General features: G+C 31.3%; 3 protein-coding genes and 2 long non-coding RNA genes across 12 annotated transcripts; 4 read left to right on the top strand and 1 right to left on the bottom strand.

Moving 5' to 3' along the window:
• Positions 1-15,340: 15,340 nt before the first annotated feature.
• On the top strand, positions 15,341-17,246 carry LOC104646221 (uncharacterized). Its single transcript, XR_011219883.1, has 5 exons — positions 15,341-15,913; positions 16,164-16,262; positions 16,349-16,632; positions 16,719-16,817; positions 16,906-17,246. It is a non-coding gene; the product is annotated as an uncharacterized lncRNA (long non-coding RNA).
• An 18,123-nt stretch (positions 17,247-35,369) lies between these two features.
• On the top strand, positions 35,370-41,550 carry LOC101249796 (uncharacterized). 8 transcript variants are annotated; one of them, XM_026029841.2, is made up of 5 exons: positions 35,380-35,707; positions 36,100-36,174; positions 36,456-38,277; positions 39,441-40,590; positions 40,690-41,550. In XM_026029841.2, exons 1-5 carry the CDS (start codon positions 35,646-35,648, stop codon positions 41,526-41,528), a joined length of 3,948 nt encoding a protein of 1,315 aa, XP_025885626.2. In that variant the 5' UTR covers positions 35,380-35,645; the 3' UTR covers positions 41,529-41,550. The 8 variants fall into 8 exon arrangements, with proteins under 8 accessions (XP_069150954.1, XP_025885625.2, XP_069150955.1 ...); XM_069294855.1 differs by having other exon boundaries at positions 35,502-35,707; positions 36,550-38,277; XM_069294853.1 differs by lacking the exon at positions 36,100-36,174 and having other exon boundaries at positions 35,370-35,707.
• A 3,245-nt stretch (positions 41,551-44,795) lies between these two features.
• On the bottom strand, positions 44,796-45,724 carry LOC101248649 (uncharacterized). The gene is made up of 3 exons (XM_010319536.4): positions 45,364-45,724; positions 45,076-45,282; positions 44,796-44,988 (listed from the first exon to the last, which is right to left on the bottom strand). Exons 1-3 carry the CDS (start codon positions 45,559-45,561, stop codon positions 44,896-44,898), a joined length of 498 nt encoding a protein of 165 aa, XP_010317838.3. The 5' UTR covers positions 45,562-45,724; the 3' UTR covers positions 44,796-44,895.
• A 3,302-nt stretch (positions 45,725-49,026) lies between these two features.
• LOC138347187 (uncharacterized) lies at positions 49,027-50,247 on the top strand. The gene is made up of 2 exons (XR_011219884.1): positions 49,027-49,366; positions 49,547-50,247. It is a non-coding gene; the product is annotated as an uncharacterized lncRNA (long non-coding RNA).
• Positions 50,248-50,855: 608 nt separating this feature from the next.
• LOC138347395 (uncharacterized) lies at positions 50,856-53,828 on the top strand. The gene is made up of 5 exons (XM_069295692.1): positions 50,856-51,456; positions 51,556-51,596; positions 52,245-52,366; positions 52,790-52,897; positions 53,285-53,828. The coding sequence occupies exons 1-5, from the start codon at positions 50,856-50,858 to the stop codon at positions 53,826-53,828; spliced, it is 1,416 nt and encodes a 471-aa protein (XP_069151793.1).
• The last annotated feature ends 18,261 nt before the right edge of the window (positions 53,829-72,089 follow it).

The raw sequence follows: 72,089 nt of genomic DNA on the forward strand, positions 1-72,089 counted from the left end.
TTGAATTTATAAAATGTTAGATTTACAACCATTTTTTAAGATTTGTTTTATTTTAAAATTATACGATATAATTATTATGTCAATTTGATTCTATGTAGAGAAACTCAAATAATAAGATCAAGTCTTTTATTTATTTTATATGAAAAAATTTTAAAATCATGTTGATTATGCACCGTCAAGTTGAGAAGCAACCTCTATTTTACTGCCTCAGTTTTGTTAATATTTAGTATATCTTAGTTTGACTTTCAAGTTGGAGAAATTTTACATAATATATTTGTCCTTAAGGGGAACGTTGAGATATTATATCCTGAATGTCATTTTAGATGTTCTTAATAAATATATAGAATTTTTAACCAAACTAAACCATTATATAAAACAATTTACCAAAGTAATATATTTTTCTAAAATTTTACAAAACTAGTATAAACGTATTTCACGGTAACGTTTTAGGGTATATTTAATTTTTTAAAAACTAACAGCATTAGGTTGATATACGTTACTGTAAGTAACGTTTTACTCCTAAAACGTTATTTTCAGTAACATTTTACTCCTAAAACGTTACTGTGAGTAACGTTTTAGGAGTAAAACGTTACTTACAGTAACGTATATCAATCTGACGCCATCAACTTTTAAAAAATAAAATATATCCTAAAACGTTACTGTGGAATACGTTTATACTAGTTATGTAAAATTTTAGAAAAATATATTATTTTAGTGAATGACTTTATATAATGGCTTAGTTTGGTTAAAACCTCAAATATATAACAGCGTAATTCTTTTTTATTCTTATCTATATAAATGTCATTTTAGATGTTCTTAATTAATAAATGACAGTGTAATTCTTTTTATAATTATCTTGCTTCTTTTAGTATATTGTTAATTTTAATTTGTATAGTGTATGATGCTCATTATTAAAAAAAAATTACTCCATGCTATTAAGTTTAATATTGTATTGTTTAATAATTTCTTAATAAATTTTAAAATTTACAGAGACCTAACTTAATATGAATTGTAAATAGTATTGCTACCAAGTTTAAATAACATTAATGACAAAATATTTTATCTTCAAAAAATTAATTTTTATACTGATAAATATATTGTGTTTTTAAGACGATAACATTTTCGTCATTAAAGTATGACATTCTGTAACAAAAACATCTTTTGTCCCAAATTGCTTACTTATTTATAATATATTTTAACGAAAATTTTATTTTATCGGTAAAAGAATTATTTTTAGTGACGAAATGATTGTTTCAACTACAAAATTATTCAAATATAAAGTTGTCACTGATTTTTACCTTTAGGGAGAACAAAAAAATTGTATGTAAAAAATAGTTTTTAGTGACGAAATATTATTTGCTTGACTACGAAATACATAAAATATTTGAGACAGATTACATCTCACTAATTAAACTAAATAGTTAGTGGCACATCATTTTCGTCGGCTATGATAACCTATTTACTGACAAAAATATATCTTTACCTACAAATTTTAATAACTTTTATGACGAATAAATTTGTCATAAATACAAAGCATTTTAAGGACAAAAAATATTTTCGTAGTTACTACATTTCTATTTAGTGAAGAAACACTAAATTGTCTCTATATACATTTAGTAACCCATGCTTTAGGGACGAATGACTGGCGAATTATTTTTTGCGATAAAATTCTTTTGGTGACTAAATGTGAGTTTCTAGTGACAAAATTATTTGTCAGTAATAATCAAATTTGTTGTAGTGAATCCTATGAGGTATGTGAGATCACATAGCGTTGGGTTAGTTCACCCACGTGTAAATCATGATTCAATTCGGCGAAATTGTGTTGTTTCGAAAGCTAATATTACGAGTTCTTGATGATAATTCATTTGAAATCTTGTGGGTTCCTGTTGTTGAAGTTTGTTGAGTTTGATTCAGTTTTCAAGTAAAATCTTACATATATTGATGACATATTTGTATGTCATAGTTATATGATCGAGTCGATTCCATGATTATAAGTTCATTCCATACCAGACCAAGTTTGCATAATTGTGCTCTATAGCAAACATAAATATGTGTATTTCTCTAAACATATACAAAAGATAATTTCGCATTACATATACAAAGAAAAGTAGTTGTATAATCTCTTTTGATATACATATACAAAATATCTATTGTGTAATATGTGTTTGTATAACACGAGAAAGAGAAAATAATAGAAAACTGGGCAGGGAAAGATCATATTTGTATAATCACAAGTGTATAGGACGAAAATATATGCATTTGTATTTGTATATACAATTTTTCTCGCTTCATACAAACTTAAACACAATGTAGATATTTGTGTTTGTATAAAGTGAGAGAGGCGACTGAGCGAGCGAGATCTGGGAGAGGGGAGAGGGGAGAAAGGGAACCAAAATATATGTATACATATAATTTTATCTCGCTTTATACAAACACATTTTGTACATTGCATTTTTGTATAAAGTGAGAGAGGCGAGTGAGTGAACGAGATCTGGGAGAGTGGCGAGCGAGATCTGGGAGAGTGGCGAGCGAGATCTGGGAGAGGGGAGAGAGGGAAAGGAAAATATATGTATATATACATTTTTTTCTCGCTCTATACAAACACAAACGCGTTTTATACATTTGTGTTTGTATAAAAGAGAGAGAGAGATGAGGGAGAGAACGAGAGTGGTGAGTGAGATTTACCAGGAGAGAGACGAAATAGCAATAGTTTACTATGGGGTACAAATAAATCAAACTATGATTATACCATTTAATTTGAATTAATAGTTTGCTATTATATACAAATTTTCCTTTAAATATTTTATTGATCTGTATTGAATTTATTTAGTAATAAACAACAGTCTAAATAAATAGTAAGCTAATATATTTAAATAAATTTACTAGTGCAAATCCAAAACATAAAATCAAAAAAATAAACAAAAAAATAAAATACTTTGAGGGATACTTTCCCCATGAAACTAGATCCTAAATATAACTAATACCTCCAAATTTGAAGGTATTAGTAATACATTCTATAATACCATGTAGGAGATATAACTAATCCGTGAATTAGTTATACATAAGCTCAAATTTCTATCTAGCGTAGTACTAAATAAGCTGCCTACTAAATAAATAATAATACATAATATATGAATTATTTCTTTTAATACTCCCTTTTAAAGGAACCCTTAATGTGGATCTCATTCACAATGGTCTGAATTGTGACTAAGAAAGATTTGATTTGTAAAATCATAATAACCTAAATTATTATATTTGTAAATGAAATATATATATATATATATATATATATATATATATATATATATATATATATTTATTTGTGTACTATAAATTTAAGGTTCAAGTACATCGGGTATGTGAATTTTCTATTTAAGAAAGCCCTTCAGTATAAACTTGACCCTGTGTGTCTTTGATAGGTCAACTCCAAGATACACACATTTTTCTTCTATCGGCACTGGTAGGTGGGTAGTATTTTTCTTTTTCATTCGCTGTCTAAGCCCATATTAGAGTTCAAACTAAAATCAGATTGAATACTGCGTGGCCTATTTGTGTGTGTGGCGCTCTTAACGAAATTTTCATCATACATAGGCTCGAACTCAAAATCTCTTATTAATGGTAAAACACTTCCATCAATACATCGCAACTCATATAAAGTAGGTAGCACTACTTCAAGGTCAAATAAATAAGTAGTAAACTAGTAGTAGTTAAATTTAGTTTAATTTAGCCATTGATAGTCACAAAGAGGTGTTTAACTTTGTCGTCTACAAAGTACAAAAAATACAATCCATCAGAATCTCCAGTTGGAAAGGTGTGAGCGCATGCTTACATTGAAACTAAAAATAACAAGTCAGTGGGAGCGCATGTAAACGACAACATTTTAATACCATCTACGGTGGGTTCTATAAACTCCAAATATGTCCCTTCAAGTTTCCAATTCATTTTATTACATAAAATTATTATTATCTTATTTAATTGGACACGAAGTTGCAAACATAAAAGAAAAGGTTTTTAATATAATCTTATTAAGAGTAAAACGAGTTAAAGTAAATTGTTACTCTTTTTTCTTAATTTACGTGACACATTTTGATTTAATATATTTTTTAAGAAAGAAATGAGAAATTTCAAAAATAATGTATAAAATAATACTAAACAATATTTGAATGGCTACAAATCATTAAATTAACAATAAATGAGAGATTTCAAAGTTAAGTTGTTTCTGATTATAGAAAAATAACATTCTTTTCGAGATAGACAAAAAAAAAGTTGTTATGCATAATTAATTGAAACAAAGGATTTGGAATATATACGGAAAAGTGTTGGTTCTCACTGAAATCGACTAAACAAAAAGTAAATGTCACACAAATTGAGACGGAAAAGATACACTTGTCGATGTTGCAAATTTGAATTCACCTAATCATGGTTTAGGGTGTTCTTGAAAATATTGGTTTGGTAATTTTTTTTTAATTTTGTTTCGTTAAAATGCTTTATCATTACCATGTCGAGTCAGTTTGGTAAGTCTAAGATTTTTTTTAAGTTTGATTTCGTTTGTGTGATAGTAAATTGATAATCACAATTTGTTCCAACTTCTAACTTACATTCATTGTCTAGCATTGGCTAAACCGACATGCATGTTCGTGTAAAAAAACTTTCCCTTGTAAAATATAGTTGATTGATGTACACAAATTGATTTAAAAACTATATTTAAAAAAAAAAAAAAATACACCGTACATAAATATATTATTTAATTTAGTGTTAATTAGCTAGTACAAATAAACACTTAAATATATATATGAAGCTGAACAAGAAAATGTGATATAGTATATGTAGAATGTCGTGTACATAGAACATCATGTACGACGTGTGTGTCTAGTTATTATTACGTTCATACTTAATATCGGAGACATATAATCTTAGAATTGAAGGGCTGAAGAATTTAGGGCTGTTGTAAAATCTTGCATGGCATAATAAGAACAAAGAGGACAGGCTAGCATTGCAGCTTTTTGGTACCAAACATTATATTATGAAAATGTAATTACTGCTTCTCTAATATTTATTTTTTCTTTAATGCACATGAGAATCTCCAACTAATGTGGACCAATAAACCTTCATGACTTCATATCACTTACTTTGCTATAAATACTATAGGTTAAAGAGTATATTAAGCATCCCTCTTATCAAACAATTCATAATAATATTTCTTTACTTCTCTTCATGGCTCAAACAAAGGTAGTAACTATCCTTACTTACCTACTTTCCTTTTCAATATTATTCTCTCACACTATTCAATCTATCGAGGGACGATTCATGAAGTTCAAACATATCTCAGGACCTAGTAGCCACACTATGGTATCAAAAATGCAAGATTGGAGGGTAAAAGATCGCGATGAAAACCCTAATGTGGTTTATGCAACAAAGAAGGGAACATTTGACGATGAGCCTGCACCAATGGAACCACCGAGTTCAGTTCCACCACCTGGTCGTGTAGACGGATTCAGTCCTTATGGACGGGGTCATAGTCCGGGGATTGGTCATTCTATTCAAAACTAATGCAAACGCGTTGTTATAGAATACATTTGTCCCTCACATGCATGTAACGGTATCCAAAGTGATATTTTTAGTATAATTTATTTTTCTTCATGTGTAAAATGTAATTTATATTATCTCTATATAACATGAAGTCACGACAAGTTTCACCATGTGACAATAATGTTTTCTTTTTTTGGGTTTCCATGAGGCATACTTGTATAGAAACATGAATTTAATAACTTCCATGTCGACTATTTCAACGAGAATCTGTTTCTCATCAAACAGTTTTTAGTAAACTAATTCTGTTCAAAAAAACAATAATAGATGTCATGTTTTGTAACACAAAGTTTTTCATTAATTCACCATTGAAAGAAGGGAAAAGGGTCTGATATACTCCTCAACTTTGTCATTTGGAGCTGATATACCCCTTGTTATGAAAGTGGCTCACATATATCCCTACTTAGAAACAAATGGCTCACATATACCCTTTTCCTCTAACGGAAATGAAAAAAAAGATAATTTTAATCTAACTTTTTATTATTTTTTTCTACAAAAATATAATCCCATATGAGTAGATTTAATCTTCGTCAAACATATTTTTTTGACTTTTTTTTTGTTTCAATGACTAATTTAGAATTATTATTTTGATAATCAAATTTATTTATGTTTCACTAATATTCTTGTAAAACTTATAATGGATGTCCAAATTTTTTTCTTCAAATACAAAAATCAAATAATAATATAGACAAAAAAAATAGTTAAATTTTTTTTCTTTAAACAAAGGAATGAAAGAAGAATAACAAAATAAGAATAAGAAACTCAAATAATTATAATAAAAGAAGTCAAAAAATAATTTATGTATTAAAAGAATTAAAATATACCTTGAACTTTGATAGAAGAATCATATATACCCCTAAATAATTTTTAAAAAAATTAAAAGTAATAAATATAAATTTAAAACTAATTTTTTTAACTTCCGTTAAATGAAGGGTATATGTGAGTCATTTTGTAACGGCAGGGGTATATGTGAGCCGTTTGTATAACGGTAAGGACATATATGAGCCACTTTCATAACGAGGGATATATCAGTTCTAAATGACAAAGTTGAGGGGTATATCAGACTCTTTTTCCTTGAAAGAAAAAACTTTTTTTATGATAATGTATTTTAATATTTGGGCTCCAACAATCACACCAAGGGAGTTTTTCAATCTTTAGGAAGAAGATTGGGCCAAACTTGAGTGGCCCAAAGATATCAAGTCCATTAATGGGTTAATGGCTTCGCCCCAAATTATTTTGGGTCAAATAACATGCCATATCCAAATGTGTGATGGGTTATTTCGAGTTTAATCCCGGGAGATCAAAAAATTCATTTACTTTATTTTTATTTTTTAAATAAATATGATTAAAAAAATCATCTATTTATAGGTAATAAATGGTGGTAAGAATAGGTGTTATTGTGTCTTATTAGGAAAGTTACAATCTATTCAATGTGAAAAGATGTTAATTATTCAGATTGCATATTTTCTCTTGATGTTTTTCGATTAAAAATCATTTTATGTTTTCATTCTCACCTTTTAAAACTCAATATTAATTGTCCCCACGTGAATGCAGAATGAGGTAATAGAATTCATGGAAAAGTGTGAGTTACAAGCAAATATTATTTGTATCTGAATAAGTAGATTTTTCTTTGAACTTTTTGTAGTGAGCTCATATCAGATTCACTCGATTATGTTTGAATCATCGAACGTTGTTTTACACCTAGACATTACAAGTCTTACGACTAATCCTTAATCATCTGTTATTCTCATTCTATGTTTGCGTCAGTTATTATCAATGCCTGATTTTATGAATGCATAGAGAATTGATACTTACTATCATTCTATTTAAAGTGATTTACTCCTCATACTCGCATAAATGATTTATAAACGTTTAATTCAACAAATTATTTGGTCATATATTGCCAAACTTAGATTTTAATGTTTGATCCTTGTTCTTGAATATAGTCTTCATCAGGATGAAGTATGTACCAATCTTTGAAATGGGCTTCTATTAAGCCCAGCCCAACCTCCACTGCCCATTATCCAAGATCCGTATTGGGCCTGTGATTTACTGGGTTATAAAGTCGGACAATTTATCAAAATTAAACTCAATGATTATTGGTCTAGTGTTGGTCGAAAATTTGGTGAAGATTTCTGCCTGAAAGTTTAATTAGTACTATTATTATTTTGACATTTGTAGAAATAAGACAAGTAACTAAATATCATATTGTGATGGCAAATGGGTTTTGTAGAAAATTTTGTAATCTTGATCTTTTTAAAATTTTATTTGTGTTGCTATCAACTTCTTACGTTCGTTCCTGAATTGTGTTATTATTAACATACTAGATATACTAAATTAGGAAGAGAGGCAAGCGAGATAACAATGTTATCTCACATACATGTGAATCACACTAGATACAGACGTTTTATATATGTATTTGTATGTATCTGGTGTAATTCACATATATCTGGGGTATTAGATACACAAGAGAATTATGAGCGATATAGGAGGGTGGCTACGAAAATTAGTTATGTATCTCAAATACATGCGAACTCACTTGGATATAGTTTATCAAAAGCAAATTACATCATTTTGACTCTATATATATATCTGAACACACTAAAATCTGATAAGATTCATACTAGTGAATTTTATGCAAGTATCACAATGAATCCAACCCGTTCAAAAGGTGTACGGTCAATATCATGCCTTACAAGGTAAATTTATGTAAGGTTAGTTGATTAAACTCGACTGGACAATCGGTTGTATAATGGTTCCCGTTGAACAAAACATGCATATTCTTCGCTTCATACTTTAATCTAAGATCGACCAAAGGCTTATAATAATAATAAAAAAATTATTTCTTAACCTTCGTCCAAAGTTATGGAACAAATAATGCGATACTTTATGTCCTTTCCTAATAAGTTAATTAATTTGAGCTTGTTTGGCTTCCCCAGGAAAGATCCAAAATGAAGAAAGACGTCATTCATATTCATTTGTCAACTTACAAATAACAAAAATAACATAAATTATTACGAGAATTATTAATTATTAACATACACAGATATCACAATATGGTATAACTTAAAACATTGTTTATAAATTATAGTCTATATAGTGAGCTACAATTGCTATGTTGACCAAATGCAAGTATGTAACATATCTTTTTCTCCAAACAAATCCAATACATTTTTCTTTTGAAAGCGAATATGGATTAGACTATCTATACTATATATTAGTAATATTCTTTTTACATGTCTAAAAGTTTCAACTACCTGGCATTATCTTCTTTGACTATGGTTAAGGGGGAAAGCAAAGTGGAATTAATCTAGAAAGTAGGTTTGATTTGTGATTACTTTCATCATCATGTATATCATCACTGTTTATATGGCCGGCTTTTAAGACTAAATGGTTAGGAATTATTGATAAAAAGAAATTGATATTAGGTAAAACTCAATTTTAAAAGTTAGATCATGATTAAAGCATTGTCCGAGTCACGTAAGAAGATCATGTTCCTCATTCTTTAGTTGATGTAGGAGTGGAGTTAGTAGTCCATATGCAGATTTGGCTGATTCAGTAGATTTTGGTTAAATAATATAATTGTGTTTATAAGTTCATTGCATATATACTAATATTTAAATTATAATCTAATTATTATCATTATAAATTGGAAAAATTATCTACACAATTTTTCTTTTCATATTCTCTAAAGTTTCCTATCATTTTAAAATATTAGAAAAATCTCTATTTTCCTTTTCATCTCTACTTTTTCAGATACATAACTCACAAGTCTTTAACCCAAAGATTTTTATTCCTATTTTTATGCCTGAAATCACTCTCACGGATTAGCAATTGTCTTTGTTACTTTTTTTTTTTTAATTTTAAATTTATTCTCTTTCTAGTTTATCAATTTCTAGTTCCTAAAGAGATAGAACTATTTTTTCATCAAATTTTCTTCTAGTTCTAGAATTATCATTTAAATATTTATTTAGCTTTTTCATCTACAGTTTTCTGATATCGTTGTTGTGTAGTGTTTATCCTGCTCAATGTAAATGTACTTGAGACATAAACACTACCTAATATATAATTTATATGTATCGAGTTCTACAATGTATCTTCAATTCAATTCAAGTTTAAAAGGCTATATAGACAGTACCAAATCAGTTGTATGTTATATATCTACAATCTTTGATGATTCTTCAGTCTTATCCAATTTAGAAGGTTATGTATATGTATCTGTATATATTATCCGATAATAATCTTAATACATAAATCATCATGTTTTATAATTAGAGCACTACATATCAGTTTCAATAATAGGTATATGATACATAACATTGTCAATGTTTAACTACTTTAATTTATTTATCAAATTATGATATTTATTTTTTTAACCCTTGTATTTAATTTTTATGAATCATTGTGTAGCGCATTGATGCAATTTTCTACTACCTTTGGAAGAAGTAAAAGTTCCAAATTAACAACCAATACAGTTACATATTAATAGCTAATGTGTATCACACGTATTTGATTTACATTGATGACCATGATACATTAATACAAATTACTACTAAATATTAATTCTTTTGGCAACTGAAAATGGTATTTGATACTTAATAACCAGCACATAATAATGTATTAATCTAAAATCAACTATCGGATACATCACAATAACTAATGATACAACTATTCACAAAAAATTGATTACACGACATCTCGAGATCACAAATCAAAAAATTAACTACACAACATTTATCCGTAATGAAGATAAGGTTCAGAATAAGCTTTGAGTGGGTAATCAATACTCCACGAAACGACATCCATATCATGACTAAGTTCACCACTAGCAACCATTTGTCTATCATATTTCAAAATACTCCATGACAACATGTTAATTTTTGTACTCACATAATGTTTTACGTATTTGATCTATCATTATTAATTCTTTAACACATGTTAACTGCAATTTTTGGATACAGTTTCAGAAATTTCCTATATTTTTGTGTAATTTATATATCCTCTCATCATCATACATGAATATTTTTAGTAAATATACAAAGAAAAATATTTGATTATCAAGAAACAACGAACATTATGTATAATGAATTTATTTTGCAAATGAATCATTGGATTCTTGAATTTATTTTACAAAGGAGCATTCAACAAAACAATATATTATAATGAATCATACACATGCACTGTACTTTATGTATACTGAAGGGAAAATGCACAAGTACCCCCTCAATTTATACCCGAAATTGCAGAGACATACTTATACTATACTAAGGTCCTATTACCCCCTGAACTTATTTTATAAGTAATTTTCTATCCCTTTTCCGCCTACGTGACACTAGCTTGAAAGAAAAAGTCAACCAGCGTTAGGCCCAAAAGATTGTGCCACGTACGCCAAAAAGGGGTAAAAAGTTATTAACAAAATAAAGGCCAAATACATAAGCAGATCCCTAAACTTGTTGGGTTTTTTCTCTCATGTACTTCAACTACGTCATTTTCCTATTGAATCATTGAATCCCCATAATTTGTTTCCTTTAAACAAACAAGGTTGTCTGATGTGGAACCAGATTTATGAGGGGTATTGCTAGAGGATACATATATTGTTCCACAACTCATTAGTCCAATTGATTGTAAAAATGTTCGAGAATAATTGTGTTTTACTTAAGTCATTTGAACACATTAGAAAACAAATGAGACTAACACGGTTTGTATTCATTCCTTCAATCAAAATTATTATAATTCGAGCACAATTAAAGGCATTTACAATAGAAAAGCCGATCAAAATCAACCAACAGTGTTTTAAAGGAATAAATTATGGGTGGTTCAATGATTCAATAGAAAAATAACTTAGTTAAGGTACCCGAGGGAAAAAACCCAACAAGTTTAGGGATTTGTTTATGTATTTGGCCCAAAATAAATTTATGAGGGTAATAGGACCTTAGTATAGTATAAATATGTCTATGAGATTTCGGACATAGGTTGAGGGGGTACTTGTACATTATCCCTATAATGAATTTAATTTTCTATATAAATTCAATAAATATGATATATAATTTAGTGAGATATAATGATTTGATGTATTCATTATACTTTATGTATAGTAATAAAAATAACGTTAATTCAATAAATATGATACATAAATTAGTAAGATACAATTATTTTGGTGTAATCAAAATTAACCTTGTTAAATCTCAAAACACTCTTTAAATTAATAATATTAATTTATCAATAAAATAATATTTCTATGAAATAATAATATTTCATAATTTTACCTATATTAATTTAATAAGTTTTTTATTGTATATGATGATGATAAAAAATATTAAATAATTGTTCATATGCATAAATTTTAATCAAAAAGTTAAACCTTAGAAGCTAGAATAAACATTTTAATGGATTAAAAATCGAGTATCACGATGATTCTATATAGGGCAACTTTCACATATAACAAACAAAAAATTTATATTTATATGCTATAGCAAAGTTTACATAATTCCGCTCCATAGCAAACATAAAACTGTATAATTCGCTATACGTATACAATTGTATAATTCGATGGCCTAAATTGTATAATTCGCTGGCCTATTTCGCTGCAATTGTATAATTCGCTATCTTATTTCACTGCAATTGTATAATGCACAATTGTATAATTCATTGCCTATTTCGCTGCAATATTTGTATAAAATTTGCTTTGCATACAATTGAATCGAAGTAAAATGTATGTATATTGCATAATTATAAGTATATAGGAAGAAGATATATGTTTTTCTCTCGCTTTATACAAAAACAGAAACACAATATATACACTTTTGTTGTATAAAACGAGAGAAAATTATATTTCACTGCAATTGTATAATTCGTTGGCCTTTTTCGCTGCAATATTTGTATAAAATTTGCATTTATCTACAATTAAATTGAAGTAAAATGTTTGTAAATTGTATAATTAAGTGTATAACACGAATATATATTTTTGCATGTGTATTTACAATTTTCTCTTGCTTTATACAAAACAGAAACACAATTTATACACTTCTGTGTATAAAGCGAGAGAGGCGAGCAGAGGGAGAGTGGCGAGCGAGAATGGGAGAGTGGCGAGTGAAATTTTTGGGAAAGAGGCGACTGACAAACTTTGGCTAACGTTTGCTATGGAACACAATTAAATCAAACCGTAGCTACTCCATTTATTTTAGGTTATTAGTTTGCTATTATATATAATTATCTCTTCTATATATAATCGATTAATTTAAACTAACCCGAAAAGATTCACCACTAAAATCACTTATTTAAACTTACGTAAATTAAATCAATCATATAACTAACATTATTAATCACACTGTTCAATACTCTTGTTATCCATCCTGCTTAGGGATGGGGTAGCCATGATATGATATATATCAAAATATCATATTATATCGATATTTTTAATATTATAATTTTGATATTATGATATTTGGAATGATATACGATATATATCACAATTTTATTATTGTTCTTTATGATATTTGATATTTAGATATAATATATTAAAATAGCGGATATTATATTAAAGTATATAGTACATAAATAACATATATTTTATTAAAATACTAACAAATATGCAATCTAGCTAGTATAAGTATAAGTAAAATGTTGAAAAGTTAAAATTTTAACTACTCCATTACGAGTGAAATGTATTTAAATTATAATTGATTAACAAAAATAGTTGTTAATAGTTTATTTTGCATATATATTTAATTTCACCAAATATATCATACCATAAAATATCAAAATTAAACTTTATATATCAAATGATACTAAATTAATATAATATTTTAAATAATTATAAATCAAAAATATCAAATATATATAGTATAATATCATAAATTCCTATTAAATGACTTTATTATTGAAATGTGTTTTTACGAATATGTTATCTACTCTGTCAATTGAATGGTGCTCAACCAAAACAAACAACAGAATCATTTTATTTTAAATTATATTTGTTGTTATTCCAATTGTCTTTTGTAAAGTTGACAAAAGTAAATTATATTTGCAGGGGCAGAAAATCTGACTGCGCCGCCATTATTTGACGTTTCCCGTTAAGTGGCCGACATTTACCCAAAACTTTGCCACTGTCTCGTTTTCCCATCAGCTAACGGCTATCGATTTAGAGCCGTTACTGTCAATTTACTTTATTTAATGAGTAATTTATAGATATATAAATATTTATAACTTTATTTTGGAATACGTTAATTCAAATAATACTACACAATTTTAATTAATTATTTATTCTTTTATTATTTTAGTGTATACTACGTAACAAAAAAAATAAATTGTTATAATCATGGAGATATATCATTTTGTAAAAAATACTTTCTGAAAAAAAATTAATAAATTTATCCATAAATTAATTATAGATTATATATCACTTTAATTTTTAATAGGTTATTAAATTAATAAATAAACGAATTAACAATCCATTCAAACTTAAATGCATAAATTTTTAATGAACTTATTCAATTTATAAGAACTCTGAATTAGAATAAATAGAGTTAGCCAGCCAAATAAGCTGACTCAACATATAATGGTACTTCCACTTGTTGACAAAAGTATAATAATTACTGTGGTCCTTAGCTCCTCATTGTTTGTGCCCCCACCCCACCCCCACCCCACCCTTACCGAAAAATATATTAATTGCTCCCTTATTTTATATTTCGTGAACTGCTTCTTTTATTTCATATTAATTAAATTTGTGAGGCAAACAAAAATTTGTTTACATAATTTAAATTATATATTTATACTTTTCTTTTTTGTATAGAGTTATTAATATATGCTAGTTCACCCTATTCAAGCTAATTCGTATAGGCTTTGATATTTTATGCGTCAGATCGGCTATTTTTTATGTGGGCCCAGAAAATCGGTCCAACTCATAAGTACGTGGGCTACAGGCTTGCTGGATCAGTGCACTTTATTTTAAAAATTATATTATATTTAAAATTATAAAATTAAATTATAAATTATAATTTTAAAATATTCATAAATATTGACAAAATTATATTACATGACGTTAATATTATTACTTTTTAATCAAATCCACGAATAAATTATCTTTATAATATTCATTAAGTTTTTTTTAAGTAAAATTATAAATATCTAAATAGAAATATTAACCTAATTGTTTTGAGTTTCAACTCTTTTTAATTTTAAATTTTAATATTATATTATATTTTTTAATTAATCTTTATTGGCCCACGGGCCGGCCCTATCGATATTTCTCAAGTCCCTCAAATCAGCAGGCTTATTCAAACAGAGCTAAAAAGTCCTTTTCTCAAATGAGCTTCAAAAATCGTATACCGACCCTATTAAATCTCGGGTTAGGCCAGACCGATCCAAGAGTTGGGAACCAAAATAAGCCACCAAAATATAAAAATGGCCAAAATAAGCCACTATTTTAGTTAGTAACTAAAATAAGCTTAGTGGAAAAAAAAGTTCCACTTTATCTAATTTTCTAAACGTTTTCCATTAAGATCATAACGTGTATTTTTAATGTATAACGAAACTTTTTCTTCCACTTTATAGAAAATTACTTTTACCTTTTCACCTTCTTCTCCTTCTTTCTTTCATTCATGGCTTCTATGTTACACTTGAAGATGAATATTGATGGTCCTAATCCGACAAATGAAGTGGCCCCACAATAAATAAATCAAAAATTCAGAGTAGCACAACCCGACAACATAACAATTCGTCCCTACAAATTATATAAATTAGGTATTTCTTTAACATCTCATATTTTCTTTATTTAGAATGTGTTTCATTTATCTCATTATGTGTTAGTATAGTATTTTTGATTAGCATTCTTTAAAATCTTGATGTAGCATTCTCTTCATTTCTGCTTGTTAGTGGGACATTAAACATTTTTGAGAATGATTTTTTTTAAAAAAAAAAATTGTTTAGAAGAAACATATATCTTCATCTTACACTATTGTTGATAATTCTCCGCCTAGCAAGAAACCTAGTGATTGGTGGCGTAAGACCAAGGGTTATCGGAACCCTAAGAGGAAACAGAGCCTTATTAAGCAGCACAACTACAGCAAGAGCAGCGCCACTTGACGCTGCCAGCTTAGCAGTACGATTCCTCTGTTTTGGCGTCGGCGCCGCCACACCATCCTGATTAAAGGGTTCTTCGATAACAAACCCAGCAGAGGAAATCACTTGCTGGAGTGAATTAGGAAATTTCATCTACTTTTTCTTTTGATAAACCCGGCATTCCGATTTTTTCGAACAGGGCTTCAACGTCTACATTGTTCTTGACAGCAACACAAAGACTTGTAATTGAAGCTGCTGAAACAGAGAAGTGAACACCCAATGCTACCTTTCCGTATTTCTTCAATAGCTCTCTCAATATTCCAGTCATGTAGCAATGTCTATAAGCTTTATGATTTACCGATTAAGTTATTTTTTTTATTTTTTTTTGAAAACAACAATATCTTTTCAAATTATAATCACAAGCCCTACACTGAATGTGAATAACAATTTCACACAACTACTGGAAATTAATTATTAAAACTTTGATTTTATATTAAATTAAGTTTTAATAATTTTAGATTCATACTACGGGACCTTCATCTACAGTGGAGGAGAGTCCCACGACGATCATAGAGGATGTTGTTCCGACAGTTAATGAGGATCCCGATGTTACACAGGTTTATGTTATTTATTTATTTTTGAAATATTTATATTAATTATTAAAACTTTGATTTTATATTAAATTAAGTTTTAATAATTTTAGATTCATACTACGGGACCTTCATCTACAGTGGAGGAGAGTCCCACGACGATCATAGAGGATGTTGTTCAAACAATTAATGAGGATCCCGATGTTACACAGTTTTATATTATTTATTTATTTTTGAAATATTTATATTAATTATTAAAACTTTGATTTTATATTAAATTAAGTTTTAATAATTTTAGATTCATACTACGGGACCTTCATCTACAGTGGAGGAGAGTCCCACGACGATCATAGAGGATGTTGTTCCTACAGTTAATGAGGATCCCGATGTTACACAGGTTTATGTTATTTATTTATTTTTGAAATATTTATATTAATAATTAAAACTTTGATTTTATATTAAATTAAGTTTTAATAATTTTAGATTCATACTACGGGACCTTCATCTACAGTGGAGGAGAATCCCACGACGATCATAGAGGATGTTATTCCGACAGTTAATGAGGATCCCGATGTTACACAGGTTTATATTAGTTATTTTGTAGACTTTTATTTTGCTCCACATTGCATATTCCTATCATTTATACTTTTATCACCACTCTCGTCTCCAGATTTACGTTTATTATGCCAGTGGATGATATGCCGCAAACACCCGGAAGAAAAAAACTTGTTAAAAGAATTGTAAAGAATGTGAACATAAAGGATCTTCCGGCCAAAAAGAGGAAGAGGAACAATGAAGATGAAGATGGATATACGGGACTTAGACCGCGAGATGTTTTACGAATTTCAAAAAAGGGTTGTGGAACATAATATTATTATATTTGTGTATGAATCTTTTTTCGAGGATGTATAGTAAATTATTCTAATCATATATAGTTTGATTTTGGTGTATGTATCTTTTTTTGTGGTGTATAGTATTATTGATACAAGAATAAATTAACACAATTAAACATCTTTCTCTAGCTACTACCACCATATGAGGCGTTTCGAGTTCGTGAATGACAGTTGCGCCTATCATGGCCTATTTGTTTGCACGTTGAGCACTTGCGAGTGAGTGTACTTGCAGGAACATCCATTTCATTTTGTATACGGGTGATTTTATTTACGCCCACTTTTCGTAAATAATTTTTATTTGCTATCATAAGAAAGGGACTATCAGGCCAATACTTTTCACCGCCGAGTGGATTGAATTGTCCAAAGTAAGCATTTTTGTAGCTACGCACAGTGAATTCTGGTGCCATATGCTCCCATGCTTGATACCCAATTTGGTCAAATCCCTTTATCGCATGAGAACACGGAATATAGTATGATTGCCATTTACCACATTGACATTTTCCTTGTGATGCATTTACAATGTGCTTATTACCACCACGACCATGATGCATATGTGTTCGCACCTCAAATATGTTTTCTCTTTGTTGGTGATAGTTGATCAGTGTGTGACGTTGTGACTTTTTTCGATTATCCTCAAAAATCTTGAATGGTTTAGGCATCTATTGTTGCTTTTCCTGTACTAGATGATTAACAAATTTTGATCTTGTAACAAATCGATTCACAATTTGATTATAAGTGAGTCTTACCATTGCAGTAACTGGCAGACCCCTTGCTGATTTGAGAAGACCATTGAATGATTCAGAACTGTTTGTTGTCAGCATGCCCCATCTCTTACCTCCATCCCTGTGCAATGTCCATTTGTCAAGATCGTTTTTCATTAGCCACACATATGCTTCCGCATTAATCTCCTTGATCATTTCCATTTTTTCCAAAAAAAATTCCTCCTGACAGTGATTTGCAGCTGCCCATAATAGGTTGTTCAAAGTGATATTTTTGAATTTTTTTTGAAAATTGGCCTTCAAATGTCTAAACAAAAACGATGAAACTCAAATGGAGCCTGCCAATTCGGAGAATAATACACGGATGAGAGTATTCCATGATGCCTATCTGATATCAATGTGATCCCTCTACGACCCTTGACAACGTGCAAGTGCAAATGATCCAAAAATAAAGTCCATGTCTCTATGCTCTCATTTGCTACTATTGCAAATGCCAAAGGTAATATAGAGCCGTTACCATCTATTGTAATCGCAATCAACAACTTGATATCATATTTTCCATAGACATGTGTTCCATCGATCGATATAACAGGACGACAATGCACAAACCCATCAATGCATGGTTTAAAATCCCAAAACACATAGTTGAATACATGTTCAATGACATCGACACGCCGCTCTGTTTTCCATTCTACAATTGTTCCAGGATTGAAGTGCTTCAAAGCTTCCATGAACCTCGGTAACTCGGCAAAAGAACTCTCCCAAGTACCATAGACTTTTTCAAAAGCCCGCTTGCGACCAAAATAGGCTTTTCTTCTACTTATCAAAATGCCATATGCTTTAAGAACGGCTGTTTGACAGTCTTTGATGGGAAACCTGAAAAGTAATAATAATATTAATTATCAAATAAAAATGAATATTTTCTTATTAAATAAGAATCATCTAAGGATAAAATAGTACATTGGTGTTCTTTCTATATCAACACGGAGGACGTTAGCAATCATCTCAACATCCAAGTTGAAATGTCCTTCGCAATATGTACCCATATCACATGTATGTTATTCAATGTATCTTCCAACTTTCCACATGTTAGTATGTTTATCAATAAAAGAAGTCAACCTAAATCGACATCCTTGTTCTACACGCCTGCAAACAAGTCGCCATGATTTTTTTGTCGATTTAATAACAAAGTACTCTCTTGCTACTTTCAAATGTAGAAGTTTAACTGCTCTTTGCAACTGCTTCTTTAAATTGACTAACATGTCTTTTTCAATATAAATAGCACCATTCATGAAATCTTCTGGTTCATGCCACGTACGTTGTGATGTATACTCATCATATGTATCACCAAAGATATCTGAACCATCCGGGAGATGATCAAGATAAGAAATTTTATGATTACGAAACGGGCTCATGGACATTGGTCTTGGCGATCGATTGAGGGTCGAAACATCATCATCACTAGATGATGCCTCAAATGGAACATTATCTCCTGATTCCTCAACATTAGGCAAATCATCACTATCACTAGCTGAAGGTGAGCCATAATTAGAAAGGTCACGATCATCGATATTCACAGGATCAATGGGTTCATCTTGTGTAATATTTTCCCTATATATGTAAAAAAGTATAAATATTTCGCTCATGCAATTAACTTACTTAAATAAAAAAAATCAAACGTTGAACATACTGAAAATCATCTGCACCAAAAGTAGGCGAGACATGAAAATTTGAGGATGTCCCAACATTTTCCGTCATTTCAAAGTGTGATGACTGACCAAAATAATTATCTAATCCATAACTTGAAGCAATATTCCTATCTTGCTGAGGTAAACCGCTACAAAATATATAATAATAAGAAAAATAAATCATATAAACTAATAAATAATTGACAAAAACAACAAATAATGATTGAAATATAATTATTGAGCATTACCGATCACTTTCATTGATAGTTTCATTTAAATCAAAATAATATCGGCCGGTAAGAATATTTTGATAATGAGTCATGTTAGGAAAATCAGCAGATTGAGTTATGGGAAATTCATCAACGCTATTACGATTTTCTAATTGGGAATTGACATCGACTGATAAATGAGAACGTTGTTGACTAAATCTTAGGCTCCTTCCTAACATAGATTTCAAGTATTGTTAACTTGATTTGATCTATGTAGTCATTTGGAACCCTCAAAAAGTCGGTCAACGATTCGTCATTATAGATAATCTACTCTCCAAAATTAACTTGTCCTTGTGATAAAAATGAAGTAGGGTATTTTCCGACTATAATCAAATTATAATCAGTACTATTTATACCCATTCTTTTATAAATTGATGAAATGAATTTATGATATCGAACATTAATTGGATATTTAGCATTGTGTTTGGAAGGACAATTATAATAAACGGTATTTCCGTCATGTATAATTTCGTCATCCCAATAAATTGAAACTTTAACTTTAGGCGTAGAAGACATTTTTTTTTTAGATTGAATGAACAAAATATAGAAGATTTTATGTTGTAGGTGATATCAATTATTTTAAACGACCTTAAATAGAGATTGGAAGTTTTTTCAGACTAAAAAAAATAAAAATACATAGTGTAATATTTTTTTCCATTTTATGACATGTCAAATCAACATAATTGTATGACAACACTGAAAAAGCTTTTTCGAAACGTGAAAAATATTCCTCTTATAAATTGTAATAAAAAGTTTCACTTTATAAAGTGAAAGAAAAAGTTCCACTTTATAAAGTGGAAGAAAAAGTTCCTCTTTATAAAGTGGAAGAAAAAACCCACTTTATAAAGTGGAAGAAAAAGTTCCACTTTATAAAGTGTAATTTTTACTTACACTTTATAAAGTGTAAGAAAAAGTTCCGTTATACATTAAAAATACACGTTATGACATTAACGAAAAACGTTTAAAAATGAGATAAAGTGGAACTTTTTTTTTCCACTAAGCTTATTTTAGTTACTAACTAAAATAGTGGCTTATTTTGATCATTTTTACACTTTTGTGGCTTATTTAGGTTTCCAACTCCCGATCCAACAGGTCTAGCCTATATTTACGGCTCTATTTTTGTGAAATTATAAATATAACTTTGTAAATAATGCAATTTATCTCCTAAAAGATATCAAACTTTATTAAAAGAAAATGGCAAATATGGAAAACAATTCAAATATTCATCTTGAACTTAAAAAAATTCAATTGTTTTGAACAATGAAAAAACTCAAAAAAAAATAATAATTAATATGATATAATAGAGTATAAATTTAAAGATAAATGACATTATTTGATATTTCTTTTCATTCTACTTTTTCGTTTGGATTTACGAATGTCGCGATCTAAAAATTGGAAAAGTGATGATACCAACTCAAATACATAACATCAAAGAATTGATTATTATCATAGAAGTACAAAAACAGATGCAAAGTTTTCCAAAATCTGATGTCACTAGTATAAACCCTCTAAGAATATGATTAAAACTTAAGAGCTCTACTATTCTTACCCTTTTCAGAAGCTTCTACTATTCTCGTTCCGTAATTACTCAAATTCACAACTTTTCAGTTGAAAATAAGGAGTATTTGTCATTCGACCACTCTCTCTTGTCAACTTAAGAGTTATAGAATATTAAAAAATAAATAAATAGAGATAGAGGAGATCAAGTGAACTAAGGATCAGCCAAACAACTATCTCTAAATCAAAAGCAATATGATCAAACAAAATAATTTACTCTTACATAAAGCTAAATAACCACCAAATAAAATTCACAATACTAACAAACGTATTTAGCACAAAATTCAAAAATAATTAAGCAAATGATTAAGAATGATTGCAATTCAATTCAATACACATGTTTAGTGTATATTCACTTTCTTTTTCACTCACAAGGTCTATATTCTAACAGGCGTTCACTTCGATTCATTTACAATATTGTGCAAGCGGGCTAACTCTGATCCATATGTAATATATATAATGTGTAGGTGTGCAACTCTGGTCCTAATGAAATGTAATGCATGATGTTCAAGCATGTAACATTTTATTCTAAATTAAACAACAAATTTACATTTCAAGATAATAATCTCACTAAGTAATTCAATTATGATTTAATTTAAAGTTAGCCATTGTAATATCTGGTCCTATATAAGCATCTCATATCAACCCAAAAATACAATTATCACAACATATTTATCATCATATTTGACTTCAAATCTACGAAGGATAGCAAATCAACTAGCATGCCCACGAGCCAAAACAAGTCACAAGACATGTAAGGCATGCTATCAAGGCAAGGAATCAACCCAAGAAAGTTAAATAATCACATAAATCTATAACATCATATTGATACTCGCATAAACAATGGTTTTAAATCATCAATAAGGTGATGTAAAGGCATAAATAATGGTTTAAAATCACACTCAACAAAGAAATTATAAGAATTTTATCACGATCCAAACCATCGAACGTGTGACACCTACTCTAACACCTATATAGAGTAATCCTTACCACTTGTATTAAAAATTGTTAATCTAGAAGTGAACAAATATAGATTCATCATCGTATATATTTGTGACACCCGCTCGTTTGAATGTTAGGAATTAGCTCGTACTTCTGAAATTGGGCTAAACTACTAAACATACTAGGAAGGATGATTTATGAGTTATTTTAATTGCACAAAATTTTTATTTGAAGTGTAAAATTCTAGAAAGTTGCAAAACAAAAGTTGGCAAAAATTATTGTAAATATCATTAAGAAATTTTCCAAGATTTTTGGTCAAATGTGTAATCGATTTTCTTCTAGGTATATATGAAATTAGGTTTTAGATCTAACTCACACCCCAAAAGTTAACTCAAAGGGAGGAGGATTGCACAAGCCTTATAAGGAGTTCACCCATCTCATTAACCATCGATGCGAAACTTTTGTCATTTTTTCACAGTATATAAGGAGTTTAAATTATAATGACATATAAAATCGAAGGTCTTTAAGTCTAATTTTCAACATATTAAACTGTTTGTACGTATGACTTCATAATAGAAAAATATTCATACTTTCGTGAGGCTGCACAAACAAACACCTCGAAGCTAATCCCCCAAGCTCTAAGTCCTTGGTCTTTATAAAATACCACCTTCTTCATTATTATTTCATAAAAGTATAGATTAAAATCAAGAAAAACGCATAACCCACCTTCAAATACTCCTTAGGTGCCTATGTTCTAAACTCAAAAGTTTAACGAAAACTACTCAAAAGTTCTAAATGCATGAGTGTGGCATTTATTGGGAAAACGCAGACAAGCACAAAAGTATATATGATAAAAGTAATGGAAATAAAATGAGAAAATAACGACACCAAGAATTTTACGTGGAAACCCTTCTGAATAAGGGAAAAAACCACGGGCCAAGAGGAGCAACTGATATTACTATAGTAAGGAATTTTACACTGTGTAGTCATGAATACAACACTCAAAGTGACTACTCCACACTCAAAAGGAACAACACTCTTTTGGTTTCCGTCTTACTAAAATATCGCTCACACTCTATTTTTCTTCACAGACTATTTTCTTATATAGTCTATGGAATACCTCACTTTGCTCTCAAAATGGTTTTTCTCTCTAACTTGGTGTGTTCTACAAATGAGCAAGAATGCTCTATTTATAGAAGGATAAAACCATACCTATGTCACTAATAACATATGTAAACATAGCAAAGTCAAAATGGTTGCAAATTTTACCAATTTGCCAACTACCAAATCTTTTCTTTTCAACTCCAATTACTATTCATTTTTGAGTTAACAATTGCTTGTACCAATTCAATAGCTAAAATTGACTAAAACAATGGGATGGATTCAAATTACCGCCTTATTAGTTATAATTGTTATCGCAGCCTTATTGATTCTTGCATTGTGCATTACTTTTTGGTTGACCAAGCATCATAGAAACACCTTTTGGGCTTTCGTTAAAATGTATGTTAAGGCTCTCATTTTTCTTCGGGTATGATTTGAAAGGAAACTATTAATAATTAAAATAATTTTAAAAATTTGAATATTTTTCTTTTGATTATTTAAACTTGGATAGATAAAATAAAAGTTGTAACGGTTAAAGGGCCACAACTACAATTATAATAGTGGAATAATTATGGAACATGCTAAACTTTATCTTTGAACTATTTGAAATAGTTCATAAAACCACTAGTTAGAAATTGACTAGAGCGTTTCCTAAAACAATATATTTTTTATTTATTTTCGGATCAAAACTATTCTTATCGTTTATGTTTTGGACCACAAAATATCTTTAAAATGTTATTTTTGTTATTAAAGCTGATATGGTGATGCACCATGCAAGAATTTCTTCCTCTCAATAATGTTGGTCTTCCTTGTTCATCTTATAATGAAAAAAAATTCTTTCATTATTCTTGTTTGAGTTATTCTCCAAACTTTGATATTCCAACTTTGAAGTGTGCTAAATTTGTTTGAGATGATGGTTATGTGTTGATTGATCGAGTTTATTGTTTGGATTTCGGTGTCACCGAAACTGAGACTGTAAATTTTAATTCCAAAGATTGAAATTAAAGATGTTAGAAAAACTCTTGAAGTCATTCTTTGTGTGTTGCAAGTTGCAACTCAAAAATAGCTATTCATTTGAAAGCTTGTTGGTGAGAAATTTTTAGTTTTTGTTGGGTATTCGAAGCGAAAAAATTTATAGAAATTTGATTGAATGTTACTAAAAATTGTTTGGATATTGTAATTGAAGCTGGAAACTGATACTGAACAACAGATTTCTTAGTTTGGAGATTGGTATTTGATGATTTTAGTTTGCTCCCCCAAAAATATGAAAACATGATAATCAATTTTGTGAATCTGACCCCAAATTCAAAAAATGAACTCGATCTTTCAATACACAATTATGATCTTAAACAAACTTTATCACACTTCAAAATTGGAGTTTCACAAACAAATGGAGAATATTATATATGTATTATTTTTTATTTTATTTTTTGTGATAGAGATGAACAAGGAAGAACAACATTATTGAGAGGAAAAGAGTTTTGTCATGTTGAACTGCCTAGGTGGACTGTCATGTCAGCTTTAGTGACAAACATAATGTTTTAAGATTATTTAGGTTCAAAACATAAACGGTAGCAAGAATAGTTTTGATCTCAAAAAATAAAATAAAAAAGATATATATGAGCTATTTTGAATAGTTTGAGAATAATTTTAACCATTTTTTGGTCTAACCCCCCTCCCCCTAACCATACCCGAAATTTCAACTATACATTCCAACTTCAGGAGTGTCCTATTACCTCCTGAATTTCAAATTTCTTTATTTTCTACACATTGAAACGCTGACTTGTCATAGGAGGTGAGAACACCTCCTCTAGGCGCATTAGAAGGTAAAAACATCTTAAATTTTGACATCTTCCCCACCATCAAACAAACCATTCTTTCTTCTTTTCCATCATTAATCCTTGTTTCTTTTATAAAAATAATTCACGATTTTCTCTATAAAAAAATAAGTAGAATTTAGTTGTTTATATTCATTCCTACTTCAAATCTTGAGTTTAGGGTTTGTAATCTGCTTTAATTTCTTATTGATGTTTTTAATTTAAATTTTGAATTTTCTCGAAATTTATTTTAAGAAAAAAGCAATTGAAAACTTGAATAAGCTTTGTATGGATGGATAAGATCCAATGTTGCTCTTAATTTCACGAATCAACAGAAACCCTAAGGGATAAACAAAAACTCGAAAGAAGGGATAAAAAAGTAACCTTTTACTAAATCAGTTGATAAACTACGAAATTAAGTTTAAATACACAACAAATTTCTTCGATCATCTACAGAAATGCATATGTGAATGGAGAAGGAGATGAAAAAGAGAAAGAATATTTTTGCGGGACTTTTTATGTTTTGAAAGGGAAATGTGGGAAAAATAAGATTTGAAAGTTGAAAAGTGGGAACCCAGTAAGTGCAGTCACGTTAAAATATTTATTTGGTTAATATGTTGTGGTCAACATTTAAGTCAATAAAAAATTGAAAAATATAAAATTTGGGAGTGGAGAAGGAGGTAATAAAACACCTATAATATTAGAGTGCATAGTTAAGATTTCGTATATAGATTTTGGGGAAGGGGAGGGGGGAGGATTTAAGTATCAGATAAATAATAGAGAAAAGTAATATAGCAACAAAAAAGAAATAGAGAGAATATAGTACTCCTACTTTACTTTTTATTTATTACATATAAATAACATGTGAAATCCACCTAGTGATAGAACATTACGTTGTCCCACTAATTTTCATGCCACTTGTTCTTGATTGCTTAACTAATTACTACTAGGGTAGCCTATTTTATTTCCTATTTTACCCTCAAGATTTTACTATTTTTTCTGTTGTCTTTTTATTTTTATCCAATATTAGATTGTGGTGTGATTAAAAAATTTAATGAATTATCTAATTTTTTATTAGTAAATTCATAAAATAAAGCAATTATATAAGGATTCGATCTTGTATATCCTACATACTTTTATTCACAATTATTATAAAGTTATTGCTCACTACACGTAAACTAAACAAAATGTCTAGAAACATAGATTTAAACCTAGACACCGTGTATGTTTTGTGCAATGCATTGCCACTGCGTTATCACAGCTCAAAATAATGTAATACTCTCTTCGTTTTAAAAAGGATGACTTAATTTAATTTGCAACGAAGTTTAAGAAAAAAAAAATTTAAATCTTGTAGTTCTAAATTAAAGTTATGTCAAATGTATCAAAATACTTTTTAATTTTGTTATTTTAAAAATGTCACGTGAAAAATTAAAGCTAAAGTATTGAAAAAAAAATCATTCTTTTTTAAACAGACTAAAAAGAAAATAGAATCATTCTTTTTTATATATCATATAATTTTTTATAAAGGTGTCCAATTGAATATCTAGATACCATTGTAGCTCTAACCCTAATGTTCGATTCTCAAATGGAGTACAATACACAAAAAATAGAGCTCCATTTGAAAAAATACTTCCCTATCTAAAAAGTTTATATTTAAAATTGAACTTGAGACCTTTATTTACCTTTAATTAAATAAGCGCCCGAATTATTTAGTGGTCCAATTGGCTTTTACAAATACTTGATTGTCGTTTTGATTGGGCAGCCAAACCCCCCTAATAAGCAGCTGTCATTAAACCATTTTCCTCAATTACACCATAGGACCACGACCTCACAAAAATAGATTTGTGCTTCAAATGTTCTTACGTTATCTTCAAAAAGTGCCCAAGGATATGACCAACTAATAAATAAATAAATATAAAGTCATATCATTTTTATTATTTTATATAATATTTTACTAAAATTTTAAAAAGAAATTACAAATTCTATTATTGGAGTCATTCAAAAATTAATTATGGTGGCTATTATTTTCAAATCTATTGATATTAGATAAAAAGGGATATTATAACACTGTCATATTTTGTATACAAAACCATTTCACTATAATTAATCGTCTAAATTTAAATTTTAATAGAACTTAAATATATAATAAATAATAATTTAGATATTTTTTGTGATTTTACATAATGTAATATTTTTGAAAGACATAATATCAACAACTTCCCATAGAACTATCATTTATTTAAATAAGTACTAATTCTATTTAATAAGATGATAGATGTTTGCAATACTTTACAATGTTAATGTTGTTGTAAAAACTTTATCTAGTAAAATGAAATTTGTGTTGTATAATTCACATTACTATATTATTTGTGACAAAGGATGTAGTTTTCTTTTGAAAATATAAGTATGCATTTTTCTTATAATCTTTAATGTTATTTAGAGTAAAATTAAAATCATAAATTTCTTTTGAGTCCTCAACATTTTTGAGGGTGTAAAACAAGTACTTTACTAGTGTTATTTTCATAAGTGAATTTTGAAAATAATAAAATATACACAAATCTTATAACATTTTCAAACTTTCTTTTTAATATGTCAAAAAGTTGATATATTAAGTCTTTCGCATTGTATTTTGTTCATTATGTTTAAAATGTTGGGGTTCAGATTGGTTGGTTCGCTCACATAGTAGGATAAGTGTGGGTGCCAGTCTTGGCCCGATTTGGATCGTGACAATGACACTATCCTCTGAATCCACCAAGTGTTGACAATTTTCTCAAGTTATCTAATTAAAAGTGTCACGTAGGTAAAAAAGCAATAGAAAATTATTAATAAAATATGTTCGGGGGTATAGGATCTTAGTATAGTATAAGTGTATCTCTCGAATTTCGAGCATAGATTGGGGATACTTATATATTTTCCATATTGTTAGTATTAAACTTAATTTATTAAATATTAATTAAAGAGTGAAGATCCAAAGTCGTTCAATCACCACTCATCAAGACCTAAGATCTAAGTTATATTTATATTTGAAAAATGTTATAAATTATATTTATATATTAAATGAGAAAATGACCAAATGACCTCCCAACCTATTCTCAGATTTTCAGATACACATATTTTTCATGAAAGTCTTATTATCCCTGAATTACTTTAAAATGTACTTCTTCCGATTAAAAAAGAATGATTCTATTTCCTTTTTAGTTTGTTTCAAAAGAATGATCATATTTCCTTTTTAATTTGTTTCAAAAGAATGACCACTTTCCTTTTTTGGCAACACTTTAACTTTAACTTTCCACATGACATGTTTAAAACCACAAGATTAAAGGGTATTTTTGTACATTTGACATAACTTTAAATTAGAAGCACAAGATTAAAAAGTCTTCTTTCTGTTCTTAAACTTCGTTTCAAGTCAAACTGCAATTTTTTTGAAACGAAGGGAGTAATAAATAACTCCTTTAAGTGTTGAGTTGTCATAGAGAGTATATGTCACTCTCTTTGAGAGAGTGAGTTGCCTATATTTTTTTTAGGCATAATACATATATTGGACTCTAAACTTGACTTCAAATTTTAACTTTGAACTCCAACTTTCATAATACACAAACAGACTCTTTAACTATCCAACTTTTAAATAAATAAACACACGAGTCCTACATGACACAATACATTAGGACACCACGTAGGACAAACAATGACATGTAAGATGACATGTCGGACATGTGTATCAATTTGTTCAACTTTATACAAGGTTAAATGCCTACTTGTGCACATTCAAAGTTGAAAGACATAAATGTGATTTGAAGCAAAAGTTAAAGGGCATATTTACATATTATGCTTTTTTTTTTTAATTTCCCTTTTATTTTTCTAATGTTCTTTTTTTCTTTTTCTTTCTCTTTCTCTTTCTTTCTTCTTATTTATCTATGCAACTACTCTATATTTTCACCAGTATCATAGTTAAAGCTTTTTCAATAGATGTTTGGTATAAAAATTATCAACAACTAATCCATTTTATCAAAAAATAATTTTCAATAAACGTATTTAGAACATATCTAACAAATTAAATTTACTTTTTGAAAAAAATATACCCATTAATTATTTTTCTTGAAGTCACTCAAGAGTAACAAAATCAAAGTGAAGTAATTGTATATTTAAAAAAACATCTTCAAATTATTAAAAGAAACTAAAAAAAAAATTCTTCTACATTTTAAAAAAATAATCCTACATGTTCTCCTAAAATTCATGAAGAATCAAAATCAAAAATTCAAATTATAAATTAATCATGAAAATATTAGAGTGAGAAAAAGTAAAGAATGGGGAAGAGAAAATGTGATTTGAATTTTTATTTTAATAAATTATTAGTGATATAGAAATTTATTGAGGTAAAAAATGATGTATATTATAGTTAAATCTGGAAAAAATAGTTGGGGAAGAAAGGAGGAGTATTTTTCTTTTTTAAAAAATTATTAAGGTGGTGAAACACATGTGTCAAGTGCGTGTATTTTACCACAAGACACATGCCTAGTAATGACATTTCAGAGTGGAAATAATTTTACTTTAGAATAGATTAGGGGGGGGGGGATATATACTATTAACCATGTGTTAAGAAATAATATTATAGATTAAATATTTGCTAAAATTCAATAGATCATATAGTCGTTTATGGTGTCTATTTACTTATATTGTAGATGATTTAGTGTGTAGAGTTTTAGCTTATACACAGAGGATTAAGAGTTTGTTTGGATGAACTTAAAAGTTGGTCAAACTGACTTAAAAGTCAGTTTTTGACTTATTTGAGTGTTTACAATTATCAAAGTGACTTATTTTAAGTCAAAAATGACTTATTTTAAGCCAAAAGTTAAAAGGTAGGTGAGGGGTTCTTTTTTTTTTTACAACTTAAAAGTCATTTTATGTTGATCAAGTATATTACCTTTTTGCCGTTAATTATTATTATTATTATTATTATTATATATTTTTTATATTTTTTTTATTAGTAGTAGTAGTATTTTACTTTTTTTTTTAATTCTATTTTTTATTATTTTACTATTTTTATTATTATGTTTATTTATATTATTATTATTATTATTATTATCATCACTATTATCATTTTTATTCTTATTATTGTTTTATTTTTATTTTTATTTTTATTTTTATTTTATTACTATTATTATTATTATTATTATTATTATTAAAAATTTATGATGATAAAGAAATATGTGAATGATAGGAAATATTAATACTTATGGATGTAAAATATAAATTAATTTTGTTTTAATTTTTTTAGTAATAAAAACCTTAAATTAATCAACTTTTTATCATGTTAACAGTTTTAAGGGTATTTCAGACATTTTGATAAAAAAAGTGTTTACCAGCACTTATTTGCCGAACAAATCAACAACTTTTTTCCACCTAAAACACTTTTATCCAAACACATAACCGCCTATTTTTAAAATAAGTTTCAGCACTTTTAAAAGTACTTTTTAAAAGTTGTTTTTTTAAGCCCATCCAAACGAGCTCTAAATCATCAGTTCTTATAAGTATAAAATTTTTGGTTCATAATCTAGGATGGAAATTGGACATGTCATCGGGTACGGTTGTAGCACAAAATTATATGTAATTTATCTTGATTATGGGAATGGTATAGTTCCAACTTCTTGTGTTAGTACATTTTGTATGTATTGAACGGGACCGAGTAGTAGAGATAATTGTTTTAGATTGACTAACAAAATCATATTCTCTAAACTATTAAATGTACTTATATTCTCAATCTTGATATAACTATTATGATATGTATATATTAATTATTGTTTTGATTTATTAAAAGATGAGATTCTGAGATGGGTCAATATGTCTGGTAAGCTGGATGATAATAATATATGTTGGTGAAACAAAAAGTTAGTTGATGGAATTCATGTCTCGTTATAGAGATTGATTGATATGCCTTTTTGAGATTCTTATAAGTTTTCATTGTGTCAAATCTTGCAATTGGATTTATGAATTCGACACATGAAATAAATTAAGTAGTGCTTTAAAGAAACTTAATCATTAAGTTAAATTCGTCAATAATTTAATTTATTGAATAGTATCTGGAATCTTAACATGGAGAATTACATAAGTGTTTAATGGGTAATTACGAAATAGAGAAGTGCAATTACGAATTTTTAGTGGAATGATTGTAATTTATTATGGTAAGAATAACTCAAATTAATTATTTGGAATTATTTTCATAATAGGAAGCCTCAGTAATTAATTTCGTGGACCCTATTGTGTCCATATTTAACTAGAACTAAGAATCCTAATTCTAAATGGAAAACGGGAGAGATGTTAGTTTTATTATAAAGAGAAAACTAACGTGAAAATCTTGAGACAAGAAAGCAAACGTGAAAATTTGCTAAAGAAGAAAAAAAGTGAATTTTATTCTCTTCTTTAGATAGGGAACAAATCTCATTCTTCTAACCCTAGATAGATGATTAGTTTTCTATTAGATACTTGCCCACCCAAGTATTGAGAGAGTTCGGATGTGACTTGGGTCACTGTAGAAGATCATAGCTATCTTGTAGATTCTCTTGAAAGTCTGTCTATCTTGGGGATTCGATTGAAGGTATTTGCTCACGCTTCAAAAGATAATTCCTGAATTAAATTTCATTAGGTTTATGTGTTCTAGCATGATATATGTTTTACCATAAACTGTATGGTTATCTATTATTCATGTCAGTAGAAAAGATCTAAATATGCTTCCACTATGCATATAGTTTTTTATCGGGGGGGGGGGGGGAGAGGGGGTAATAAAATCTATGTGAAGTACCAAGTGTGTGGTTCAAATTTCGGTAATAGACTGAGGGTCATTTGACTATTTTCTCTATATTAATTTAACTTATTTTGAATATATAAAATATATTTATATTTCATGTAAGGTTATTTGGTTTCTTTCGAATTTTTTTCGGTTTTAATAAAGGGAAAAGGGTTTGATATAATCCTCAACTTTATCATTTAGAGTTGATATACCCCTTGTTACGAAAGTGGCTCATATATATCCCTACTTATAAACAAATAGCTCACATATACCCTTTTCCTGTAACTAAAATGAAAAAGAAATTAATTTCAATTTAATATTTTATTATTCTTTTCTAAAAAATATAATCCCATATGAGTAAATTTAATTCTCGTTAAACATATTTTTTTTGACTTTTTTTTTGTTTAATTGACTAATTTAGAATTATTATTTTGATACTCAAATTTATTTATGTTTCACTAACATTCTTAAAAAACTTATTGTAAATGAACATATTTTTTTCTTCGAATACAAAAAATCAAATAACAATATAGAAAAATAAAAATAGTTTAAATTTACTTTCTTTAAACTAAGAAATGAAAGAAAAAAAATAATATAAGAATAAGAAACTCAAATAATTATAATAAAAGAAGTCAAAATATAATTTATGTATGAAAAAATTTAAAATATACCTTGAACTTTGATAGAAAAATCGTATATAACCCTAAATAATTTTTTTAAAAAATTAAAAGTAAAAAATATAAATTTAAAAATAATTTTTTAACTTTCGTTAAATGAAGGGTATATGTGAGCTCATTTTGTAACGGCAGGGTAAATGTGAGCCGTAAGTATAACGGTAAGGGCATATATGAGCCACTTTCATAACGAATGACATATCAGCTCCAAATAACAAAGTTGAGGGGTATATCAACCTTTTTCCCTTTAATAAATTAAAAAGATCATTCAAATTGTTCAGAACGATTATACACTTAAATAAAAGTGTACGATTTTATTGAAGAAATAACATAAATCGATTCAATTCAGTTAGAGTTGATCTGTTCAGATGATTTTCACATCCCTCTAACACCCCTACATAAACCTTATTCCTAAATAACAACTTCAAACTTTTTTTTCCCGATTTCTTACCAGCTTTTACTATCTGCGTTGAAGTTCGACTGAATTCGAATAGAAAAATTCTATGTCGATAGTAAAACACTCTCTAACAAAGATGACTCTAAACGCAAGTGGAATCGAATTTGAGACCTCTAATTAAGTAGATTCAAACTTAAAGAAAAATAGACAGAAATATTCATATACTAGTCAATAAAACTATTATTATTGAAATATATATATATATATATATATATATATATATATATATATATATATATATGGATTATAAGAAAAAAAAACAAAATAGTTTAATTTCATCATCTAAAATATAGAATTATTTAGATATATTTAATAGAAAACCATTTTTCGTGTGGGATAGCTGGAGTAATTTTATTTCATAATATGTCATTTTATCTTGATTCTTAATTCTTTTTTGCTTATCGTTCTTTGAAAATCACACTCTCATTTCATAATTATATATAATTTTTTTCATCTTTAATACTGACCTTATATTTAAATAACATTTTATTTTTTTTAAATATTTTTTATTCGATATCTATATTGAAATCCGACTAAATTCAGATACTGAAAGTCCTTTAGAAATGTGTATTGGATATGTAGCAAGAATTGATGGGAAATAGGGGGAAGGAGAGGAATTTGAAAAGTTGAGAACTTGAAAAGTCCTCTTATGCTTTAATGAAGAAGCATTTGTCCCTCATCGGTGATGGAAAGAAAATAAGGAGAGTTTAAATATAGAAACACTCATATTAATTGTTAAAAGGGTTGGAAAGAGGGACCCCTCGCGCCGTCGTCGTCGCTCGCTCGTCTTGGCCTCGGCAAATAATCGAGAGATTATTTTTTGGACAAAGTTTGTTTTAATTATTTATTTATTTAATTAATTAAAATGGCCAAAAAATGTTTTATTAGTTGATAACAGAAGTTTGAAAATTAACCGAAATGTTTCAACTTTTTAGTTGACTAACCCGGCTCGACTCAATCCGCGCGACCTGTTTTATTTGAACTTTCCTGTTTTATTTAAATTTTCCGCCATGACTGTTTTGAAAGGTTGCAACTTTCAGGAACAGTCAGTACCATTTGAAAGGTTGCAAACTTTTATTAATGGTCGTGTCGATTCTAAAAGGGTTGCAACCTTGCAGAATATATTCTTCTTGCCTATAAATACCATTCATTTTTCAGAATATTTTCTAACGAATTTTCTGATCTTCTTCTTCTGCACACATTTTTTCTTCGTGTACTTTTCTGATGTGGATTGATTAGCTGACAGTAGAGTTTTTGATATCTATACTCTGCTGATTAAGATCATTTTACCCAGGGAGGTTATATTCCAAATCAAACCTCGGATACTAGAGGGGAATAATTTTTTTAAGGGGACACTATGAGTTCAATGGACTTGATCTTTTTTCGATTTAAAGATTTTTTCAAATTCTGATACGTTCTTACAGATTTTAGTTAAATTTCTATTCATCTCTCTTACTGGTTTTATAAATTTTAATTACTTCGTATTTCTGAACAATTTATTAAAATTAATAATTTTTAATTTTGATTACACAAATCGATAAAAATATGCGGAGGTTATCAGTATTATCGCCATTTTGGAAAGTCAGTAAAAAGACAAATCATAAATAATTTTCAAAGAGATCATTATATATTTTGGTTGAAATTGAGATGAACATTTGCCACTTATTCAAATATAGATAGAGTCGATGGAGGTTTTCTGTTAAAATAATAATAACAATAATATATATTGATTTATTTAATTATTACTCTCACAATATTTTTTGTTTTAAAGTAATATAACATATTAATTATTTTACACCACTAACTCCATGTGAATTGCATATAAAATGAAAAGAATTTTTGAAATTTTATAAGAATTGTGTTAAATATAATTAAATTTTATTGCATATAATATAAGATTTCTACGATAATTTTAGGTAAAGACAATTATTATTGTTTAGATTATGATAACTTCTCAATAAAACAATAATAATAATATTTTAAATAAACTGAAATAATTAAAATATAAAAAAATTTATAAATTTTAATCTAAACATTATTGTATTTCAAATGCAGGAACCCAAATACTAATTAAATTAAATTTACGGAGAGTAACCAAAGGACTATGATTAAGCATTTCAACATAGATCTTCTTTTTATCTTTTTTTATATATATATACACTTTCAAGATTATTAATTTTTTTTAAAAATAATTTAATAATAGATATTTATTTAAAGAAAAGAGTGTATTGTGTGGGGCAGTTGAGTAATTTTGTTGTGGAATGAGTTAATTGCTCTCTGTTTTTCAGTTTTTATTTTTTTTTATCTTCGTCATTCGAGCCATTCATTCGGGTGCATATTATCTATCAGGTGTATGTGCGTCTTTGTTGTTTTTGTTTGTGTGCTGCTCACAAGACTCTCCTTTTTCTTTCTTTTGGTGTTGAAAATCCCAATCGCTTATAAGCCCTAGCCACCATCATCACAAACTCATTTTTTCTTTTTCACTCATGTTCGTTTTCAATCTTCGTCAATGGACTCTCAAACCCTAATGATCGGACCTTCATATCATCTCTCCGGCATCTCCTCCCGCCGGTAACAATTTTTATTTCATTTTATATTTTTTTTGATTGTTTTTTTTTTCATGTAGCTTTATGTTGTTCTTATTTCCGAGCTTTTGAATGCTTATTTATGGTATGTTTGCTTGCTTGAACATGCAAAAAAAGAAAAAGGTTTAAGCTGTGAATGAGAGTGTCGGAGTTTGCAAGCTTTGTTTAGCTTCTATTCCTACTTAAATATGAGTTAATTGCATATTTAATATCGACCGCTGAAGTATCAGCGTCTTGTAGTTTTTTTTTTCTATGGGAGTTATTAGAAATCGTCATCTGTTCTTCTATTTTTAGATTATCTGATTGTGTCTTGTACTATTTTTCATTTCATTCCCAAGATTAATGCCTTTTTTTTTCTTCTTATTATATGGGGGGCAGGAGAAGGGGAAATGGGGGAGGGGATTACAAGGTAGAACGGAATCCTCACCAACAAGGTGAAAGTGAAAAGTCCAGGTAGCCAACCCAACCAACTGAGTTACTGAGACACCCTTTGACTTATTTTCATTATTAAAATTGGTGCCTTTTGTTTTCTTCCTGAAATAATAGACTACTACCAGTTTGTACTATTCTTGTAGTTGTTGTGGTGGAGGTGTTTGTACCTTCCCCAAAATTTTTGTTTGTGTTTGCATATCCCCTGCCTAATAGCTGTTTAAAGTTTTTGTCTTTCTTGTAAATGATGATTGATGTTCTAATTTTTTAAATCGGCTATTAATCTGTATTAGTAATTTCTTCAGGAGAGTGTTTCACCATGGTGAAACATTCTGCTTTATGATGGTTCTGTTCCATATCATCATTATTCTGGCTAAAGGTGAACCATGTTCAATGAAGGGACAGCAAAACCAAGCAGAGTATGATGCATGTATGTCCTACAAACCCAATGAGGAGGATGGCTTTAGTGGTGATTTGTCAAATGGTTTCATTCTTGAGAACCCCGTACCTCGTCAAAGTCTTGATAGCGTGTGTTCACATACAGACTTGTTCTGCTTTCCACCCAGATTGCGGGAGTTTTTGTTTGAAGAGAAGAATACCCAATCACAAGTGGAAGAAGTTTCTGGGGTTCAATCTGATGTTGATTTGCCTGTAGGATCAGATGAAGAGAATAAAAATCTTAGCAGGTCATCCGATTCTTGTATTTTCAAGTTCTTGGGTGGAAGAACAATTTCATGCTATCTGAGTTACCCAGAGTTTTACAGTGAATTGCCTTGTAATTGTATAAGAAGGAATAGGGCAGATGGTGTTTCTTTCGGTGAAGTGCCTTTGTCTGATGATAAATATAAAAAATTGAAACCAAAAGCAGAAGACGGGACAGGCAGTTTCAACATTTTGGGTGGTTCTTCCCCTCATGTAGAAATCAATCCCCCTTTGCTCGACTGGGGGGAGAAGTATTTATATTTTCCTTCATTAGCTTTTCTAAATGTTAAAAATACACACAGCGACAGGTCACTGACTGTCTTTGAACCTTATGGAACCAATTCTCAGTTTTACCCTTGCAATTTCAGCGAAATATTGTTGGCACCTGGTGAAACTGCATCAATTTGTTTTGTGTTTTTGCCTACATGGTTGGGTTTATCTTCAGCGCAGTTTGTTTTGCAGACTAGCTCCGGTGGTTTCTTGGTTCAGGCTAAGGGCTTTACTGTTGAATCTCCATATCACATACAGCCTTTAGTCGGTCTTGATATTTCCTCTAGTGGAAGGCTGAGTAAAAATCTTTCTTTGTATAATCCTTACAATGAAGCCCTCTATGTGGAGGAGGTAACTATTTGGACGTCTATTTCTTCAGGAGATAATACCCGTTATGCAAAAGCAATTTGTAATATGAATAAAGGTGAAGATTCAAACAATAATTTCAGCTTGCTTGGTGTTAAGGAGTGGCTGGATGTCAAGGGTGATGATGAGGTTGGTATCCCTCTAGTTGCAATTAGACCCCATAGGAATTGGAAAATTGATCCTCACAAAACTGAGACCATCATAGAATTAGATTTCCCTAGTCATACAACGGGAGAGATATTTGGTGCCTTTTCTCTGGAGTTGCTTAGCTCTTCCAAAGGTAAAGCTGATACAATTATTGTCCCTCTCAAAGCAGAACTTGGCAAGATGTCTGCTCACAGTGAGCTCATGGATCCACTTCTTTTGTCTATTCAAACTGTAGAACCATGTGCGACTGATGGTACTAGTGTTGTTGCTCTGTCAGTGAGAAATGATTCACCTTACATATTGAGCATTGTCAAGGTAAGTGAGGCTGGAGAGAACATCAAGTATTTTCGTGTCAGATATGTTGAGGGACTAATACTCTTCCCTGATACTGTTACGCAAGTCGCTGTGGTCACGTACCCTCTGGTGCAAGCTCATGAAATGAGCATGAACTGTAAATTGCTCGTATCAACTAATGACTCGAGAACTTCTGAAATTGAAGTTGCTTGCATGGATGTAGTCAGCATTCATTCAGGAGATAAATATGACTCTTCAATTGGTCAAAAAGAAAACTCTGATGAAGTTGAACCTGGAAACACAAGAGCCTCTTCAAGCAGCAGCATGCGGTCACCATTAGAAATCAAGGTATTGGAATTCTGCTATTTGGTTCTTATTATGTCTCATTTCATGGGTGTGGCATCTTCTTTTCGGAGGATATTTTAAACACTTGAATGAGTAAAAATAATTTGTCAAACTTCTGGAAGATTCAGGGCTGTCAGATTTGAGAATTCAAGATTTGTGTGTTATTCCTATTTGAGGCATTTTTGCAAGCAACTGGAATTCATATTTATTCTTTTGTCTGAAACTAATATTGTGGCAAGAAACTCAAACTAAGCCCTTGAGAGAGATCTGTGTATGTAGAGTATAGAAGTCCTTTTCTTTTCAACTGGTAGAGTATTAAAGTCCTTAATTATCAGCATAAAGTAAGACTGAAGATTGTGTCCTGTAACACGTGATAGGTGGAGCCATATATACCATATTATGTATAATGCAGGGGCTCTTCGTCTCTATTTAATCTGTAGTAGGAGATACACACTTATACTTTAAAATTTTAATGTACCAGAAGCACTAAAGATAACCGAAGTAATCTTCAGTGGAAATATAATTGTGCATGTTCAGTGTATATTTCAGGATGCTGGATACAATTTCACTCTTTGATAGAAGTTGTTTTGGTTAACATTGTGTTCTTTGAATACATAATGGGCGGAGATTCTTCTGCAAATATACTCACATAGTCACATGATAACTTATACTCCCTCTGTTTTAAAAAAGAATTAGCTGCTCTCTTTTTAGTATGTTTCAAAAAGAATGATCCTTTTCCTTTTTTGGCAACACTTCAATTTCAGCTTTCCACGTGACATATTTAAGGCCACAAGATTAAAGGACATTTTGGTACATTTGACATTTAGTTTAGAACCACAAGATTGAGAAGTCTTTTTTATTTTTTTAAACTTTGTGTCAAGTCAAACTAGGTCATTTATTTTTTAAATGGAGGAAGTAATGTTTATCAATAGCTATTTATTTGATTTATGATGCTTGAATCAGTGAGCTGTTTTTACTAGTTCAGCAGAGTTGTACTTCTGAGTCATATTTATTTCATGTGAAACTTTACTTTTTAGCTTTTCTTAATTTGAATGTACATGCAGTGGAAATAGTTGTCACTGCTGTATCAGTCGTATACCTTTGTTTGGTACAGATGTATATAAAATTAGCTCCTGATTTGTTTTTTCTATCCATTTAATCTGAAGGCTGTGGATACAACAATGGCAGATGAGTCGGTATTGAAGAACTGGAAATCTCATGCTACTGCTTATGACATGTCTGTTCTGGATGAAAGCGAAGTAGTGTTTCCAGTGATTCAAGTCGGAAGTTATCACTCTCAGTGGATAACAATAGAGAACCCAAGTCAAAAACCAATCTTGGTGCAGCTTGTTCTGAACTCCTGGGAAATTATTGATGAGTGCAAGACTTCAGGAAGCCATTTGCAGCCTTCTCTATCCAGTAGAATAGTTGCTAACTACTCTACTGCTCCAAAGAGATATGGTTTTTCGCTAGCGGAGAATGCAGTAACTGAAGGACTTCTTCACCCTTTTAGTAAAGCATCATTTGGTCCAATTTTATTTCAACCTGCAGCTCGATGTCAGTGGAGAAGTTCAGCATTGCTCAGGAACAATCTTTCTGGTGTGGAGTGGTTAAGTCTCAAAGGTTCTGGGGGGTTGCTTTCTTTGGTCTTGCTTGATGCATCTGTACCTGTGCAGAACTTGGATTTCAAATTAAACATGCCAACCCCTCTTAATCTCTCTTCTTCGGGTGTGCTATATAACATGAAGGATAAATTTCATGCATGTTCTCTGTCATTGTCAAAGGAGCTTCATGCAAAGAACGTGGGTGACTTCCCCTTGGAGGTCAAAAAAATTGAAATCTCTGGAACAGAGTGTGGAACAGATGGGTTCGTAATAAATGGTTGTAAAGGCTTTTCTCTTGAACCTGAGGAGTCTATAAAGCTTGAGATATCATATCATACTGATTTTTCTGCTGCCACTATACATAGAGATCTTGAACTGGCTTTGGCAACTGGCATACTTGTTATACCAATGAAAGCTAGCCTTCCTATCTGTGTGCTTCATTTCTGCAAGAGGTCTTTGTTCTGGACGAGGGTGAAGAAATTGCTCGTCACTATTCTCTTTCTAACTTCTTTATTCTTTCTAGTTCTGTGGTGCATCATACCCCAAGTGGTGGCCTTTGGCTCCCATGAGTGCTTGCCTAAGAGTGGAAAAAGCTATATGACATCTGTTAGTCATGCTGGAAAATTGTCTCGCATGCATCCCACTGAGAAACAGATTGGCAAGTTTGTCTTCTCCTTTAAATTGAACAGTTTGCTTCGGTCAATTGGGGAAGGTGAGGCTCTGTCAGTTGAAAGTTTCAGTGCATGTGAAGATATTCAAGCTGTCTCCCAAAATCAAAGTGTAACTGATCAGAATGTGAATCATTGTGCAGGATATAACTCTGCATCAGATACCCAAAAGGGAATGGAGGTGTCGTCCTCTACAAAGCCTGTAGCAATTCAGAGTTCTGATACATATGAAACCTCAAAAACTGGTAATCTCACTGTCAAAATTGCAAAAGAAAAAGGGAGGAGGCGGAAGAAGAAAAAGAATTCTGCGACTGCTTTGGTTGGACTTTTTGATGTTTCAAGTAGTCATAGTGGCAATTCTACACCATCATCACCCCTGTCTCCTACCTCAAATTTAACACCTCGTCGGCCATCTCCCCAGTCTGCTGTTGTGGATCGACCTGTTAAGCTCATCAATCCCTTTGCTGATGTTGGTAGTCATCAATGTAAAAAAAATATACACTCCGAATTTGCATCTCAGAGGAATGTCTTGCAGAGAGAGGTAACATTAACGGATGGTGGAAAAAATTCTTGTCCTCCTCAAGAGAAGCCTGGTGCACCTAAAAGATCAGCCAGCAAACCTGTTCTTCTGCCTTCAGCAACCTTCCCTTGTGCTGATAAATCTGTTCCTCGCTTGATGTGTCGTCAACCAGTTCTGGCTTCAAGTTCTGTAATTGCTCCTCATTTACGAGCTCCTGGATCTAAACCTCCAAATCAGATGGCACTTAAAACTGATAAAAAGATGGGTATGGAGGAAAAGTTTACTTATGATATTTGGGGTGACCATCTTTCCAATCTTCCCCTTGTAGGTAGGTCAAAGGAGGTATTGGAGACGCCTCCGCGTGCTTTAGAAAACAGCTCCAGTAGTTTCTTTCTAAGGGGTCCACAGACCCTTATTACCAACTACCAACAAATAACTGTAAGTTCTGACCGTGAAGGTTAATGATAATTTAGTTAAAATCTAATCTGCTGTCTATGATGTTTGGGTACAAGCACTTGCCTCTTAGTTAACTTCTATAAAAAATATGTGCATAACCATGTTTTGATAAAAGATAGACAAAGTAGGACACAACTGATTGCTACTATAAAACAGATCAATAACCGTTTGATTGTGGAATGTAGAACTATAGACACGCCAGCATAATGATCAAATAGCAAGAAGCATCAAGTCAATCGATTTTACTTTCGTCATTTTGGAACATGCTTAAAACTATCCTTCTCTTGCAAAAATGTTAAATTGTATATCATACTTAAATCTTGATATACTTATCTATAACAATTGCACCATATTGCATGTCAAATTGCTTTAATGAATTTTTGGATCTTCTTATCATTTAATGCTAGATCATATCATGTAATAGGGTGCCCGCGGTTATGTAATTGAGTTTACTTTTGTCATTTTGGAACATGCTTAAAACTATACTTCTCTTGCAAAAATGTTAAATTGTATATCATACTTAAATCTTGATATACTTATCTATAATTTTGAGCATAACAATTGCACCATATTGCATGTCAAATTCCTTTAATGAAATTTTGGATCTTCTTATCATTTAATGCTAGATCATATCATGTAATAGGGTGCCCGCGGTTATGTAATCTAACTACTCCTGCTGGTTGAATTGACATCTTCCATTGGATACATTGATCAGTTATATAGAGTTTCAATTCTTTGTTTTGCTGAGTAAACAATAGGAACTATGGTGATTAGAAACAAGTCATACACGACAAGTGACAACCTAGAAATTTCCTCCATTAGGGAATGACTTCAAATTTATTTGCGTCACTTGAATTTTCTCGTAAATGCCTATTTTCAGCTCTTGCTACCTTTTTAGTGTGTCTGAATCATTCCTATTCTCACAAAACTTCAGTTTCACTTTTGTATTAAAATAGGAAGGAGCTCGCAGGTAATGCATCAAAAAAAGCCTTTTCCTAATGCCACTCTCATAGACTACTCTATGCATATGTCCTGTGGTAATCCAGATTCGCCTTAGAACTGGTTCCTTTTGTTTTCAAAGCTACAGAGTGAATTCATGCATTGCGATGATTTTTGCTTAAGTTTCTGCTTGATATATTTAACAAGGTGGGTTAGAAGTGGAACTCTTACTTTTTAGCATTTTAGGTAATACTTACTTCCTCATTGTTGGGAAAGGTCTGGGTTATTTGAGGTATGTGAACTTTTCTTAATTATATAACGGCTAGGAGTTCTTTTCTACAAGTTGCTCAGATCCTTAAAGAAAATATCGCTGCATGCGTGACGGATCCTCCAAAAATACATAATTTTTGTGTCTTTGGAGGATCCTACATGAATGCAACAACAATTTTTAGAGGATCCAATCATCATAGCACTTGGACATAAGTTTGAGTCTCATTGGCTGAAGAAACTTGTCTGAGACATGTTCTTTTGGTTTCAACAACCCAACTTTACTGGAAATGTGCATAACCATGTTTTGATAAAAGATTGCCAAAGTAGGGCACAACTAATTGCAACCTATTAAACCAGTCTAATAACCATTTGATAATGGGATGTAGAACTATAGACATGCCTGCATAATATGATAATTTACCACCAAGAAAGCATCAAGTTGCACGAGTTTTTTTGGTGATTTTGGAGCATGTATTAAAATTATTTTTGTCTTGCAAAAATGTTTAATTATATTCTTAGTGATCTTGATATACTTAAAATTTTGAGTATAATGATTGCCCCATATAGCATGTCAAATTCCTGTAATGAAGTTTGGATCTTTTTTCATTTAATTCTAGATCATCATCATGTGATAGGGTGCACATTGTTGTGTAATCGAACTACTCCCTACTGGTTGAATTGGCCTCTTTCGTTGGATGAATAGATCAGTTACATGGAACTTTCTCTAAGGAATTCTTTAAATTTGTTTGCCACACTTGAATTTTCATCTCTCCTTTTTTCCCCTAGTGTCTGAATCATTCCTATTCTCACAAAACTTCAGCTTCACTTTTGTGTTGAAATAGGAAAGAGCTTGCAGGTAATGCCTCCCTAAAAATAGACTACTCTAATCTATTCATATGACCTGTGGTAATCCAGATCTTCCTTAGAACTGTTTCCTTTTGCTCTCAAAGTTACAGAGTGAATTCATGCACTGTGATGATTTTACCATAAATATATTTTCTATTGTCATGTGTCTGCTTGCTATTTTTAACAAGGTGGGTCGGAAGTGTAACGTGTTCTTTGTAGCGTTCTGGGAGACTTATTTCTTTGTTGCTGGGAAAGGGTCTGAGTTATTTAAGGTATGTGAATTCTTTGTTGTTGGGAAAGGGTCTGAGTTATTTAAGGTATGTGAATTTTTCTTAATTATGTAACGGCGAGGAGCCTCTTTATGGAAACTGATGGTTGAACACTAGGTCGCTCGGATCCTAAAAATGAATGTTGCTGCACCTGTGAGGATCCTCCTAAAATGCATAATTGTTGTGTTTTTGGAGGATCTGACATGAACGCAGCAGCAATTTTTAGAGGATCCAACCATCATAGCGCTTGGAGATAACTTTTGAGTCTTATTGGCTGAAGAAACTTTTCCGAATGACCGAATCATATATGCGTTCTGTTCATGGATATCTCCTGCTATGGGCCGTCAATCACAGGGCATCTCCATGAAAGATAACTTTCCATACAAATGGCTTCTTTGCTACCTTGCAGCTGTAGTGACAGTGTAATGTCAAGGCATTTCACAGCCTCTTTGCGATGAAGGTATTTTAAATATTCAGCTGTCCATATTAATTTACGTTATTTCATTTTTGTTAATATGTATTAGAAGCTTTTGTTCTGTAGAGAGAACATCATACTTATTTTTGTTGTTCGATTGGTTGGTAAACTAGCAATTGCTTGCATTATTCCAGATAATGCTGCCTTTCTCTAAGCTTAAAGGCAAGCTGGGTTTTCTCAGCAGCCTTTGTTGTTTGATACTAGTTTTATAATATGACAATTTCAACAGAATTATCTGATTTTTGAATATTTTTTTCATCGAATAAATCATGAATTAACTGAGGATATATCGTAATTTACTGCAGGTTTCTTAGAAACTTGATCTTCAATAATATTATATATGAATACTTCCTTCTTTATTGCCTGAAATTGAATAAAGCACCCTTATGTGTTTATTGTGAAAACTAAGTTGATGGTATAGACGAGAAAGGGAAATATTGATAACTAGTTGGAATTCAAAAAGCGACAATATATGAAATTGATTTATAGATATATCGTCGTGTTGAGAAACATATAAACAAATTTTACCCTAGAAAATTAAAACGTAAACTGATTTAAAATTGCAAGTATCATTCTACAGCAAAGGTGATCTACAGGGCGTTCTCTTTCTTCTATTATATTTTCCAGCAAGTTCAACCTTGTCGAGTTGCCTTGTATCTCCAATTATCTGCAATATATATTGTGTTATATGTTGTTAGTTAAAAAAGTTATTCTAACAAAGTACATTATCCTAATGAAGTTGGAGTGTACTTACTTTGCAAGAAACTGAGCAATAATCATAGAATTCATCCTTGATTTTTCCTTCGCATATGACGCACTTAGGGTTTCCCCCGTTTCCTCCTTTTGGCTTCAGCAATATAACTTTGTGATTGTTTATTACATACGGCTGAATTTTCCTAACATCTACCTCACTTTCTATATCAGCTTTTCGAACCGATGCTTTTTCCGATACTTTAAATATCTGCGCATTATGTTAAAAAAAAAATAAATTTATAGCAGCTCTAACAAGTGTTGTTTTGGTGAAGGATTGATGATTATGTACCTGTAAAAATTGGTGAAGTTCATGTTCAGCTTCTGCATCAACCCTCCAACATGATTCACAAAGAGGTTTGTTTTTGCACATTTTACAAAAAAATGTACAATATTGATTATGTACCTCACATATACAATCATGTTCATAAAAATTATTATCTAGTAGAGGTTCCAACCATAGTGGACGGAGTTCGTTATCCCTCGCCATATCTGAACAAATAATATAGACAACAAAACTTATTTTTTTGCTTATAATAAATTCAATGTAATCTAACTGAGTACCTTACCCCCTACATTATATAGAGATGTCAATAAACCATATTCCCTTATTTGTATAGGACTTGAAATCCATGTGAAAAAAGAAAAAAAAATAGTATTATTCCTATTAATATTGAAGAAAAAGGAACTCCTGCTGAAACGGATTACTTTAGTCATTATTCAACTAAAATTGAGCTTGAAAAATTTACTTTTATGGTAACCTTTTTTGAATCAAATATACAACGATTTGTTTTATAGGCAAATTCAAATTTAGCTGAGATTGCAACTATTTTATTTACCACAATATTTCACATGTATATTGCATATAAATTAATTGAATTATTCTAGAATTTTTAATCATTTAAATATTACAGTAATCACATCTTGTGGTTATGGCTTACACGGGAAAATATGTTAATGCAAAGGAACTGGCTACAGAAAAATATATTATTTTTTTAATTTTTTGATATTGGTTATTTGACAATTCAGTTTTCTATGATATTGACAGTCCAATTGATGTGACAACGAATGGATTTAAAAAATGAACTATTTTTTAAATCATAATTCTTTATGTATTTTAAATATTCTGAATTATCAATTATTGTAATTTATAGTATTTTTTTTAATGCAATTTCCAAATATTCAAAATTTATTTTGACAAAAATTTAAAAGATTTATGTCCAAATTAAGTAGATTTAACCGCAAAAAGCAAAAAATATCATTTAGACAAAGCAATATTAATAATGTAATATGAATTTATATATTACATATACATTGATTTAATTATTTTAGAATTTTATACTGATTTGGTTTATGTACATATAATTGCATAACTTGAAAGTTACTTTATTTAGCGGTTCAATTTGAGCTTGATATCCTAATTAAGTTAAACTAGACGAAACAAAAACAAATTGAATTAATTTCGGTTTGAAATCTAGTTGAAATTTAATAAGGACATAATTTATAAATGTGTCCTTTAACTTTATCTCATTTTATATCTATGTCCTTCAACTTTGGTTCTGCGCAAGTAAACACTCAAACTGATATAAAGTTGAATAAGTAGACACATGAGTCCTACGTGTCACGTAGGACACGTGCGTTTCGTCAAAAAATTACATCGTATTTATAAGAAAAATAATAATTTAAATGGTTAAATAACACATTTTGGACATCCTTGAAAAACAATAAAAAATTTCTAGCTTAGAGGTTTTAGTCGTTCAACTCTTACTAAGTTCTTTGCAACTTGATTTTTTTCTTTTCATTAAAATTTAAAAGAATTATTTAATTTAAAGTTAATAAGAAAATCCTATTTATTTATTCCATTAAGCTACTAAAAGTGAAAATACTTTATATAAATTTTCTTTTAATATAACTCGTTTGATTCTATTACTTATTTTTCATTTTTTGTTGTTAGTCATCAGATGTTTGTGAAATGTTGAAGCATAAAAGCGATTTCACTCTAAACTGAAATATCCCTCTTTTTCTTTATTTGTCACTTCCTATCAATAAACGTGACACTAAAGCTAAATATTATGAAGTTTGATTTTAACTTTTTTTAATAAATTTTAATTTAAAAAATTCATCGTTAATGTTATGTAGTTTGATTCACAAAATTTAAATACACCAATTTTTTAAATTATTTTTACGAGCTATGAGATTTTTGGACACCCTTCCTAAATTTCTGGCTACGCTACGGACGTAGGACACCATGTAGGATACCACATAGGATGTGTGTGTCTATTTGTATAAGTACAAGTTTAAGTGCCTACTTGTGCACACCCTAAGTTGAAAGACATAAATGTGAAATGAGACCAATATTTATGTATTATGCCTTTAATAAAAAAATGGACGATTCAATCAATTAATACTTTTAATTAACATGAGTAATAGCAAATTGCGTTTCATAAATTTGAACAAATAGAACATGATATTATTAGGACATCTCCAACCCAAACGCCAAATTTGGTGTCAGCATCAAATTTGTTGTAAACAACATCAATCCACTGCATAAAATTTTACACAAAAAAAGATTTTTTTTCTTTCTTCATTATTATATTGTTATTTCTTATTTCATAAAACAATTTCTTTCTAAAACATTGACCATATATGATTCATATTATTTCCTATTATAATCGTTTAATATAAAATTATTTTGTACCATAATTTATTGAAATAACATAAATTGCTAGCAAATATGATACATTATACATAATAATGGATAAATACAAATAAAAGTGAAATCATTAATGAAATACAATCAAATTGATAATTTTCATCTATTGCTATTTCTATAATCGGAGTATTATTTGCTTAAAAATTTATACGTTTGCATTTTTTTATTTTTATGAAAGTTAGTCGTAATCTATATAGTTTATAGTAGAATTAACATATTTTTTTAAAAATCATATATAGAAAAATTAATTTTAAAAAAAGCTATATTTTATATCTAAAATTAATATTATACAAATATTACATAAAAATAGTTAAATATACAAGATATTTAATTAAAACATACAAATAACATAATGTTTAATTAAAAGTTTGTACAATGAAATAATATTATAATATTTAAAAAATTAATTGGTGTTTGGGGGAAGCTAAGAAAGGACAAAGAAAAATGAATATCATGTTTACACCGATCGGATTTCAAAAAGTCCTTCGACCCTTACCTTTTATTCATTCTATGATTCTCCTTTCTACCCTTGTTTTGACTACCTGTCTTGAATAGTGTTACAACAAATTTGGTTTGAAATTGGTGCGGATTGAAGCTCAAAATATCAAATTTTATACCAAATATAGAATTTGATGTTGGATTGGAGGTGATTTTAGTAAAAGAAGAAGAAAGAGACAAAACTGAACCTTTTAAATAAACATTATCATGAAAGTAAATGTTTTGTGAGTCATTTCGAATAACACTTAAATTCTATGTATCATTGCAGTTCATAAGATGGGTAGGAAGTGTGGAAAAAGGGATAAAAGTTGAAAAAATGTAATAATAAAATGAAGAAGACTGATAATAAAAAAAAAGATATGAAATATATGTCATATGTTCATAGCAACTGAAATCTTACTCTGCTACTGAATGTATGTTTGACACAATAAAAACATAATCTAATTTCAAGTTGTAAAGTAAAATAGACAGAAATGAATGAAACGATAAGAGAAAGAGCATGTCAAACTACCTTATATTACGCACACATCACTACCACATATCCTAATTTTACCTTTATTTTCAAACAATTACATATACCATTACGTTTAATATTTTATATCATATATTATTGAAGACATAATCAATACTAATTAAAACTATGATTGATTAATTATTTTTACATTAAAACTCCAAAATAGTGTTTTAATAAAAACAAGAGTATGAGTTAGAGACGAACTCTAGCTCTTCCTCTTCAAGTTAAACTCTGACTCTTCCTCTTTCCTTAATCAGTCAAAATTTATTGTGAAGAAACACTCTATTAAAATAAATGATCTACAACTTGTCAACACATACATCAAATTCTTAGCCTTTAATTATCTCACTCTTAAACCATTCTCCACAAATCCTCCATATTTTCTCGCAAGGGAAGACACCTCTCGCGCGTAGAGACAATGGGTATAATTATAACCGTAGATTCCAAGATCAATAGATTTATCAAATTCGACATTTGACAATGACACCAATTGCACAGATCAACCAAGAAACTTCATGTCACTTCTCCAGTCAGATCTAGGTGCAGTGAGCAACACTGTTGAATCAAAAGGTAAAGCAAACACTACCACTATGAGATGCTCTCACCACCCACGAACGTAATAAAATTTTTTCAATAAGTGGAGATTTACACATGTATTTGACATATTATTGAGATATGATTATATGTATCTAGTTTTTATTAGTATAAGAGATTGATAGAGTATGATAATTCTACAATCCTATAAAATAGGTGTTTTGATGATAGCCAATAAATGCAAATATATACGTATATGAGTTTTGCCAGAACTGTCGCAGCCAACGGAATGAAATATCGCAGCCACCGGAATTAAGCGATTAAATGTACAAGTGCTCAAGATGCTGAAAATACAAGTTGAAACAAATAAGGAAACTTTAACATATTTTATTATGAAAGGAAGTTGTGCAGAAAAAGAATTGTACAAGGCAAAATTAGTACTCCTTGTTTAACTACAATTGTAACTTCCTTACCTTATTTGGTAAGGATACACGGCAAGAGAAATTTCTATAAAAGGAGATCAAACGCAGAAGAGCAAGGAAAGACTTTTACATCGAAAGCGAGCGAGAGCCATTCATCAAGTAAAAAAGCAGGTGACATCAAGATTATTACAAAGTTCAAGAAATTTTTGAGTTAGAAAGTCTTGAGCGTGTAAACTGTTTCTCTAATTCATTGTTTGAGTTGCTAGTTAGGTTGTCATTGTACAAGAAGTGTGTTTGGCTTCTTGTAGAGTCGAGTTTTGGTGAGGTTTGTAACAAGAGGTGGGTTTGGCTCTTGGAGAGTACAAGTAGTCGATTATAGTTAATCGAGAGTTGTTGTAGTGGTGAGGTTATTGATTATTGAGTTGTAATCATAAAATCATCCAGTTGAATTATTAAAACAATTTTTTTCCTTCCCTTGATTTAGGAAGGTTTTTAGTTTCAAAAGTGTTTGTGTTCTGCTGTAAACCAACTTTAAGAACCTGGTTCTTGTTTTAGGGGTAAGGTTTCTTCAATAGGTATCAGAGTGGGTCTTTTCGATAAAAGATTTATACCTTGAAAAGACTCAATGGAAGCACCACCTACCCCACAAGAGGGAGCTTCACAAACACGACCACCAACATTCAATGAAAAATACTATGGATGGTGGAAGAATCGTATGAGGGATCATCTTATCGGCAAAAATCCTGATCTATGGGGAGTCATTCTAGATGGACCAACCATACCTATGAAAACTTCCACTAATGGAATCACCAAAATCCCAAAGGAGAGAAAAGAATGGGAGCTGTAGACAAACTCGCAATCCCGAACAATGCCAAAGCCAAGAAAATCCTAATATGTGGTATAGGAACAGAAGAATACAATTGAATCTCGTCATGTCAAGATGCTAAAGCCATATGTGAAACACTACAAACAGCTCATGAAGGAACAACGCAAGTCAAGAAGTCCAAAATTGATAACTTAAACAGACAATACAAACTATTTAGAATGGCAGAAGGGGAGACTATACAAGATATGCATACCGGTTCACTTCAATCATCAATGAAATGTATTCCTTGGGAGAGATAACTCCCAATGGAAAGGCAGTAAGGAAACTCTTGAGTGTCCTTCTTGAGACTTGGGAAAGCAAAGTCGAGGCTATCACTGAAGCCCGCGACCTAGATGCACTGGCCATGGATGATTTAATTGGAAACCTCATCACATATGAACTCAAGAAAAATCAAGAAAAAGAAATCGGAGGCAAGAGAAAGGAAAGGAACCTGGTTCTAAAGGCTACTGCATTAGATGACTTTGAGGATGAAAATATCGCCCTTATGACCAAAAGGTTCACCAGAATGCTGAAAAGAGGACAAACATTCCAAAAGAAAACTCCTCAAAAATCCAACGAAAACACTAAAGACCAAGTCTGTCATAAGTGTGGAAGCCCAGATCACTTCATCAAATTCTGTCCACTCTGGGCTTTGGAGCAAAAAAAGACAACCTCAGAGAAGGGAAAAGACATTAAGAAAGACAAGTTGATTCCTTCAAACAGAAGAATGACAACTCAAGAAGAAAATCTCTCAATGAAAAAGGCCTTCGCAGCAATCAGAAATTCATCTGATGATGGTGAGACAGAAAACAAAACTCTTCTTGCACTAGAACAAGAAGGTGAATATGTATTTCTTGCCCTAGTAGCCTTGGAAACAAAAGAAGAAAAGGAAACCTGCAGATTCTAAGAAACTATATTAGCTCTTATGGTTGGATCAGATTCTGAGGAGGATAAAGAAGAAGAAGATATGAATGAAAAGGTTAGTCTTCATCACATGTAAGACAATTTATACTCTTACTTGAAAAGGGAGGTAGAATCTTTACTCTACACCCTTATCGATGCGTATAAAACAACAAACTCAAAAAGAGAATTGATAATGGAAGACTATACATTATTAAGAGAAGAAAACAAGAAGCTTGAAAAACAAAATCTTTACCTATTATCTAAAAATACTGAGCTAAGTAAAAACCTAAACTTGGTAAGTAAAAAGAATGAAGAGCTAATCAAAGAGCTTCTCGTGACTAAAATTGAAGCGGAGAATGGAATGAGATGGACCAGGTCCTCCATACTACTCGATAACATTCACAGGAATCGTACTTCTGAGAGACATGGAATAGGTTTGGATAAAACTAACCCTCAAGTAAAAAATCCCAACATAGATTGTCTATGTATGCGCTGTGGACTGGTAGGGCATAAAAGTTATGATTGTCGAAGAAAATTTACTGCTCATAACAATAATCTAAACTCTCTAAGAAAACCTCATCATGAGAAAACCAATGAACAAAAACAATTCCCTACAGCCAAATCTCTTCCCAGATGGGCAAGAAAAAATCTTATTAATCCATTTTTAAAGCAAAGATCAAAGTGGATTTGGGCACCAAAAACTAACCCCTGAAATTGACTGCAGGGATTAGTGAGAAAGAAGCAACAACAATGGTACTTGAATAGTGCATGTTCCAGACACATGACTGGAGATGAAAATAGCTTTCTCTCACTCAGAAACTTCAAAAGGAAGAAACGTGGCCTTTGGTAATGGAAAAAGTGGTGAAATTCAGGGAATTGGAAAGGTTGGGTCTATGGATACTCATGCAATTGAAAACGTATACTATGTGAATGGTCTGCAACATAATCTACTGAGTGTATCTCAAATATGCGATGGAGGAAAAAATATACTCTTTACAGAAAAAGAGTGCAGAGTGACAAATTCAGTGACTGGGAACATGGTTCTACTAGGTAATAGACACAAGAATGTGTATAAAATAAAGTTTGTGGAGTTTAATGAAAACACTCTTAAGTGACTAAGTGCAGTCTCGGATTGATCCATGTTGTGACACAAAATAATGGGACACATAAGCATGAAAACAATAAATAAACTCATATCTAAGGACCTGGTTAGGGGACTGCCAACCAAAAGTTTCAGTAGCAACAAAGTATGTGGAACCTGCATTCAAGGAAAACAGGTGAGATCATCATTCAAACCAAAGTTGACAGTCAGTACTACCAAGCCATTAGAGCTGCTTCACATGGATTTGTGTGGACTAATGCGTGTACAAAGCAGAGGTGGGAAAAGATATGTGTTTGTAATAGTCGATGATTATTCAAGATTCACATGGACACTGTTTCTTGCAACAAAGGATGAAACATTCACTATGTTTGAAATCTTTGGAAAGCTGGTCCAGAAAAAATTCAACAAAGAAATAATTAGCATCCGATCTGATCATCGATTGGAATTTGAAAACTCACAATTCCTATAATTTTTTGTTTCAAACGGGTCGAGCATAATTTTTCAGCACCTAGAACACCACAACAGAACGAAGTAGTTGAGCAGAAAAATAGAACACTGGAAGATATCGCAAGAACAATGTTGATCTTAAGCAAACTTTCAAAATCCTCTTGGGCCAAAGCAGTAAATACAGGGTGCTATCTCATAAATAGATGCATGATCAGATCAGTATTAAACAAAACACCATATGAGTTACTAAAAGGGAGAAAACCAAATTTGGGACATCTTAGGGCCTTTGGCTGTGTATGCTTTATACACAACAATGACAAAAACAACTTAGGAAAATTTGATGCCAAGAGTGATGAAGGAATTTTTCTGGGTTATTCTTCACAAAGCAAAGCCTACAAGGTACTTTATAAAAGAACAAACCGTGTAGAAGAAAGTGTTCATATTGTCTTTAATGAAAGTAATAGTGAAATTGAAGGTAATTCAGAGGATGAACAGAATAAAGTCATCTGTTCAAAGTCATCAGAACCAAAAATATGGGAAGAAGAAATCATATCCTTTCATAAGACACCTGAAATAGAAGATAAGGATACTACTGAAACAGGTCCTACTGCATCTGAGAAACTTGCCAACATCCAAACTCATAGATGGAGCATCAAAGCTCACATCCTTTACAAAACATTCTTATTCCTCTTAATTCAGGCATTTCAACAAGATCCAAATTACGCAGTATGTGTGCTTTTTCTGCCTATGTATCCCTGATTGAGCCAAAAATATAAAAGAAGCACTATCAGACTCTAATTGGATTAGTGCTATGCAAGAAGAACTAAATCAGTTTGAACAAAGCAAAGTATGGAATCTGGTCATAAAACTTCAAAACAGAACTGTAATAGGAACACGGTGGGTATTTAGGAATAAGCTTGATGAACAAGGACAAATCATACGCAACAAAGCCAGGCTAGTTGTACAAGGATATAACCAAGAAGAAGGGATAGACTACGATGAAAACTTTGCACCTGTGGCAAGAGTTGAAACAATTAGAATACTGATAGCATATGATGCTCATATGGGATTCAAACTCTATCAGATAGATGTGAAAAGTGCCTTTTTAAATGGTTATCTACAAGAAGAGGTATATGTGAAACAACCTCCCGGTTTTGAAAATACCAAGTATCCTAATTACGTATACAAATTAGACAAAGCACTTTATGGGCTAAACCAAGCACCAATAGCTTGGTATGATCGATTGTCCACCTTTATTCTCACACATGGATACGCAAGAGGCAAAATTGATAATACATTCTTTCTTCGAAGACAAGGTGAAGATCTATTCATAGTTCAAGTGTATGTAGATGATATTATATTTGGAGGAGCTAATTACTCACTTGGGGTGGAGTTTGCTCAACTTATGAATAGTGAATTTGAGATGAGTATGATGGGAGAACTAAACTTCTTCTTGGTACTTCAAATTAAACAAGCCCCAGCAGGAACATCAATTCATCAACAAAAATACATCAAGGAACTACTGAAGAAATATGATATGAATGAAGCCAAGACAAATGACACACCTATTGGGACAATAACAAAACTTGATAAAGATGAACCAGGTTCACCAGTAAATGACACTAGATACAGAGGGATGATTGGATCACTCGTATATCTCACTGCCAGCAGGCCTGATATTGTGTTCAATGTTGGTCTATGTGCACGTTTTCAGTCTTGTCCCAAAGAATCACATCTAAAGGTTGTCAAAAGAATTTTGCGATATCTGAAAGACACAATGAACCTGGTTCTCTGGTATCCAACCGGAGACTCATTGAATCTAAAGGGATTCACTGATGCAGACAATGCAGGACATATGGTGGATAGAAAAAGCACCTCTGGAAGGGCACACTTCTTAGAACCATGTCTAATATCCTAGGCAACCAGGAAACAAAAAATTCAGTTGCCTTATCAACTGCTGAGGCCGAGTACGTGGCATCTGCTTCGTGTTGTGCCCAAATTCTTTGGATAAAGCAACAACTTAAAGATTTTGGTATAAAAACCGGTTGTATTCCCATATTTTGTGATAATACCAGTGCTATGAATATGGCCCAAAACCCGGTTCAACACAAACGTACCAAACACATAGATATTAGACATCACTTTCTTTGGGATAATGTTGAAAAAGGGTTCATATTGATGACATTCTGCAAGACTGAGGATCAAGTTGCTGATATTTTCACCAAAGCACTAGGATGAGAACCATTTCAGAAAAATTGACTCTCACTAGGACTCATCTTTTTAGATTGATTAAAATCAAAACATGGCACATGAGTACTGCCTCACTAAGCTCTCAGGATATCATAACCTAGTCTAATCTATTATTCTTAAACAGCTTTACACTAGCACGGGAAATCATTACTCAAAAAGGGAACTATTTCTCTTTCTCTCTCATATGTCACTCATCTGAAAAGTAAGTGCAAACCGTCAATGCACACGTCCTTTTAATGACAACCCATCATAATTGCTAAAACTCTTCGAATACAACACCCAAACCGTTCCCAATAAAGTGCATCTTCCAAAAGGCAACCAACTCTTTCTCTTCTTCCATTTTTCAGAAACTCAAAAAAAAAAAATTCATCACCATGCTTAATCCTCTTGTTGCATACTCAGACGATGAAAATTCATCTGACAATGCACCTTCTTAGGGGGAAGAAAATCCCTCCATCGATACAACATCCCTCACATCGCCTTCTCAAAATCGATCCACCTACAAACTGTTCACTCCTTCTCCGTCTTCCCCAAAGTCACATTAGCCCATCTCAACACCACCAACATTCACAAAAACACCCATTCCCACCACCACTAAAATATTCACTTTTTCCCCATCTCAGAAGCCCACTCCTCAAACCCTATCTACCTCCCCTCTACCACCATCCTCACAATCACTAAACATTGATGATATTCCTCTTAGTACACTTCATCCCCAGAAACCAAGATGGCCACGTAAACATAATGCAGTTAAACAAGTCTGTCCGCACAAACCAATAACTCGAAGTGCGAATATAGTCAAACCAACTGGTGTTGCGACATCTAGTGTGAAGCGTCGTCGTCTGGATAAGTCTCATGTTCATTCATCTGTTTCCCCAATGATTTATTCTGAATCTGATGATTGCTCTGAGATTAAAACTTCTGAAATCCCTCAGTCTAAATCAAAATAGGCAAAAAGAAACATGGACAAATTTCTCAAAGTTGGGAAGAAAAAGTATCTTCAAACTAAAATAGTGCTTAATGGTAGAACTTTTCATCCTGATATCCTATCAATGGACATAGTCAAACAGGTTTGTAAACTACTGCGGTTTCAGGGGTGGGAAGAGTTATTTCTTGAACCTAATCTGATTTACGAACAAGAAGTAGTAGATTTTTACACAAATTTAAAGATATTAGAAGGGGATGTGGTATCTTCTAGTGTGAAGGGATTAGAGATTGGTTTTGATGCAACTAAGCTTGGAGAAATTTTACACATACCATCTGTGGGTACTACTGATTATAGTTGGGTATTTGATGAACACTCTGGTCTTCCGGACAAGTTTTCTCAAGGAAGGGTCACCTCTAGGGCACAGACCATGTTAAAAGAAGTCATGGGACCAGTTCATAAGCTTCTTTTTGAAATAATACACAAAGGGATATTACCCAGGGGTCACCATCGTCATATTTCTTCTCTAAGGGACATGGGACTTATGAATGCTCTTGAATGTAAAGAACGTATTGATTGACCCACACTAATCATCAAACACTTCGCTAGAATGGTTGATCCTCAACTTGGATCTCATCAATTGGCATTTGGTAATCTTTTAACAAGAGTGTTTAATGCGTTTGAGGTACCATTGGGAGAAGGATGGGTTTTGGCTCACGCAGACATGTTTACTCAGTCAATTCTTGCTGATTGTGGCATCCCCATGGAATCGGAGTAGGTTGCTAATGCTTCTCCACGTTCATCTGGTTCTGTTGCTCAAATACTTAGGGAACTCAATGTTGCAAAAGACAAATCTGCCACCCTTGAATTGGAAAACCAGACTTTGCGTGCTGAACTTCGCACTTCCCATGCTGAGATTAATCGTCTGAAAGATCAGTTGGTGCAACAACAACTTGCTAACAATGCAAGGGTTGACAGAGTACTTGATATGCTTGCTTCTGCCTCCACCAAGCCTAACCAATCTTCAACTTAAAAATCACTTTGTATGCACATGATTCTTTTTGGATTGTTAACTCTGTTTTGTTATTTCATTTTGTGTTGCCAGAACATTTTTTTGCTTAACTGGATGAGCTTAAATTGTTGTTGTGGATTCTATCTGGTTCTTTTACGGTTATTAGACTCTTTTTGATTTGTCAAAGGAGGAAGAATATTATATGTTGCATCACACAGGTTTGTCTACAAAAAAGAGGTGGAAGATGATAGAATATGATAATTCTACAAGCCTATAAACTGGGTCTTTTGATGATAGACAATAAATGCAAATATATACATATATGAGTTTCGCTAGAATTGTCGCAGCCACCGAAATTAAATGTCGCAGCCACCAAAATCAAGCGATCAAATGTACAAGTGCTCAAGATGCTGAAAATACAAGTTGAAACAAATAAGGAAACTTTAACATATTTTATTATGAAAGGAAGTTGTATAGAAAAAGAATTGTACAATAAAAGGCAAAATTAGTACTCCTTGTTTAACTACAATTGTAACTTCCTTACCTTGTTTGATAAGGATACAAGGCACGAGAAATATCTATAAAAGGGTATAAAAAGTAGAAGAGCAAGGCAAGACTTTTACATTGAAAGTGAGCGAGAGCCATTCATCAAGTAAAAGCCTGTGGGATCAAGATTGTTACAAAGTTCAAGAAATTCTTGAGTTAGAAAGTCTTGAGTGTGTACTGTTTCTCTGATTCATTGTTTGAGTTGCTAGTTAGGTTGTCATTGTACAAGAAGTTGGTTTGGCTGCTTGTATAGTCGAGTTTTGGTGAGGTTTGTAACAAGAGGAAGGTTTGACCTCTTGGAGAGTAGAGGTAGTCGATTATAGTTAATCGAGAGTTGTTGTAGTGGTGAGGTTATTGATTATTGAGTTTTAATCATAAAATCATCCAGTTGAATTAATAAAACAAGGTTTTTTCTTCCTTGATTGAGGAAGGTTTTTAGTTTCAAAAGTGTTTGTGTTCTGCTGTAAACCAACTTCAAGAACCTGGTTCTTGTTTAGGGGTAAGGTTTCTTTAGGGATAATGCACAAGTAGCCCCTCAACCTATACCCGAAATCTCAGAGACACACTTATACTATACTAAGGTCCTATTACCCCCTGATCTTATTTTATTAATATTTTTCTACCCATTTTCAGCCTACGTGGCACTATTTTGTGGGCACAATGCTGATTGACTTTTTTCTCAAAATAGTGCAACGTAGACGGAAAGGGGGTAGAAAATTACTTATAAAATAAGTTCAGGGAGTAATAGGACCTTAGTATAGTATAAGTGTGTCTCTGGAATTTCGAGCATAGGTTGAGTGGGTATTGTGCATTTTTCCTTAGTATAACTTATTAAGTATATATGTATCTAATGAATTTATTGAAGATTTACGCATTATTGAAAATTTACACATGTATTTGACACAATTTGTTCTTGTATGATACTCATATATATCTAAGTGTTTAATTTGTTGGATACATTATATATTGATAATAAATACATCAAATTAATCAATTTATTATTTAAAGAGTAATAAATGAAACAAATTAAATTACATGACCAATATATACATGTTTTGTCTTTTATTAATAATATTAATTTAATATTAATTTATTGAAAAATCATAAAATAAAATAAATTAAACATAGATACACCTTGATTTCTATCACGATCCGAGCCTAAACCTTGAACGTAGTTTGGCGTTTGAGAACCATTAATGATTCCCAAACGAACCCTCATCTAGGCTGACTATAAGCACAAGACTAACTCAAGCATACATAAACATAAAATTGAAAGAAACGTTTGGAAAAATTTACTGAATCTCAAACATTCACTGAATATACTGGGTGTGAAACATTGGTTTTAAATAAAACATCTGAAACTAAAAGACTGTCCAAAATTGTCTATCGATGAAGCCTCATACGTATGCAGGATGAGTGTGGGACAAAGACCTGTGACTCCTACAGAGAACTACCAGTAACAACTGATAAAAATTAAATTTCTCCATAAGCAAGGAGGTCTTATTCAGAAGTTGATGATATACTCTCAACAGACTCTTGCTGTGAATTTTAAGAACCTGTATCTGCAACATTAAAAGATGCAGGTCGAATGGTATCAATACATTGAATATACGATTATGTAAAATAGTTGAATAACAAATAAAAGAATGAAAGGGTTGAAAGAGATAACAATATACTCAAGTTGAACGTAATGAAATAAAAAAAGATAAATCATTTAAAACTTTACAAAATACTATCTCATCTCTGAACTCAACATAATATGTGATATATAAAAATACACTATAACTCTATTGGGATATTCTCTAACCGACAACCATCACTATGAGCTACGTGATGATTCAACGTCTCGCCCGCCCTTTCAGAATTATCTTATACTTTGACGGGGTATAGTACATCCTCAACTAACTGGTACCACTAAGCTATGCTTAAAAAGTGATAAAGAATCAGGTAAAAAAGTATGATCCTTTACCCATGTTGACATGTATAATCTATGGAGGCTGTTAGTTATTTGAACTCTCTCTCATATTAGTGCTCAATTCTTCTCCCAATAATACATACTCATCTTCAGATGTTTTAAAAAATAAATCTTCCCATGGTTGATATAATTGCTCAAACTACCTTCTTGAAAGAGGTAACTACTCTTGAAATAACTTTTGAACTCATAACTTTTTTAGAAATATCAATTTCGCTTTTATCAAAGTAAAATTTGATGTCCTTGGAATACATATCCCCCTAATACTCATACTTGAAAACTCTTTCTAAAAAATATTTAAATCATATTATGATATGATCATTGATGACTTAGGAAGTCATATTGCATAAACATTGATGATATATATCGATACCATACTGTTTAAACATTGATGACATACTCGATTGTCATACTAATCATGTTTTAGAAACTCTTTTCTCAAAACTCATCTTTACTTTCTCAAAACCCAGTTTAAGAACTCAATTGTTGACTTTAAAAGACTTTTCGAAATTTATAACTCAAATCATAGGGTTCATGTGGAATTATGGATACCAACGACTCAACTCAGGGATATTAACAACAATAAAAAAGCTCAGTACTCAGAACTCAGGACTCAAGGACCCAAGAACTCAAAACTCATAACTCAACAATATTTCTCCTCTAAAAAATACTCAATTCATAGGGTTCATGCTAAAATATAGACATGAACGAATCAACTACAAAATTTTAATACATAACATAAAACAGTTCAATAATTAGGAATAAAATTTTAAAAAGAAACATGAACTCAAGAATACAAAATCAACTTATCTCAAGAATACTCAAATCTAGGGATAGAACCCTAAATTACTCTTGTACTGATTAGAAAGTAGATGTAGGGTGTGAGAACGAACTAATCCATTACTATGATAGCCTCACATACTTGAAGAATAAGATTTTTAAAGAATCTTGAAGAAAAAGTTGATTAGAAGCCTTGGAACCCTGGTTTGAAGGAGAAAAATCAAGAAAACCTTTCTTGAGATTCTTAAATTACTTTCTTGAAATCTCTATGGCAAAGAATTACAATTTTCATTAGTGATTCATAATTTGAGTTGGAAAGAATAAAATTCTTGGAGAAAGATTTACCTTGAGGAAAAATCTTGAAACAAATTGAAAGAATCTTGAATGAAGTCTTCTACTTTGATTTTTCCTTAGGATTTAAGAGAGAAGAGAATGACGGATTAAGAGATTAAAATATGATTTTTTCGAGTCTTTAATTAGTCAATAAATTCATTTAGGATTTTCATAGAGGTAAATAGATAAAAACGACCCTTTTTAATGTTTTTCTGTTGGCTAATTTGTCACAACATTGTATCAGGTTACTAACATGACCATGACTTTTTACTCAGAAACTGGATTAACTCAAAATTAGTGACGTTGAAAAGAATATTCAAATACCTTTAATTTGATAGGTTACGGTCCACATAACTCTTTATATTCTATGAGATATGATAGTTTGAAGTTGACCCAAGTAGAATCTTACATCAAAACTTAATCGGTAAGGGAACTTTCAACTCAACTTTGTGTTAGGAGTTTCTAGTAACCTTAATTTATATCCAAAATCATCCACACACTAAAGAATTTATTTTTGCACATAGGGACAATTTAAATTCACCCAATATGACCCTACAAGTAAATTAAAATTGTTCGAGTCTAACTTAAATTTTTGTGGGTGTTACAATTTCCACTTTATATTAAAAAAATCAGTCAGGTATTTTAAAAATACTCAATTACTCCTATAATTAAGGAAATTATTTAAAAATAATTAGTTTAAAACTTCAAATAAATTAATAAAATATGTATTCGAGTTTAAAATTCAACAAATACTAAGACTCATGTATCCTAAGCACAAAATATGATAGATGAATTACTATTTGAAACTATCAAGAATCCTAGTAATTAGGACCTAAACTAATCAGATTTATGTAGTTTCTCAATAATTTAACCATAAAACAAGATAAAAAATAAACCTCTAAACAAAAAACAACATGTCATATGATTGCATGAACCTAAACTATCTGAGTGAATATCTGCTATTTTTGACCCTCACAAATAAAGAATAACTTTGCTCAAATAGAAAGTACCCATATCTAATATGCTCCAACTCCTTAAGATTCTCTTTCAAAGTTGGGGGTGAAAATGATTTTCACACTTTTTTAAAAATAAATTAAAAGAGAAAGTACAACAAACAAACTAAAATGGTAAAACATCAGATCATATAAAAGGTAAAATGATAATGTGTTAAATGTCTTTACACTATGTAAAATTTAGGAAAAAAGACTTCAGTAAATACTTCGGTATAGAAATGCTTTTACTTTCCATAATTTGGTCCAAAAATACAAGTGTGGCTAGTAAAACATTTGCTTTAGAATTTTAAGCCCTAAAAATTATAACAGTAAAGTTATGATCTTAATTTCACTTGAAATAATAGTGAATATAATAAATATAGAAGAAATACAAAAATTAAATTCAAAAAAAAGGAAGAGAATAACAATTTACTTTTTATCAAAAATATTTTAGAACTTTGAATTAAAGAAATTAAATTTTCATATTAATTAATAAAGTTTTACAACAATATCCAATATAATGTATTGCAAACAAATGACCAAACCTCTTCTAATTAGAATTATTTTTTATTTTTAATAGTATGGATTAGCTGCAAACCACAAAAAATTGAACTAAATAAAGAGATTGTTTGACGGTTGATTAATCGAGGATTTTGATTCATTTAGGTCTTAATTTTTAAAATTTTATTGTCTTAAATGGCTACTCTATGCTCTAATCTGATGTTAAAATGCTAATTTGCAGCAATGAAGACAAAAAAACAATGCAAGGACATTATCAGGCAAAAAAGAGCAAAACAACTGAAAATTTGAATAAAAATAAAGTTGAGGATCGCCAAGACCACTCGACGAAATGTTGAGTGGTTCTTCAGCTCTACAAGTGTTCTAGAAGTCCAGTCCTGAAAAAAGCCAACTCGACGATGAAAAGTGCAACTTGGCGATGCGTCAAATGAATCGGCGATGTCAATTGTGATTGACTAAAGTTACAGTGAGAAAGTGATAAAGGGTAGGAAAAAATGATGATGGAAAAACACACTCGGTGCATCACTGATTTGGACGATGATGACCAACTTACTTCGGTGATCTGTCCTGAAGTTAAAGGTCTGTAAGAGTATAAATGCGGTTTTTAATAGATTAAAAAAAGGGTAGTCTTTTAGTGATGGTTCTGTGCAGCATATTCTAACTCTGTGTTTTTATTCAAATACCGTTTCTAGTAGTTTTGAGTAGAATTTGAATTGTGTTTTGATTTGAAGTTGATTCCAAACACCGTGAAGACTTGAATTTTGTTACCTTACTGATCGAAAACATAGTTGGTAATAATTTTTTGCTTTTTATGAGGTGTGGCTAAACCCTTATTCACAGGGATGTGATTATGTGGTTAAATTCTCTAATTAGCTTATGTGTGTTATTATTTACTAATTTAAATATTTATTTGAAGTGAGTTTGATTGATAGTTGTATTTTAATTCATGAATTATAGTTGCAAATGCAGTTCTAACTTAGTATTCTAGGGTCACTTAAGAAAGAGGCTTTAGAATTAAGTCTATCAATTGGTGATTGTGATGATTGGGTTATTGTTGATTTAGCTTGAGAAAGTGAATGTGAACTCACTCCTACCAATCTAGCTCAAGAGAGTAGATTTTTTAAGGTTTTGGCCTATTCATATTTTTATGCTTGTCGAGGTTCTCGAGAACTCTCTTGAATCGTGATTGTTGATTGATAAGCCTAGCCTACCCCTAAGATTCAACGTCTTTTAGTAAATTATAACCACCAATATAGAGAAATTAGCATTTAATTGATCACATTCACGAGAATCTTTCTCTACTTTATTACTACCCTGTTTTCGTAGTTGTTAATTGTCACTCTGGCCCCCCTCCCAAACCCTATTTGACACTATTGTCTACCGCTTCAATGTACTTTAATTATTTTTGATAATGTTTACTTACAAATGACTAGAACACTTTCTTTACTTCATTATTGAATACTCTTCCGTATGACTCCTTGTGGGATCGACCCCAACGCTTCGTTGAGTATATATTTTATTGCGATCACTTACACTCAGAATTGAATTAACTGTACTTGAGTGTTATCAACGATAAAAAGAGAGTAAATAGCGAGTTTGAAACCTCTGCCATCTAGAAAGAGAAAATAATATATGCAAGTAGCCGGGGTTTAGAACCTCTACCATTGAAAAATATATATGTTATTCTTTTTAAATTTCGAAATACAAATGTGTCACAACCCGAGTCTACACCCTGAATGTGGCCGGCACTCGAAAATCATTGTTAGTCCCCAAGTGAACCCTCATCCTGACTGACTACAAGTGGAAGACTAACTTTAGCATGCAAAAGCTTAAAAACTGAATAAAATTCATGAAACTTAAATACAAAGATTTTACTGAAATAATTTACTGTGAATATATATGGAATACTCAACTAGCCAATAATAGATAGCTCAAGTCTTTAAAATGTTTAATAAGATAAATTAAAATGAATTCTCAAACTCTACTTTCCATCTATGAAACCACTAACTGACAAAGATGGAAGTCGGGATAATACCCACGACATCCTAACAACTTATAGAACTGAAAGTACAAGTGGAACCCTTCGGAAGTAAGAAGGCTTATCATAGCTAACTCGAACTACATGAGGTATAAACGACGCACCTGTTGATGACCTTGAATACTTGTATCTACATCATGAAACGATGCAGGCCAAATGACTCTTACGTGGAATGCTGAGCATATAAGAGGAATTATAAAACATAACATATGCTTGAACTTGATAAAAAGGAAACATACTTACCTTTCCTCAACTCACTCAACTATCTCAACTCGTAAATAAGATACTCAACTCAAAGATAAAATATTTAACTCAGTGAAATAAGTCTCAACTCAATAATAAGATATTCAACATAGTGAAATAAGACTCAACTCAATAATAAGACACTCGACTCTTGGTACTCAAACTCTGGATACTCTACTCAATATAAAGCAACAATAAGAGATGCAATATCCAGAAAGCTTTTAAAATAGTAAAAAATAACTCAATGTATTTAAGAATACAATATACTCAATTTGTATGCATGAATACGATATAAACTCTGTTTGTATATGAAAATACAAGTAAACTCTGAGTATAAAATACAAATATTTGTGTATCACTATGAGCTATGTGATGATACATCGTCTCACCCACGCTGTCAATATTGTCTTATACTTTGCCAGAGTTTAAGACCTACTCACAAGTGGATCCACTAGTCTATGCTAAAAAGCATTAACGATCATCTAAAAAGTATGCCCCTTTCTACCCACGTTGGTTACATGATTTATTGGAGTTGTGAGTTATCAAAACTCTCCCCCATATGGGTGCTCAATACTACTCCTAAAATATACTAGCGCACATGTTTAAAAACATAAATCTTTTTTTGGTTTGAGTTAATTACTCAAAAATTGTTCTCTTAAAAGAGATGATACTCAAACTACTCAAAACTCTTTTGAAAATCTCAGTTTCGTCTCATCTTAAATGTGAACATTTACTCTTGGGAATTTCCCATATATTATTTTCAAGAAAATGAATTCAACTGTACTCTTTCTCAAAAACATTTCAAAATCATATTATAATATGATCATTGATGACTCTAGTCATACTGCATAAACATTGATGGTATGTCTAATTTCATACTGCTCATACATTGATGACATACCCGATTGTCATACTAATCATGCTTTAGAAACTCTTTTTTCAAAACTCATTATACTTTCTCGAAATTAGTTTAAAAACTTAAATGTTGATTTTACAAAGCTTTTAAAAATTTATAACTCAAACCATTAGGTTCATGCGGATTATGGACATTAACGACTTAACTCAAGAATATTAATCATACCTCTTATCTCACAACTCCACTTTCACTGGAATCTAACAAATGAAATCCAGAATGTGCAAGTCTATAAGCTTTCTTATCCAATTCTTTCTTGATTTCCCCAACATGAGAATTACTCCTTATGGACAACCTACTCAAATCATCAATAACAACATTATCCTTGCCTAGGTGATAGATGATATATATGTCGTAATTCTTAAACGATTCTAACCATATCTTTATCTGAGATTAAGTTCCTTTATCACTGAAAACATACCAGAAATTCTTATGGTCGGTGAACATCTACATGAAAACCATAGAGATAGTGTATAACATATCGTAACTTGAAATAGCTAGAAATAAGATTAAAAAACTAAAAAAATCACTTTCGGAAAGAAAGAAAAATTTGGAAAATTTCCTAAGATAAGAAAGTGAGTTTTGGTCATTTTCAAACGGTCATAACCCCTAGCTCATGATGAGTTAGAGGTAGTTCTTGATATGGTTGAAAATCCCTTGGAGATATCTTTCTAACTACTTTTCTCATCTTAATTCGTTGATAACATTCTTCATCAAGTCCATTAGTTTTTTTTGGGTCGTCCTTCTTTCAAGGGTCACAAGAATCCACTCCATTACAAAGAATATGTGATCTTGAGTTGATTGAACAAATCTAGTTCACCATCAATTTGAGACGAAGCCATAGAAGGTGAATTGAGAGCTATATACGAGTGACGTGAGGCTTTTGCTACCAACCTCGTTTGTTGGGTTTTGTAGGTATCATGTCTAATATAAGTCCAATTGGGGAGGGCTCAGAAAACATCATGGAGGTTCTCACCAATATCACGGAAATAAATGGAAGTATATGCGGTATGGAGAAAAGGTTGGTACGGGAGGAAAATGAGAATAGAAGGAAAGAAATTCAACAGAATATGAGGAATTAGGAGGGCATCGGTGCATTCCACTACCCTTTTTGCGAGACAAGCTCATAATATACGTTCTTCTCCAAAAAGCAGAACCCAAAACTACCAACACCCCACTTTCCAGGTTTCAACCCTCCATACCACCTAAGGCACCTACACAACATCCAAATCCACAACCCTATCACCCGCCACAAGAGAAACTTCCTTTAGTGGCCAACCAAGTGCACTACCAAAAACTATTTCTAAATGATTCAAATGCATCTTTTCATAGACCCTACACTTCACATCCACAAAATGCACCACAATGCCCTACCAAGACAACCAATAGAAAAATCCTGTCTATGTTGAACTTCATGAGGAGTTCAATAATGATAAGTTTTGGGAGCATGAGGTAGGTATGGAAATGGAGTGCAAAGGAAAGGAGTACGACCTCGGGACTTGGGTGGGACCAAGGCATGAGATATAAAAAATATGAGAATAGAGGAGATAGAATGGGGATATAGAGGAGATAGGATGAAATATAGATTTGACAGGATGGAAAATAGAGGAAATAGGCTTAGGAAGAGAAATGATCAAGATAAGGTCTTGAACACTATCAAGGTCACACTTCAAAGGTTCAAAGGAAGTAGTGACCCCGATGAGTTCTTGGAATGGAAAATTCAAAGTGAGCAGATCTTTCTCACAAATAATATCTCAGAAACTTTGAATGTGAAGTATGTTCTCATGCAATTCGAGGGGTATGCATCAACTTATTGGGAGTTCAAGTGGAGGGAAAGGGAGAGCCATCATAACCATGAGTTACTTACTTGGCAAAAGTTAATTGCACTTATGAAGTTGAGATACTTGACTCCAAACTACAACCAAAAGGTGCTCAAGAAAGTGTACATGTTGAGACAAGGTACCAAAAGTGTGGAAGAATATTATAATGAATTTGAGATCTTATGAATGAAGTCTAAAGTTGAAAAGAATATGGAATGTACGGTAATACGATTCGTGGAAAGCTTGAGGTATGATATCTTGAACTTCTTGAAGCTTAAGTACTATGAGACTCTTTGAAACGGCTTTCCATGATGCCTCAAAGGTAGAAGAATATTTGAAAGAGAAATAGTCATACAAGGCCAAATTTTTTTAAATTTCCACATTGTGCAAAGGTAAAGATAATTGGAAGACGACATCCTCTAGGGATAAACCTAAAGGTGGAGGTCAAGCATCCCAAGTCAAGCTTGATTACAAATCCAAGACAAGTGAGCAACCACAAAGAGGTAACTATGTTAAACCTAACTTTCCTCGACCCTCAATAATTCAATGCTTTAGATGTTAAGGAAGGGGACATGTTTCTAGTGAGTGTACAAAGAGGAGAATAATTATTTCTCTTCATGATAGATATAAGAATGAATATAAATATGAGGGTGAAGAAAAAATGAGGGAGAGAGAGATAGGGTGAAGGAGAGAAAGGTGCTCTGGGATGAAGAAGAAAGGCTGGATGAGAGGGTGAATTTTTCTTGCTTCATGGAGAAGGGATATTCTTTGTTTGATGATGATGAAGACTTGAACATGAATGTTAACCGTTCATGTGTTGTAAGAAGAATTACGAGAGCCCTTGCAAAAGAAGATCTTGACCAAAGGGAGAATCTATTTCATGCTAGGTGAAAAATCCAAGATAAAGTGTATTCTTAGTCATTGATAACAGAAGTTGCACCAATATGGTGAGTAGTTCCTTAGTAGAGTTTATGAAAATACAAACCAACAAACATATCTATCCTTATAAGCTACAATGTCTCAATGAGAGTGGAGAGATGAAGGTCCTCAAACAAGTAAGTATTTGGCTTAATGTGGGGAAGAACAATTAGAAAATGGTTTGTGATGTGGTTCCCATTTTGGCATGTCACCTAATGTTGGGGATACCTTGAAAATATTATACAGATGTTATGCACCAAAGGAGATCCAAAAAATACACTTTCATGATTGAAGGTAAGAAGTATGTGCTTGCACTTCTCACTCTATATCAAGTGAGCGGGGACTATTCGGCTATGAAAGAGCTTCGGGAGAGAATAAAAGTCGAGGAGACAGAAGGTGAAGGCGAAAGTTTCCCATCATTCCATAGGAGAGGAGTGCCTTGGCTAAAAATAAGAAGAACATGTGCATGATAGCAAAGCTAAGAAAGTGTTTAAAGGGTGTGGATGAGGAATGCTTTCTAGTGTGCCTTGTCAACTCCAACCTTTTTTTACATGCTAACCAAGATAATATCACCTTGCCTAGTATTATTTATTCGCTTTTGAAGGGCTATGATGAGATATTTTTAGATGAGATTCCCACTGGATTACCACCCTTGAAAGGAATCGAGCATCAAATAGATTTTATATCGGGTTCACAAATCCCTAATCATCAAGCTTATTGGAGTAACCCAGTAAAAACCAAAGAGCTATTAAGGCAAGTGGAAGATCTTATTTAGAAGGGGTTGATTAAAGAAAGTCTAAGTCCTTATGCCACATCGGTAATTCTTCTTCCCAAAAAGGATGGCACTTGGAGAATGTATATTGATTGTAGAGACGTAAATAAGATCACGGTGAAGTATCGACATCCCATTCCTCGAATTGATGATATGATTGATGAGCTATATGGTTCTATTGCTTTCTCTAGGATTGACCTTCAAAGTAGGTATCATCAAATTCATATGAAGTTGGGTGATGAGTGGAAGACGACCTTCAAGACAAAGTTTTTGTTGTATGAATGGCTTCTAATGCCATTTGAATTGACAAATGCCCCAAACACTTTCATGATATTGATCAACTATATTCTCAAACCTTTCATCAACAAGTTTGTCATGGTGTATTTTGATGACATACTTGTGTATAGTAAGACAATGGAGGAATATGTATCCCATTTGAGACAAGTGTTTGATGTCCTACTACGAGAGAGTCTCTTTGCTAATTTCAAGAAATGTTCATTTTGTATTGATAAAATTGTGTTTTATTATTTTGTGATCAGTGAATTTTGGATTGAGATCGATGAAAAGAAGGTGGAGTCCATCAAGACTTGGCCGACCCCGACCAGTGCAATCGAGGTAAGAAGTTTTCATGTGTTAGCAAGTTTTTATCGGCAATTTGGGAAGGGCTTTAGTACACTTGCTGCTCCTTTGGACGAACGGATCAAGAAAAATGTACCTATTGTATGGGGTGAGGAGCAGGAGAAGTCTTTTCAATCCTTGAAATTGGTGTTGAGTTCTACACCCTTGCTCCAACTATCCCACTTTGATAAGGCCTTTGAAATTGAATGAGATGCTTAAGTGTTGGTGTCAGGTGGTGTCTTGATGCAAGAAGGAAAACCATTAGCTTTCTTTAGTAAAAAGTAAAGGGATATATGCTCAAGTACTCAATTATGACAAGGAATTGTATGCACTTGTGCGAGTGTTGGCTCATTGGCAACACTACTTGTGGCAGAAAGAGTTCATGATAAGGACCAATCATGAGTCCTTGAAGCATCATAAGGGGCAATCCCAATTGAACCAAAGACATGCTAAGTGGGTTAAATTCATTGAAACCTTTCCATATGTGATCAACTATAAGCAAGTCAAAGAGAGTGTGGTAGTGCATGCTGTATCAAAAAGGTTTGTATTGGTCAATACCTTGATTTCTAGAATGGTGGGGTTTGAAAGCTTAAAGAGATTCTATTATATGGATTCCAACTTCAAAGATACCTTTGTTAATCTTAGTAAAGGGAAGCGAGTTGATAGGTACCAAATTATTGATGGTTTTTTTGTGCAAAGAAGGTCTAGCATGTATGGACATGAGCTCATAAAGAGAGTTATTTGTCAAAGAGGTTCATAGTGGTGGTTTGATTGGACTCTTTGGGGTGCCAAAAATACTTGATATTCTTAAGGAGCAGTTTCTTTGTCTAGCCATATTGTTGGGAGCCTAGATGCCAAGAAAAGAGCAAAAGAGATGATGAAAATTCATGCCAAAGTCAAAGAGGCCATTGAAAAGAATAATTCAAAGGTGGCCATTCAAAAAAATCGAGGAAGAAAGGAAGTGTTCTTCAATGCAGGTGATTGGGTGTGAGTGCATTTTCGAAAGGAGAGGTTTCCACAAGTACGAAAAGGGAAACTCAGCCTAAGAGCAGATGAAACCTTCGAAGTACTCAAGATAATTAATGACAATGCTCACATGATTGACCTACCAAGTGAGTATAATGTTCATAATGTTTTCAATGTTGTTGATTTATCTCCTTATATTGTTGGTGATCCTTTGGGTTCGAGGACAAATCATTTTCAAGAAGGGAAGGATTATAACATGGGTAACATTAATGACACTAACATGAGTGACATATACTCCTCAACTCCATTCACACATAGCCAAGCAAAGGATCTCCAAGGCCTACAAGCAATGTTCATGAAAAAAGAAGTATTAGAGGAGCTTGAAGGTCACCAAAGAAGGATATACAATGTGTGTAAGGTACATCAATATGAGAAGGAAGTAGGAAAGTGGCCATGTGTGCAAATGGTCATTTCATGAATTGAAACAATAAGAAGGCAACCAAACAAGACTCTTATCTCATCAAGGTTAAAATTGTCAAAGATGTGTTTTCTTTATTTCCCTAGTATAAATATTAGTCTTTTATTATTTTGCAAGACTTAGACTATGTTGAATATTGAATCTCGAATTGTAGTATCTTCTTAGTGACTAATTAGGGTGAACTTGTGAAATTGCTAGTTAACTTCTTGAATTTGATTAATCAAAGTGTTACCGCTTTGTGATTCTTGGTTTCATTTGATTATTCTTCTTTGGATTGAATATAGGTTGTTGAAGTTAATTGGGAGGTGAGGGTTTAATCCCTTGTTACCCATAATTTCAATAGCTTGAGTATTAAACCACATATCCTCTATTTTTTTTTGTTTCTTTCTTTGTTTAATCTTTATCACTAGTGGTATAAATTTGCTTGAAAACAAAAACTTATGAGATCCAACTTTTTTTTTTCTAAGTTTCTTGATTTTAAATAAATAATTTGTACATATTAGATAATTTTTTCTTGATAAACACGGAGTTTTTGGGCCAAAACTATCGAGTTCCTACCTTCTAGGGGTGTTCTAGGGGCGCTCCTGACTGCTAGTGTGGTACGATGACAAAGTTCATGAACCTTTGACCAGATATCTCGAGTTTAAATTTTGAATGGACTAAAAACCATAAGGGTGAATATATTAGAATGGACAATTACTTTTATGAAATACAGGAAATTTCGATTTCTATCAACATCCGGAGCGTTTATAATCATTAAAACTTGAAATTTGTAAAACTGGAAATTGATAATTCAGTTTTCTACGAATTGACATTCCAATTTATGTACAACAATTGGATTCGGAAAGCAAACTATTTTTTACCACAATATTTTATATGCATTTTAATTATTTTGGATTTAAATATTACATATAAAGTTAATTTA

This window comes from Solanum lycopersicum, chromosome 3 (assembly GCF_036512215.1).
Source record: "Solanum lycopersicum chromosome 3, SLM_r2.1".
Lineage (NCBI taxonomy): Eukaryota > Viridiplantae > Streptophyta > Magnoliopsida > Solanales > Solanaceae > Solanum > Solanum lycopersicum.

Bases quoted from the DNA above. Each gene is read 5' to 3' on its own strand.
- LOC101248649 (XM_010319536.4), bottom strand. From the start codon at position 45,561: ATGGCGAGGGATAACGAACTCCGTCCACTATGGTTGGAACCTCTACTA. The intron at 45,283-45,363 runs GTACATAATCAT...CATAATGCGCAG, and splicing joins AACTTCACCAATTTTTACAG to ATATTTAAAGTATCGGAAAA. The intron at 44,989-45,075 runs GTAAGTACACTC...TATATATTGCAG, and splicing joins ATTGCTCAGTTTCTTGCAAA to ATAATTGGAGATACAAGGCA.
- LOC101249796 (XM_026029839.2), top strand. From the start codon at position 35,646: ATGGACTCTCAAACCCTAATGATCGGACCTTCATATCATCTCTCCGGC. The intron at 35,708-36,099 runs GTAACAATTTTT...TATGGGGGGCAG, and splicing joins TCCGGCATCTCCTCCCGCCG to GAGAAGGGGAAATGGGGGAG. The intron at 38,278-39,440 runs GTATTGGAATTC...TTTAATCTGAAG, and splicing joins GGTCACCATTAGAAATCAAG to GCTGTGGATACAACAATGGC.
- LOC138347395 (XM_069295692.1), top strand. From the start codon at position 50,856: ATGTATTCCTTGGGAGAGATAACTCCCAATGGAAAGGCAGTAAGGAAA. The intron at 51,597-52,244 runs GTTAGTCTTCAT...AATTGACTGCAG, and splicing joins AAGAAGATATGAATGAAAAG to GGATTAGTGAGAAAGAAGCA. The intron at 52,898-53,284 runs GTGGGAAAAGAT...ATGCATGATCAG, and splicing joins AATGCGTGTACAAAGCAGAG to ATCAGTATTAAACAAAACAC.